At 39.2% G+C, this 52,996-nt stretch overlaps 1 protein-coding gene and 1 long non-coding RNA gene across 2 annotated transcripts; one reads left to right on the plus strand and one right to left on the minus strand.

Annotated features, from left to right (window-relative positions):
• The first annotated feature begins 4,337 nt into the window (after nt 1–4,337).
• On the plus strand, nt 4,338–7,688 carry LOC145775668 (uncharacterized). Its single transcript, XM_082587002.1, has one exon. It carries the CDS (start codon nt 4,416–4,418, stop codon nt 5,436–5,438), a length of 1,023 nt encoding a protein of 340 aa, XP_082443128.1. The 5' UTR covers nt 4,338–4,415; the 3' UTR covers nt 5,439–7,688.
• An 18,470-nt stretch (nt 7,689–26,158) lies between these two features.
• Nucleotides 26,159–28,390, minus strand: LOC145776321 (uncharacterized). Its single transcript, XR_014290202.1, has 4 exons — nt 28,326–28,390; nt 27,569–27,756; nt 27,229–27,347; nt 26,159–26,254 (listed from the first exon to the last, which is right to left on the minus strand). It is a non-coding gene; the product is annotated as an uncharacterized LOC145776321 (long non-coding RNA).
• Between the last annotated feature and the right edge of the window lie 24,606 nt (nt 28,391–52,996).

Consider the following 52,996-nt stretch of genomic DNA (forward strand, 5'->3'; position numbering starts at 1 on the left):
GGGGGAATTAAAATTGCGGAAATAATCCTGTAAATGAGGGGTGTCCTAAAAAATTCGCTCAGCCAGCTCATTTTACTGCATCTGCAATCGTACTGTGCACACTGCCAATCCAGAACATTGTTATTTCGTACCGTGTGCATTTTTTTTACTACGAGGTTGTACGGAATTATGATGTAACAGAGCGTTTTCCTTATCAATGATGTTTACCTCTTAGAAGTCAGTGTTACCACTTTAGTCTTTTTAAAACCAAATCTGGTTTATTTTGCAACCGTTTGGTTTATTTTTTTTCGATTTGGTTTATTATTTATTTTATTTTGGTTGATAATTTGTTTTTTTAACATACTTTACGTCAGGTATTCGGTTCGTTGCAGTGATTATTTCACTCGAACAAATTTTTTAGTTTATTTCTGCTTCAATTTGGCTTATTCTGGTCTTTTTTGTTTAGCTTCATGTGTCGTAATGCGATTTATTAGTATTGTATGTTGGTTTATTTTTTAGTGTATTTCTGCTTCAATTTGGTTTATTGTGTTTTTTTTTAGCTTCATCTAGTTTATTTTTATAAAACCTTTAACTTAATTTGTTTTAAGCATGTAATTGCTGTTCTTCCTTTTTCGGCACAACCTAATTCTCATTATTGTTTTTCACTCTGAAGTTGAAATTTTTTTCAGTGACGGTCCATAGCTATATTTAGAGAGTGCTTAACCTGCCTGGTGTGAGATTCTGCTCGTGACAGAAGACAATACTTTTCATTTCGGTAGCTGGCGCTTTAGCATGAGTATCGTACAACGTTTGCAGCTTTAGCATTTCGGTAGCGCATATAGCCTATATGGTCTCATGAAAATAGTCATGCACTGTCCGGAATTTTGCTTTTTCAAATATGGTAACCCTAAACTAAGTCCCAAGATATGAGCATTTTTATGCGGCTCACTAAAAAAATCGTCACCTGGTGGTCAAACATTAAAATAGCGATAAAACAAAAATCGCTCAACCAATTTTGACAAAATTTGTGCCAAATAACTCAGAATTTCAAACATTTTAAACTGTGAAAAAATGGGACAATTATAAATTCTATGGTTCCAAAATTTCCATTTTCTGGATGAATTTATGAAATGACCCTGTGGTTAGAGATTCACCTGCAGTTTTTCATAACATTGTTGATACCCAATGCTGGAGGATACTGTTGTTACTCATGAGGATGTTTCCATTTGCATTTTTGATTCCTCAACTGATGTTTTTAGATTTTGTTTCTTCGTGGCAGCATAATGGATTTTATGTTGAGGTAGGGTGTTGAGTTCATCAGTTTTATCTTCTAATAATCTAATTGCTTTATTTGTTTGTTTTTTTCACTGCGAGTTTCTTCGAGCAGTTGGCTGAAAATTTCCTAATTGCGTTAGGCTGGTGATACTGTATTCAAGTTATATAACCAAACCTATTCTCCAGCATATATTCCTGCATATTGTTTTATTTTTTATCAGAAATGTCTTTAGGACAAAATCAAACTAGCAGCAACAATACACGCTACTGCTAAGCCAATCAATCAAAAGTAACAAAATCTAGATGGGTTGAAAAAGCACATAGTTGTTCATACAATAAGTATTATTAAAGCTACAAAAAGTGTGCTCAATACCATGCGAAAAGCCAAGCAGAGCAAATGAAAGCAAATATAGTTGCTACTCTCTAAAATATCAAAAGCTTATTTCACCCTTGTTGGAATCAGAAGGTTTTTTTATATTTGAAACTACATTTTATTCTCAGCTTCCATTAGATATATACTGTTTGATTGAATGCAGTCAAATCATGTTACTATGTCACTTGCTGAGATAAAGAGAAAGTGGCATAGTAGCAAGAGTGTCATGAACAGAAAGAAGAACAGTTGGATGTTGTCCAGCTTGAGCTCGAAAAGGTGGCCAGGGAAGTTATCTGGACAGACTCCAGAGCAGCACTCTGCATCCCTGCTGGCCGAGTTGTCTGGGTCTGTACTATTCGGCTAGTCCGATTCGGCTAGTCCAATTCGGCTAGTTCCCTATTCGGCTACAGTTTTGAATTGTATTTTATTCCATAATATCGTTTCTTTTGCATTCCAACAAAGAAAAATAAATTGAAATGAAATTTAGCGCAAAATGTTTGAACTATTATTATTAAATTAAAATGTTTGCTCACATAAAATCGACATGTATCCTACGTCACCGTCTGTATGCAAACTTAGAATATATTAGAATCCTCAACTATTACAAAATTCCAAATCCAACGACACCTTCTGAATATTTAGAGAATGTTGTATTTGTTGAAATTATCGAAGCTTTAGATGAGTGGGGTTTAGACCTAACCACTGAGATCTTAAAAGTAAAAAGCGAATTAAATTTATTTTTGAACTATTAATGTTGGCTCAGATAAAATTGACATGTATCCTGCGTCGCCGTCTGCATGCAAACTTAGAATATATTAGAATTCTCAACTATTACAAAATTCTAAATCCAACGACGCCTTCTGTTTATTTAGAGAATTTTGTATTTTATTCCACAATATCGTTTCTTTTGTACATAATTGAAATTATCGAAGCTTTACATGAGTGGGGTTTAGACCTAACCACTGAGATCTTAAATCATATTTATGACACCGGAAACATCCCTAGTGATATGGTACATTCCATATTCATAACTTTACCAAAGAAAACCAGAGCAACAGAATGCTCACTCCACAGAACAATTAGCCTTGTGAATCATCTAACAAAGATCTTACTCCGAATCATGATGATGAGATTGAGACCAAAACTAAAATCGGAAATTTTAACAGCACAGTTTGGATTTGTTTCAGACAAAGGGACCACAAAAGGAATTTTTACATTAAAAATGATAACAGAGAGATGTATGTCTGATTCTTCTGTTTATTTAGAGAATTTTGTATTTTATTTAATCCACAATTTCTTTTGCATCCTTGCATTTTATCCAGTGTTTACCTTTGAATGCCTTCCCAGACAGTAAAATCCGTCATTTTTACATTGATTCAACATCTGCAGACGTTGAATCAATGTAAAAATGACGGGTTTTGTTGTCTGGGTTTGTTCAAAATAAGTGTTTTACATCAAAACAACATTTTTCATGATTAACAATAGAGGTTAGTGAGATAAAGTCTCAGCGAAAACGTGTCAACGAAAAAAAGACAGTTGCCAAATAGCGTTTGACATAAAAGATGGAGTTAAAACCTAAGTGGCAGTTTAGAATAAACCTGGGTTTCGGCGTTATCGATTAGTACGCAACGCAAAGGTGAGGTTTTTCTACATATGGCTACATGTTTCAACTAGCTCAATATAGTGCAGACAGGCTTAAGAAATACTGGCGTTGTTCTCGACGTGATGAGAAATGCAAGGCTTGCATCCACACTTGTGCGGCAACAAATCAGGTAATTTTGTAATAGTTGAGGATTCTAATACATTGTAAGTTTGCATACAGACGGTGACGTAGGATACATGTCGATTTTATGTGAGCAAACATTTTGCGCTAAATTTCATTTCAATTTATTTTTCTTTGTCGGAATGCAAAAGAAACGATATTGTGGAATAAAATACAATTCAAAACTAGCCGAAACGGGCCATACCGGAGTTGTCTGTCCCTCGCATGCAACACTTCTTCTCCATCATCCCTGTGTATGAGTTTGCCTTGTGCTGACGGCAACTCCTTGTTCTTGAAGGCACGGGATCCCTTGAAATTGCCGATTGCCAAAAGAGGGAATTTTTTGCTCCCGCTCACGTTTGCCTGGATTATAAGAGTGATCGTTTGTTTGCTTATCTTTTCTTTAGTGCACCGTTCTTAACTGAAACTCGTGGTCTTGTTTGGAAGCAACTGCCAGAAGAGTCCAGGTTTAAGGCGTCGTCTGAGGAGAACTTCCCGAGTAAGGGCTGGTTAACCTGTTGTTGCCATTCAAGAAGGGATTGCAAATCTCCAGCTTTGCTCTACACTGTCATAAGCGTGATGCCGTGTCGCTTCTTGAAATTGTCCAGTCAATTTTATGTGACATAATAGCAAGATTAAAGGTACCATAGTAGATTTATTATCTGTAGAATTTTTTCCGGACAATCAAAAGTGGTATAGTAGTGAGGTAACATAATACAGTTTACAACGAGATTTGACTGTAAGAGCCTTTTGAGAATCTCAACAAGGGTGAAATAGGCTGTTAAGGTTTTTAGGTGAGTAGCAACTGTTTGATTAAATGGAAAGGTACATGCAGCAAGGCTACACAGCCCAATCCATATGTTATTGCTCCGATTTCTTTAGATTTATAATTTGTATATATATTTTTATGATACTACTTTTTGATCATATTACCCAGATAAAGTTAGGTACATTCTATAAACTGTTGCTATATTTACTTATGTTTGCTGGAACTATTTAGTAATTTGTTTTAACCAAAAATTGTGTATGATGGAAGTAAAATGTACTATCAAGAGTAAAATTACAGAAGACTTGAAAGCAAGTATTAGCAACCTTGACAGCTCAGATGAATGTGATGATGGTTTAACAAGTTTGTCAAGTAAAATAGATTCCAACGACTTAGATGTTGCACCATCAGAAAGTCATATTATTGCTGAAACAGTGGAGCATGTTGTAGAGAACACCTTCTTGCAAGAACATGAAAATAATACAATATTGACAGCACAAAGTGAAGTAATTTCAATTGAACGTGAAAAGTTTGTTTGTGTGGAATGTGGAAAAACATTTTCAGATATTGAAACATTAATTTCTCATGGAAAAACACACATAGAGAAACAGCGTTTTGAATGTACATTCTGTGAAAAGTCGTTTGCTCATGAGAGTACATTGAAAAATCACTTGTTAACACACACTCCACGTCATCCTTTCCAATGTTCAAAGTGTGGCAAGTCATTTGCTAGTACTGGCAATTTAAAAATTCATGAAAAAATTCACATTGGAGAAAAACCTCATAAATGTAATGTTTGTCAAAAGTCATTCACACAAAAAAGTTCATTAAAGACTCACATGCGTTGTCATACAGGTGAAAGACCTTATGTTTGCCTCTTTTGTGGAAAATCATTTGTGCAAAAAGGGGCTTTGACAGACCATCTCACGCTTCACTCTGGAGAACGTCCATATGAGTGCTTGGACTGTGATAAATCTTTTTCAAGCATGAATAACTTGAAACGGCATGCTAAAAGCCACAATGAAGAGAGACGATATAAATGTCCTTACTGCGAAAAAGCTTTTACAAATAATGCTAACTTGTTGGTTCACAAAAGAATTCACACTGGCGAGCGTCCATTTCACTGCATCAGTTGTGATAAAAGTTTTTCAAGCAGTAGCCACTTAAACAAGCATGCTCTGAAACACACAGTCACAAACCCGGGTGCATGCAAAGTTTGCCATGCATCATTTGAGACTAGATTAGATTTGATTAACCATTTGAAAAAGCATCTTGAGGAATAAATAGAAATATACAATCATTGTGACGTGGCTGTTTGTATGTTAGTTCAAAATTATGTCGCATCATGCAATTATGTCATAACCAAGCAACTGTAATCTACATACCATATTACCAGAGTGTTATTAAAGTAAATTTAATTTCAGCAGCACTTTTTTCCTGTTTTACATTAGTAACAATTGAAAGAATGCTAAATTATGTGCAGTTGTTTTTGTTTGTTTTAACTGGATGTTTATTCCAAGTACTTATCTACCATAACTTTTCAATACAAGCTGACAAATGTTGGGACATGGAATCAATAGTAGGCTAATGATCTTGGAGACAATTTCAATGACTTGGAAGTATATTATTATAGATATAAATTTCAAAACGTTGGCCAACTGTTGTAAAGCATGCTCTTGTCATTAATCACGGTACTGTATCTGTCGTTTATAGTGGTCCCGGGGCATTTATCCTTGGACTGAAAAAGCTTCTTTTGAGAGTTAAGTCCTGGCAGTTTCACATACTTGTAGTCAGAGGTGGACATCCGTTACTTTAAAAGTAGCGCGCTGCCTCTACTTTTGTCCTAAACTGACACGGAAAGTATTTTATTGTGACGTCAAAATGACCTTGAAAACAAATGATATCGTTCGTTTATACTGCCATTTCAATGTAGCCTAGTTGTAGAAAATACGTTGTAGGTGAAATTTGTTGTTACGCATCTTTCAAAAACACAAGCATTTAGAAATGCGAGCCGCTGAATCAGGCCCGTAACTACGGAGGCGAAGCCCCCCCTGTAATAATGTTGCCCCCCCCCCCAGGAAAAATGATGTTTATTAGCTCTGTTCGCTGACTTTCAGTTTTATACCCGATTTTCTTGTGTTGTTTAATTGTGAACATTTTTAATGGTGTGGTCTAATGTTGTGTTAAACAGATAGACTCGAGATTAATTGCTGGTTAGATCCAGAGTGCACCAGTTTCCAGTTGCAGAACACCAGGATTCCAATATAGTACTGAAAGAACTGTACAATCAACGACTGGCATTCCCGAATGTATATAAACTTGCCGCTACTGTGGCTTATCTTGGATAGACAAGCCAACACGCAGGTCTATGTTCCAGACGAGACAGGCAAACTTGGTTCTGTTGGGGTTTGTAAAGGAAATGACAGAGAAAACAGACCTGGACGTTTTTGTTATTAGATTCAGTGATGCAAGTGCGGCTCGCTAGTGTGTGCTGCTGTGCAGCAGTACTCCCATGAAAGTTTTCACAAAAAGTTTCTGAAATATTTTAGCGTTTCTTCTGTCCAAAATGTATTTTATGTTCTCTCTTCACAGAATTGCCGACTGTTATACGTGTAAATGATATTTGGAAACTCTGCGTGCTAGGAAATATTTTGCACAAGGTTACAACTACAGAGACACCAGGGGCGCCGGAACGATTTTTGACTGGGGGCAGGATTAAAAGGGCACTTTTGTTACTGAAAGGCCAATTTTTTTTTAAAGTTTTAAGATAAGATATAGCGATAGTGCTCATCATCGAGTAATGATAGGCTACAAAACAACTGTCCGGTATACAAAAAACAATGGCACGGAAGAGCATCTTGCTATGTTATAGCCTAATCATGTAGGCTAACCTACTGTGATACAGTATTTTGTGTCGTGAATATTATTTTGAGGCAGAAATGAAAGATTATAATTGTGCTAAAAGCGAATAGCTGAAATTGTTATATCGTATTGCAAATTGTGCAGTAGCTTACATGACTTTGAAAGGGCACCATTGCCCCCCCATCCACAGAAAATTTAGGGCAAGGGCCTGCTCCCCGCTTCCGGCGCCCCTGAGAGACACTCGATTGTGACGTCGTAGAGCCACGAGTTTTGTAGAACTGCTAATACTGTTTTAAAACAGCACACGAGCAGAACGGCGAGTGAAAACTCGATGAGTGTCTGGCGTCGTGATAACTTCAAAAGCAGTTTACAGCGCAATAGCGACGCCAGTGTAAATCCGCCTTTACGTTGGCAGCCGTGGCCGAGTGGTTAGCGCGTTGGGCTCGCAGTCGAGAGCCTGCATGTTCGACTCCAGCCACCCGCACTTGCTGTTGTTTCTCTGGGCAAGAAACTTAACGATAATTGCCTCTACCTAGTGATCGATTTCGAGTAATGGGTAGTACCAAATTTAAGTCATAAGTAAAGTAGACAACCGGAAAACAGACATTGCCGTCGGCTGCAGCGTGGGTCAGGTGTATGTCGGAAGGCGTACACCGATGCATAGCACTCAAGTCCGCTTTCCCGCAATGCAGGATAAAGATAAACAAACAAACAAAAGAAAGATAAAAAAACAAACGTTGTGAAATTATGCATTGTTATATGTTACGCAATAAACCAATTAGTAGTTTACATTTTCGCTGATACGTATTATGGGTAGTCTTAGTTACAGAAGAACGCAAATAGGGAGACAGTAGAAAAACTGATACTTTTTAGGATGGGTCTACCGTCTAGGCCTACTTCTCATCCTTGGAAAAAACTGCTTGAATTTAATATGTCGTGGAATAAGCAACGTAGCCTATCTGCAATTCTACATTCAAAATGTAAAGTGACATAGGGCACGGAAGAAATTTTTGTCGAGCAGGTAATGAAAAAAGCAAGTGTTTTGTCATTTAGAACAGTGCTTCCCAACCTTTTTCAGTTTGCGACCCACTTTTAGTGCAAGTTTTATTGTGCGACCCACAATGAGATATGACGTCTTTATTATGGCATCTGTACTATTGGCGTACGTACTGAAATAATTAATGCGACACAACACATATAATTGTTAGGTACCGGTAATGAAAATGCAATAATTTTCCGATCTAATAAAAAACAGAGTGCACGTACTGCACAATTCATGAAAATGGAAAGTCGACAAATGAAATGAAGATAAGAGTAGGCTACTGTTCACGACCAAAATGCGGCTTGTGAGATTCATAGTTGGTCACAGCGGTAAACCATAATCTCTTCGTGGGAAAATTGTAACGTAAGATTCCCGAATCCGTTCGTCTGTATGTAATGACCGAAAAACAAACACTCTTTTGAAACGTCTTTTCAAAAAGTGTATTCCTGTAAAATTAGCCCGCGGCTATCGAAAATGGGACGCAACACCGAACGCCTCTAAAAACTGTCACTACAATACAAACTACTTAGATAAAGACGGAATTTTTGTCCAGCTAGCAAGCACTAAGCAAACAGTTAAATGTGCGACTAATTCTCAAGCAACCATTTCACGAATGACCAGAATAGATAGCAATATCTCAAACTCACGTACGCAGTACTGTGACGCAATAGTGAAAGACATTGTCACGCAATTCAAACAGGTGTTCAAAGCTGGTGATCTAATGTTTCATGTTTAAACAGGTTTGACACAAGTCTGAACGATGGTGCAATTTTGGCTCATTTTTAGGAAAAATTCCATGACGTAATACGCTAAGATTCAGTAGACCTGAACGGTTTTTATATGACGTTTGATTAGGTGAACAATTGTCTGGAACATAGGCGACCCCTAGTTATGACAGTCTGAGATGGCATAACTAAAAAAGAATTGACGACAATTGTGAGCGAATGAATAAAAACACATGATACACAAATTGTTTGAATCACTCACGTTTAAGTTAATACGCAAATACAAAGGGCATGCAAAGAATGAACAGCAATACGAATAATACACGACGATACATGAAATTGGTACCATAAGTACACGCTAAAATGACGCTATGTACAATTGTTGCGATAATAACCGAGTGTTCCGGGCTCAGACAAGTGTCGGCCACCGCAGACAAAACCAGGCTCAAACCCTAACACTTAGGTGTTCTTTACGGGGGCGAGGCACGAAATATCTCTCAACACGTAGTCTACTTTCACTTTCCCCGTACTCTCATCATAGTTGCAGACGGCAACTTTGGCTCTACGAACCACAAGCTTCCCTTTCCTAATTTGTGGAACTACCTCATGCACCCTCCCAAGTTGATACTTCCCACGTTTACCAATGTCTTGGAGAGAACTCACCACTACAAGTTGACCAGGCTCCAAATTCTCGGCCATTTTTTCCGGCCCTGAAGACCTGGCAAGTAAAAATCGATCCATTTACTCCAAAACTGCTGAGAAAGTGACAAATTGAACCGATAATCCCTTCTTAGTTGGTCACAATCATGTGGTTGCCCAACAGCACAGTATGGGTCTAAGTATGGGGTCAAAAGTGAGACAGGGGTGATGACAGTAAAATCCCTAGGGTCGTCACTCAAAGGTACCAAAGGGCGTTCGTTCACGATTCGAACAGCACTGCTTGTGTACGTAAGCAGTTCAATGAAATTGGGCTTGCGTATTGAAGAGTCCAGAATGTGAAAAAGTGCAATTTTAAATTGTTTTACCATTGCTTCCCAAGCGCCACCTTGCGCTGGAGCATACGGAGGTATAAATTCCCTGTTTATATCCTTCTGTCTCAGGGCGTTGTGAAATTCAGTTGATTTTATCAACTCGGGTAACTTTATTTGAAAGAAGCATTTAGTCACATCAGCCATGAGACCAAATCTACCAAGCCGAAATCTAGCCAAGACATCTACCAGAGGGTTTAACAAGTCAGGACCCGAAAACATTACATCATTAACACAAGTTCCTCGAAATTCAGACTTGCCATCGTAAACAATACGCTTTTTTAGTTGTGACGTAACAAAGTATGGTAAATACCATTCAAATCCCTTTACATTTCCTGCTTCACCAGCACGCTCAATATAGCCATTAGATTTAAGATCCTTCATGGTGTCAGTAAGGAAATCACAAAGTTCAGGTTGTTTTAAAGCCTTCTTCCTTAAAGCAGCAGCTCTATCTGACGCCAACACAAAATTGTTAGGTAGATCAATATCTTCCTTCAACGGAACAGGTATCTCAATCGACCATCTTTCAACTCAATATTCGGTTCGACAAGTTCTCTAGCCAAAATATCATTGCGAGACAATTCACAGGTTTCATTTTGCAAAGTCAAATCCTGAATGACTTTATTCAGGTCTGCTATTTCCATATCACGAGACTCAATTTTACGCTGAAAGCCAGAGATGACATCCGACTCTGAAGACGTCTGCACTCTGCACACTTTAGCAACGCTTTCAACTAACGGTGACTTACCACCACAAGCCAACCAACCGAGAGGAGTGAGTAAAGCATGCGGTTCACTACGATTTTCACCAACACGTTCTTCTTTTGCCCACATCAAATAAGCGTTGTCGTTGCCAATCAGTACATCTACAGTACTACAATCATTCAAATGAAACATATTCACGTCATGAAAATGACGGAAACCACTTAAATCCTGTTTATGCGGTAAAGTTTTAACATCGTCAGCCCAAGCTGGGTTAACCACCGAGGTTATATCACAAAACAGTTCATTCGTCTCTAACGACTGGATGTTGAGTTTAACAAGGTTAGCACAAGTAGGTTTCTGACCAGCCAGAGTATCCATTTTAAACGACGCTTTATCATACGGTTTAACGCCAAGTTCGCACACCAAATCACTCGAAACAAATGTCAACTGCGAACCAGGATCATGCTGACAATACACCAACTTCGATTTACCAGCCATTGGATTCAAAACACGAGCAGCAGTACCGCGATTAAAGGCTGCTTTAACATTTCCAATCTTAACATTACGCACAGGAACTCTGGCACCAGCATCACCTTTGCCAATCGAATCCAGAGAATCACGTGACGTCACATAAAAATCATGCAGAAGAAAATAGTGTTTCCTATCGTTGTTAGGGCCACACTTACGACAGTTGTTTGCATGAACGCAATCCCTAACCATATGCTGGCGCAAACAATTCAAGCATTTGCCAGCTTTCACAATGACATCTCTCCGATCTTTAGGTGTCAAGCTCAAAAATTCTTTACAATTAGACAAAAAATGATATTCAACTTGACCACGTGACGAACAACAAATGCATGCCGGCATGTCTCTACGTCTTGCCACACCACCGCGCGGTGCGCCAACAGCAGTCGAGTACTGCGAACTCCCTGACATCACATCATCATGGGGTTTTACCGACGTCTGCCTAACCGGACATGAAGGCAATTTTCTTTTGCCAAACTTTTTAAAATGCTGCGACTCACCAGAATCGCCCATTAGCATAATGCTAAAATCAGTCGACTTGCGCGTTTCCTCCCGTACTACAAAGTCAAACAAACTCTGAAAAGTAGGCTCATTAGTGCCACCATACTGATCACCTAAAAAGTCAAGATAACGCTGCTTAGCGTCAAACGGGAGTCGCTTAGCCAAATCCAAAACAAAACGTCCTTCCAATTTGTCACGCTGACCATAAGCTTGCGCGTAAAGCAGACACTGCGACAATTCATCTTTAAACTCTTTCAAATCACTGGAAAAGATCGAAGTCAATTTGCTACCATAGCGGTACTTCCTAATTTCCGGTTCGGCGAAAAGACCTCCACGAACTCCAAAACGTTGAGACAAGCGAGCTAATGACATTTCTATCCTGTCTTCCTCTGACAAGCCAGGAGTGTCGGAAACCAAATTAGCAATCGTTTGCGCAGCTGTTCTAACACAAGCTGCTTGTACCAAAGTCAAACGAGTTCCTTTAAAGGTCGAAGCTGCCACTGAGGCCGTAACACGATTTTTAAAGAAGATAAATGGCATATTATTACCATCGTAACCAATCAAGGCCGCTTTATCGAAAAACGTCCTACTATTTTGGTATTCAAAAAAGCTATCCTGTTGTTGAGAACTCGATTTAGCGGGAGAAGACAAGCTATATCCCTTAAGGGGTTGAGGGGGCTCAGTCACATGCACAGCCCGATCACGATCCTCACAAACGTTAAAATCAGGAGACGCGATACGCCTCTCACAACCACCCAAATTACGTGTAGCTGGGCGATCAAAAACTAGCGGCGCAGAAAACTGTGAAGGGGGCAAAGCATTACTGCTATCAGCGGCCCCGTGACCTGTACGCTCTGGGGGAAGAGTTCGGTTATAATTCGCAGGCCTTGGCTCTACAGCCTTCGAAAGACCCTTAGCCGTGGCCCCGAGACCTCCTGAAACAGCTGGAAAACGTGTGGATTGCCCTGGTCCACCCACGGATTGAACAGGCGTCTGGAAAGGTTATGTAAATTAAACTGCGATTGATGTTCACTTCTGGAATGCCTAGAAGATCCCTTCTTAGAGCTACGCCGGGAGCCCACCTCTGATCGATATTCAGCTAAAATTACCTCTACGTTGTTCAGCCCTCAACTGAGCGTCTTTGAGTGCGAACTCAGCAGCTCTCGCTTCGGCTCTCGCGGCAGCCTCAGCAGCTCTCGCTTCGGCCTCAGCTCTCGCGGCAGCCTCTGCTCGTACGGCCTCAGCAGCTCTCGCGTCGGCCTCAGCTCTCGCGGCAGCCTCTGCTCGTGCGGCCTCAGCTCTGACGGCAGCCTCAGCTCGTATGGCCTCAGCTCTCGCCATGGCCTCAGCAGCCCTTGCTTCGGCCTCAGCTTGGATCTGGAGCTCCTCTCGTCTTAGCTGTAGGTTAATTTGTGCAACTATCCGAGACGAACTCTTAGACATCCTAGTGCTTACATTTGAGGCGCTATCCTCAGGATGTATGTCAGCATCCAACATATCTGTGAACTCACTTACTTTTTGTTCGAAGTTATTTTTCAACGAGTTAAATTCGGGATCTACCCTATCACGAAGTTCTGCCAAAATTGCAGAGTTAAAAATTTTACTTAAAAGAGCATGGAAATGCCGTAAATCCTTTTCCAAAGTAGATAAGTGAGATCGAAAAATTAACAGTTCCTGCTTATCACTCAAAGAACCTAGGGCTACAGAAAGTTCCCCAATTTGAGTCAAAATATCCCGTCTAAGATGCCGGGCATCTCGAACTGACTTAGCCTCATCGTTACCGGGTCCCTCCCCAGAATGGCCTGCCCGACCGCAAAGAACATCATCAGGCTTAAACTCAGTCGAGTCTACGGCGGTCGAGTCCTTGTCGCCACCGAGTGTAGATATATTAAATGTTGGGGCTAAATTAACAATTAAAAAAATTAAGTTACACAAACACACAAAATTATTACAGTAGTTATAAAAAACTTAACTGCAATGACCGTAAAAAATACAAAAAGAATTTAAAACAATGAAAACTATCAATACTACAAAAAAGTGCTCAATGCTAAGCAAAAAAGCAAAGCAGAGCAAATTAAATCAAATATAGTTATTAAAGAATTTAAATGCACAATACCGTAGTTGTTGGGGTATATACTGTATATGAAGTCCTAAAGTTCCACAAAACTTGCTTGGATACTTCCACTTGAATCTTCAAGCACAGATCGATTGTCTTTAATCTTTTTTCTTGCCAATGAATGTCAATGTTGTTTTCCTTCAGAACCAACAAAGAAACGCCTTTAATTTTTAGCTTGAAGTTCTTCAGTACCAACTGAGAAGAAATGTCTTTAATTTTCTTTTGCTTCTGCACCAAACACTAGACAGAGTAACGTCTTTTATTCTTTATGTGCTTCTAGTGCTTCTTGGCCTACCAGCTAACAAGTCACGTCTTTATTTTTTATAGTCACAGCGGTAAACCATAATCTCTTCGTGGGAAAATTGTAACATAAGATTCCCGAATCCGTTCGTCTGTATGTAATGACCGAAAAACAAACACTCTTTTGAAACGTCTTTTCAAAAAGTGTATTCCTGTAAAATTAGCCCGCGGCTATCGAAAATGGGACGCAACACCGTACGCCTCTAAAAACTGTCACTACAATACAAACTACTTAGATAAAGACGGAATTTTTGTCCAGCTAGCAAGCACTAAGCAAACAGTTAAATGTGCGACTAATTCTCAAGCAACCATTTCACGAATGACCAGAATAGATAGCAATATCTCAAACTCACGTACGCAGTACTGTGACGCAATAGTGAAAGACATTGTCACGCAATTCAAACAGGTGTTCAAAGCTGGTGATCTAATGTTTCATGTTTAAACAGGTTTGACACAAGTCTGAACGATGGTGCAATTTTGGCTCATTTTTAGGAAAAATTCCATGACGTAATACGCTAAGATTCAGTAGACCTGAACGGTTTTTATATGACGTTTGATTAGGTGAACAATTGTCTGGAACAATAGTAGGCTAATGTTGGTATTTTTTAGAAAACTTTAACATTCAGTGACGATTAGAAATGCTTCGCGACCCACCTGAAATAGCTTCGCGACCCACCGGTTGGGAAGCACTGATTTAGAACGTGTTATTCACATAGGGGAAGGTGGGGTAAGTTGAGCAGGTTTTTATAAACACGCGTTTCTTGAAAATGTGTCAGGCGTCAGAGAATATTTTTGTCATGGATGTTAAAGGTATGCTCATTGGCCCTGCTTCAAAGCAAAGATATTTTTCTTGTCTCTTATATTTCATCTGATCTGAGTAGTTTTGTAAAAGTTGCTCAACTTACCCCACCCTTTTTTTATTGGGGTAAGTTGAGCAACAGCATAGGGTAAGTTGAGCAACAATGAATTAAGGCGTTGATTGCTTACATTAATAAGAAATCAAGACAACTTCAATTTCTTAAGTTGCAGAGTTAGTATTAATACATGTTTTTATTGCAACTGAGCCATTGATTTACCACTCAGAATATGTTTTTGGTCTTCGTGTCTATTGTAGGGAGGAGGTGGTTGTCCCAGTTTTCAATATATCACCATATAAACTATTTAAATGTTAGGCTATTGTGAGGATTTTGGGGAAAATCTCTTGCAGACCAATCACGTAATGCTGTAGTAGGCCTACGACTTAAACGGTCCGTACACAGCCTTGTCTAGAGGCTGTAGTTGATGCGATGTGTGGGGTGGTATGGTTAGCAAAACCATACCGCTAGCTCTGCATAGCTCTACTGACTGAAGTCACATTATCGGCAGCGACAGCATTCTTCACTCGATTCATGTAACGAGTCAGCGTCATTCGTTTAATACCATGATCAATAAAAGCAGCGTTTACGGATTTTCCATTTATAACATTAATTATCTGCTGCACTCCTCAGCACAGCATCTTGAATGTTTCCCTGTTTGTTTTTCTTTGGTATATACGTGGCATTGTATTTAACTGACCAAGCAATATATTTGAAAAGGTAACCTGTACATCAATTCATTCAATTGTAGCTTTAACATGAAAAGGAAAGAAAAAACAAGATAATTAGCTGGCTTGACCTGATCAGCTGTCTTATGTTATTTACTGGGGTAAATTGAGCAACTGCTCAACTTACCCTAAGAGCAATTGCTCAACTTACCCCATCTCCACCATTTTTAAAAAAAGTTAATTTTTTCAAAGACTGCTAGAAAACTATATTGCATTATTGGCTACAAGCCGAGGCAGATGTAACGTCTACCTCAATTGCAAAACGAATTTTATCTATCTCTACTAATAATTCAATACACAAAAATTTCCGCCGCTGCCAAATATTTACTCTTAAGCACCTAAACTCAAAAACAAAGCTTCCAGTTGTTTAGATCGATATAGTGGCTTAAAAGGCATTATGGGTAAAATAACTTGATGGCGGAAAAATTCGTTTTAGCTTTTCCGTTTTCCCGGAACTAGGGGTTGCTCAACTTATCCCATTGCTCAACTCACCCCACCTTCCCTTATGTTTGTTGATCGTCCTCTTCAAAATATTACACATTTCTTGCGACACTCCACAAGCCAAGTTTTACAGAGCCTATGCTCAGAATGCACCAAATCAAGTGTAGGCTATTTTTTCTGAAAGAGACCCCTCGCTGTTGTATTCGCCTTTGACACCCCCGGTGATGTAAACTGATCTAATCGTGGGCTTTTCCTTCGCGGCATTATTGTGTTCCTTTGTGTTATTGATGTCGTGAAAATCTAGAGGCGTTCAGTCCCTGTTAGTTTCGCTATAAGTCAAGTGTGTCATGATTAGGAATTTGAAACGCTAGCTGGGTATTTGGTTTGGTTTTTGAAACTTTATCCTGGGACTGACAAAGCCTTGATACGTTATTCCTAGTAGTTTCGCATACTTGTTGAGGCTCTTGACGCAGGGCCGGTTAGCCTACCGAGATTGACAGAGTGAAGTTTTCCGATTGTTGCCGGGGAATTCTTCCATCCATTAGGTGCCGCTGAATGGAGAGCAGTCCTGAAATGCGTTGCTTAAGCGCACACCCCGAAAGTCGAACCAGCGCCGCGTGATCTTGAGCCGGACGCGGAACCACTGAGCTAACGGGACGAACATTTGTGTGCTTCATAGGAACTTGGAACACTAACTAATAATTTGAGCGCATTCTTGCAATCGGTAGTTTGATGCATACACACGTAGTTTTACATCTCTTTAGTGTTGTGAATCTGCTGCATGCCACTGTGCGTTTGTGTGTCGTGATTAAGTGCATCACTTGGAGCATTTCAATCACACTGGGTTTTTGCATTGGTTTTTGACGACCCGTCCAGCGTTGAATTTCAGTAGCCTATTATAATTTTTTCCGTCATTAAGTCGTAGCATCTTTTGTGTCAGTTCACCAAGCTTTGTTTGCAGTTATGGTAGCCTACCAGTTCAGTTGTGGTGTCCAGGGCCCACAAGAGGGAGGACAACCGGTGCATTGCACCGGGGCCCGGTGAGTTCAAGGGGGCCCGACAAAATGTCTAAATTCACGCGATAAAAAGATTGATTTCAACGATTTTGCATAAAATATTGTTTTTATATTAGTTCCCCCTTATGGGTAAACTAGTCTATGCTCTTTCTTAAAATTACAGAATTTTTAATTTTTTGAGTTTAGGGGGGCCCCGACAAAATGTTTAAATTTGCGTGCTCAGGTCGATTTTGCATAAAATATTGTTTTTTATATTATTTTTGTATATTGATTGGGCCCCCTCACGGGTAGGCTATGGCCTTTTTTAGAACAAAGGTACCTGCAGCTAATAAGGCCCGCTAATTTTCAAACCTCAATATTTTTCTAAATAGGCTACTGCATAGTTTTGAACGAAACTTGGAATACGGATACTTTGGGTCTATCTAAGCAACATACCTATCTGTGAAACAAGTTTCTAAGTAAAAGGAGTTGTGAAATATTAAAAAAATAAAAAATCTCAAGCGGGCCTTATTAGATGCATGTGTTGACAGAAGTAAAAGGAGTTGTGAAATATTAAAAAAATAAAAAAATCTCAAGCGGGCCTTATTAGATGCATGTGTTGTGAATAAGGCCCGGTTTGAATTTGCACCAAAAGTGATAGAAAAGGTGTGATTTACAAAAGTGATTTTCACAATAACAACACCACAAACAACTTCTAATCGGCAACACAGGCACAGAACTCAGGGATATCTAAAGAAGGGGATACGAAGGCTTTTATTACGTCTGACAATAGAAGGGCTTTTGTTTATCGTAAATAATCTGTGTTTATCGTAAAATGACAATTGGCACCGATAGTAGTTTAATAAATATTGTTATGATAACTTGCATTGCGCTATTAGCATCAGGCCTGGATATTCACAACATGCTCATGGTTGCTTGTTAATTCAACTACCCATATACTTGCTTTACATCTAGCCTACTGCAAACGCTTTGTTAAAAAAAACAGCTTACTGGTAACTTTTTAACTGTCTTTGTAAACAAATATTCTTTAAATATGATCTACGTAACATTTGCTAACTGATTACTGTAGCTCATTGTACCAGCTGCACTACAAAACTTTCTACGATTTTAAAAAGAACCACATGTTTAAAGCACTACAAACTACCGCCCTGGTAGTGTCACGAGAATAAGGCAATCGCTGCGAGCCTTCATATCCCCTTCTCTAGATATCCCTGACAGAACTAATAAGTAAATACACAGACAACTATTCCCTCCTACCCCCATGCTCCATTTTTTTCAAAGCGACATGGTGTTTTTAGATGTGGTAGGGATACTAAAGTATTTTGATACTGAAATTATGATATTTCCATTGCAATAACAAATTGGATTAATGGTGTAACAAGATTTTTTTTGGGTTGCTCAAGTCTTTAACCCTCACTTTCTTAACCAGGGGTGCACAACGGTACAATTTTCCTACCCCATGTGCCAATGAGCCTTATTACCAACATTAGCCTAGTCGTGATCATCATTATCAGTCTTGCTTTAATTAGAAAAAAAGTTCAAATTTATTGGTTTTTACTGCATCAGCATGCACATATCTTTCACATAAAATGCAACAAAACAGAAGTCAAAGCGGTTTGTTAACTGCAGAGCAGTCTAAAATATGTGAAAATTAATAAAACCAGCACTCAATTTCAGTCCCCCCAAACTTCAAATTTTCGTAACTCAAAAAGTTGTAAACTTTAGGCTGTGAAACTTTACCAGTCAGTCTCAATTCACCATAGCAGCAACCAGAGATTTCACTTTTGTTTAAAAGATTTGTAACAACGGAGATCCCGGGGGTGGGCCTTATTAGCTGCATATGCCTAACAAAATTTTTTTTTTTTTTGCGTTCAGGGGGCCAATAAAATGTTTAAATTTGCATGTTAAGGTCAATTTTGCATAAAATGTTTTTTATATTTTGAAGTTGGTGTTCCAGACGGTTGTTCGCCTGGTCAAACGTCATGTAAAAACCGTTCGGGTCTACTGAATATTACGTCATGGAAATTCCTAAAACATGAGCCAAAATTGCACCATCGTCCGTAAGACCTGTGTCAAACCGGTTTAAACCTGTTTCAGTTTGAAACCTGTTTGGACATGAAATGTTGCGTCGCGCTACTGCTGGCGTGCCTTTGAGTTATCACAAAATTTTCTGATTCATTCTCGAAGTTGTTTGTTGGAAGTCGGTCGCACATTTAACTGGTTTATTTGGTGCTTGCTAGCTGGACAAATTCTCCGTCTTTTATCCAAGTAATCTGTATCGTAGTGACAGTTTTAGAGGTGTATCGCGTTGCACCCCATTTCGATAGCCGCGGGCTAATTTTACAGAAATACACTGTTTGAAAAGAAGTTCAAGTGTGTGTTTCTTCGGTCATTATATACAGACGAACGGATTCGGGAACTTTATGTTAAAATTTTCCCACGAAGAGATTATGGTTTAGCGCTGTGACCATAAAAAATAAAAGACGAGTTCTTGTCAGTTGGTAGGTCAAGAAGAAATTAAAGCAAGAAAAATAAAAGACAAGTTCTTGTCAGTTGGTAGGTCAAGAAGAAATTAAAGCAAGAAAAAATAAAAGACGAGTTCTTGTTAGCTGGTGGGCCAAGAAGCACTTGAAGGCATAAAAATAAACGACGTGTTTGTTGTCAGCTAGTGCAGAAGAACTAATTAGAAGTACAAGAAATAATAAAAGAAGATTTGTTGGTTGGTAGTCTACACTCTTACAGAAGCAAAGAAAAGTAAAGACATTTCTTCTCAGTTTGGTACTGAAGAAAAATAACTTTGACATTCATTGGCAAGAAAGAAGATTAAAGACAATCCATCTGTGCTTGTAGATTCAAGTGGAAGAATCCAAGCAAGTTTGTGGACTTTAGGACTTCATACTCGTACAGCTACGGTATCGTGCATTTAAATTCTTTTTTGTATTTTTACTGTCTTTGCAGTTAAGTTTTTTATAACTACTGTAGCCTAATAATTTTGTGTGTTTATGTAACTTATTTTTTTAATTGTTAAATTTAGCCCCAACATTTAATATGTCTACACTCGGTGGCGACAAGGACTCGACCGCCGTAGACTCGACTGAGTTTAAGCCTGATGATGTTCTTTGCGGTCGGGCAGGCCATTCTGGGGAGGGACCTATTAACGATGAGGCTAAGTTAGTTCGAGAGGCCCGGCATCTTAGACGGGATATTTTGACTCAAATTGGGAAACTTTCTGTAGCCCTAGGTTCTTTGAGTGATAAGCAGGAACTGTTAATTTTTAGATCTAAGTTATCTACTTTAGAAGAGTAATTACGGCATTTCCATGCTCTTTTGACTAAAATCTTTAACTCTGCGATCTTGGCAGAACTTCGTGATAGGGTAGACCCCGAATTTAACTCGTTAAAAAATAACTTTGAACAAAAAGAAAGTGAGTTCTCAGATATGTTGGATGCTGACATACATCCTGAGGATAGCGCCTCAAATGTAAGCACTAGGATGTCTATGACTTCGTCTCGGATAGTGGCACAAATTAACCTGCAGCTAAGACGAGAGGAGCTCCAGATACAAGCTGAGGCCGAAGCGAGAGCTGCTGAGGCTGCCGCGAGAGCTGAGGCCATTCGAGCTGAGGCTGCCGCGAAAGCTGAGGCCGAAGCGAGAGCTGCTGAGGCCATTCGAGCTGAGGCTGCCGCGAGAGCTGAGGCCGAAGCGAGAGCTGCTGAGGCCATTCGAGCTGAGGCTGCCGCGAGAGCTGAGGCCGAAGCGAGAGCAGCTGAGGCCGCCGCGAGAGCCGAAGCGAGAGCTGCTGAGTTCGCACTCAAAGACGCTCAGTTGAGGGCTGAACAACGTAAAGAGGTAGTTTTAGCTGAATATCGATCAGAGGTGGGCTCTCGGCGTAGCTCTAAGAAGGGCTCTTCTAGGCATTCCAGAAATGAACATCAATCGCAGTTTAATTTACATAACCTTTTCCAAACGCCCGTTCAACCTGTGAGTGGACCAGGGCAATCCACACGTTTTCCAGCTGTTTCAGGAGGTCTCGGGGCCGCGGCTAAGGGTCTTCCGAATGCTGTAGAGCCAAGGTCTGCGAATTACAACCGAACTCCTCCCCCAGAGCGTACAGGTCACGGGGCCGCCATTAGTAGTAATGCTTTGCCCCCTTCACAGTTTTCTGCGCCGCTAGTTTTTGATCGCCCAGCTACACGTAATTTGGGTGGTTGTGAGAGGCGTATTGCGTCTCCTGATTTTAACGTGTGTGAGGATCGTGGTCGGGCTGTGCATGTGACTGAGCCCACTCAACCCCTTAAGGGATATAGCTTGTCTTCTCCGCTAAATCGAGTTCTCAACAGCAGGATTGCTTTTTTGAATACCAAAATAGTAGGACGTTTTTCGATAAGGCGGCCTTGATTGGTTACGATGGTAATAATATGCCATTTATCTTCTTTAAAAATCGTGTTACGGCCTTAATGGCAGCTTCGCCCTTTAAGGGGACTCGTTTGACTTTGTTACAAGCAGCTTGTGTTAGAACAGCTGCGCAAACGATTGCTAATTTGGTTTCTGACACTCCTGGCTTGTCAGAGGAAGACAGGATAGAAATGTCGTTAGCTCGCTTGTCCCAACGTTTTGGAGTTCGTGGAGGTCTTTTTGCAGAAACGGAAGTTAGAAAGTATCGCTATGGTAGCAAATTGACTTCGACCTCTTCCAGTGATCTGAAAGAGTTTAAAGATGAATTATCGCAGTGTTTGCTTTACGCGCAAGCTTATGGTCAGCGTGACAAATTGGAAGGACGTTTTGTTTTGGATTTGGCTAAGCGACTCCCGTTTGACGCTAAGCAGCGTTATCTTGACTTTTTAGGTGATCAGTATGGTGGCACTAATGAGCCTACTTTTCAGAGTTTGTTCGATTTTGTTGTACGAGAGGAAACGCGTAAGTCGACTGATTTTAGCATTATGCTAATGGGCGATTCTGGTGAGTCGCAGCATTTTAAAAAGTTTGGCAAAGGAAAATTGCCTTCATGTCCGGTTAGGCAGACGTCCGTAAAACCCCATGATGATGTGATGTCAGGGAGTTCGCAGTACTCGACTGCTGTTGGCGCACCGCGCGGTGGTGAAGCCAGACGTAAAAACCTACCGGCATGCATTTGTTGTTCGTCACGTGGTCAAGTTGAATATCATTTTTTGTCTAATTGTAAAGAATTTTTGCGCTTGACACCTAAAGATCGGAGAGATGTCATTGTGAAAGCTGGCAAATGCTTGAATTGTTTGCGCCAGCATATGGTTAGGGATTGCGTTCATGCAAATAACTGTCGTAAGTGTGGGCCTAACAACGATAGGAAACACTATTTTCTTCTGCATGATTTTTATGTGACGTCACATGATTCTCTGGATTCTGTTGGGAAAGATGATGCTCGTGCCAGAGTTCCTGTGCGTAATGTTAAGATTGGAAATGTTAAAGCAGCCTTTAACCGCGTTACTGCTGCTCGTGTTTTGAATCCAATGACTGGCAAATCGAAGTTGGTGTATTGTCAGCATGATCCTGGTTCGCAGTTGACGTTTGTTTCGAGTGACTTGGTGTGTGAACTTGATCTTAAACCTTACAATAAAGCGTCGTTTAAAATGGATACCCTGGCTGGTCAGAAAGCTACTTGTGCTGACCTTGTTAAACTCAACATCCAGTCGTTAGAGACAGATGAACTGTTTTGTGATATAACCTCGGTGGTTAACCCAGCTTGGGCTGATGATGTTAAAACTTTACCGCATAAACAAGATTTAAATGGTTTCCGTCATTTTCATGACGTGAATATGTTTCATTTGAATGATTGTAGTACTGTAGATGTACTGATTGGCAACGACAACGCTTATTTGATGTGTGCAAAAAAAGAGCGTGTTGGTGAAAATCGTAGTGAACCGCATGCTTTACTCACTCCTCTCGGTTGGTTGGCTTGTGGTGGTAAGTCACCCTTAGAGGAAAGCGTTGCTAAAGTGTGCAGAGTGCAGACGTCTTCAGAGTCGGATGTCATCTCTGGCTTTCAGCGTAAAATTGAGTCTCGTGATATGGAAATAGCAGACCTGAATAAAGTCATTCAGGATTTGACGTTGCAAAATGAAACCTGTGAATTGTCTCGCAATGATAAGTTGGCTAGAGAACTTGTTGAACCGAATATTGAGTTGAAAGATGGTCGATTTGAGATACCTGTTCCGTTGAAGGAAGATATTGATCTACCTAACAATTTTGTGTTGGCGTCAGATAGAGTTGCTGCTTTAAGGAAGAAAGCTTTAAAACAACCTGAACTTCGTGATTTCCTTACTGACACCATGAAAGATCTTAAATCAAATGGCTATATTGAGCGTACTGGTGAAGCAGGAAATGTCAAGGGATTTGAATGGTATTTACCGTACTTTGTTACGTCACAATTAAAAAGCGCATTGTTTACGATGGCAAGTCTGAATTCCGAGGAACTTGTGTTAATGATGTAATGTTTTCGGGTCCTGACTTGTTAAACCCTCTGGTAGATGTCTTGGCTAGATTTCGGCTTGGTAGATTTGGTCTCATGGCTGATGTGACTAAATGCTTCTTTCAAAAGAAGTTACCCGAGTTGATAGAATCCGCTGAATTTCACAACGCCCTGAGACAGAGAGAGATAAACTGGGAATTTATACCTCCGTATGCTCCGGCGCAAGGTGGCGCCTGGGAGGCAATGGTTAAACAATTTAAAATTGCATTTTTTCACATTTTGGACTCTTCAATTCGTAAGCCCAATTTTATTGAACTGCTTACGTACACAGGCAGTGCCGTTCGGATCGTGAACGAACGCCCTTTGGTACCTTTGAGTGACGACCCTAGGGATTTTACTGTCATCACCCCTGCCTCACTTTTAACCCCATACTTAGACCCATACTGTGCTGTTGGGCAACCACATGATCGTGACCAATTAAGAAGGGATTATCGGTTCAATTTGTCACTTTCTCAGCAGTTTTGGAGTAAATGGATCGATTTTTACTTGCCAGGTCTTCAGGGCCGGAAAAAATGGCTAAAAATGGCCGAGAATTTGGAGCCTGGTCAACTTGTAGTGGTAGGTTCTCTCCAGGACATTGGTAAACGTGGGAAGTATCAACTTGGGAGGGTGCATGAGGTAGTTCCACAAATTAGGAAAGGGAAGCCTGTGGTTCGTAGAGCTAAAGTTGCCGTCTGCAACTATGATGAGAGTACGGGGAAAGTGAAAGTAGACTATGTGTTGAGGGATATTTCGTGCCTCGCCCCCGTAAAGAACACCTAAGTGTTAGGGTTTGAGCCTGGTTTTGTCTGCGGTGGCCAACACTTGTCTGAGCCCAGAACAGTCGGTTATTATCGCAATCATTGTATATAGCATCATTTTTGCGTGTACCTAATGCCTATGGTACCAATTTCATGTATCGTCGTGTTCTTATTGCTGTTCATTCTTTGCATGCCCTTTGTATTTGCGTATTAACTTAAACGTGAGTGATTCAAACAATTTGTGTATCATGTGTTTTTATTCATTGGCTCACAATTGTCGTCAATTCTTTTTTAGTTATGCCATGTCAGACTGTCATAACTAGGGGTCGCTATGTTCCAGACGGTTGTTCGCCTGGTCAAACGTCATGTAAAAACCGTTCGGGTCTACTGAATATTACGTCATGGAAATTCCTAAAACATGAGCCAAAATTGCACCATCGTCCGTAAGACCTGTGTCAAACCGGTTTAAACCTGTTTCAGTTTGAAACCTGTTTGGACATGAAATGTTGCGTCGCGCTACTGCTGGCGTGCCTTTGAGTTATCACAAAATTTTCTGATTCATTCTCGAAGTTGTTTGTTGGAAGTCGGTCGCACATTTAACTGGTTTATTTGGTGCTTGCTAGCTGGACAAATTCTCCGTCTTTTATCCAAGTAATCTGTATCGTAGTGACAGTTTTAGAGGTGTATCGCGTTGCACCCCATTTCGATAGCCGCGGGCTAATTTTACAGAAATACACTGTTTGAAAAGAAGTTCAAGTGTGTGTTTCTTCGGTCATTATATACAGACGAACGGATTCCGGAACTTTATGTTAAAATTTTCCCACGAAGAGATTATGGTTTACCGCTGTGACCAGTTGGTAACGTATTTCTTATATGAAGTTGGTATTTCTTAATGTCATGAACAATAGCAATGCCATCATCCTAAGTTTTCTCCCCTATAGTCTCTGCAGATTTCAAGGTCAGAAATGGTATTGTATGTTAATGTAAAGCTGTATGCACACACCCAGTAAACATTGATTGTTGGGGCAACATTGACAAGAAGTTGGCCGCAACATTGGCAAGATGCAGACGCCAACATTGGCAAGATGTTTTATGCACCATTTGGATGCATCTGGCCAGCGTTGGCGTCTGCATCTTGCCACCGTTGGCTTCTGCATCTTGCCAACATTGGATTATGCATCTTGCCAACGCTGGTTTCTGCATCTTGCCAACATTGGCTTCTGCATCTTGCCAACGGTGGCAAAATGTTTTATGCACCATTTGGATGCATCTGGCCAGCGTTGGCGTCTGCATCTTGCCAACGCTGGCTTCTGCATCTTGCCAACGTTGGCTTCTGCATCTAGCCAACATTGGCTTCTGCATCTTGCCAACGTTGGCAAAATGTTTTATGCACCATTTGGATGCATCTGGCCAGCGTTGGCGTATGCATCTTGCCACCGTTGGCGTCTGCATCTAGCCAACGTCGACTTCTGCATCTAGCCAACGTTGGCTTCTGTATCTTGCCAACGTTGGCAAAATGTTTTATGCACCATTTTGCTTCATCTTGCCAACGTTGGCATCTGTATCTGGCCAACGTTGGCAAGATGGCTTGTGCACCATTTTGCTTCATCTGGCGCCTAAATTCTGGTTGACTTTTATGCACCATGATGCTGCTTTATCTGATCTATTGACTATTGTGATGCCCGCGCTTTGACCAAGGTTGGCCATGCGAAGCAAGCTGGTGCATAAAACATCTGAACAGCATTGGCATCTACATTTGCCAAACGTCTCTGTACTTAAACCTCGCTCATCACCAAAAGTTTATTGTTGAACCTAGCTAATCCTTGGGCGAAAGAACAGCAGCAACACGGATTTATAAGCAACACTTCTCCTTTTGTGTCAAAGCAAAGTAACAGCCGAGCTTCGTATATTTTCACATTTATTAGAAACAAGCCACATCAAATCGTATTGATAGATGGAGATTCATTGCACATCAGCAGCTTTTTCTTGTGTATCTTTATCATTGTGAATTCCTGCCAATGAAACAAAAATATTTAATTCAAGAGGGCTGTTTGGCAACAGTGTAGGAATCATAGGCGTAGCCAGGGGGGCAAAAGGGGTCATGCCCCCCCAAATTTTCAAACTTTGGATTCCGAAGTTGAGCCCTTTGTTGAAAATGCAATAACGTTTGTAGAAATTTATATTGTTTTCCAAGACATCTGGCTATTAACACCCCCAAGGACTTGTTTTAGACACACAGAAAGACACCAATAAATTTTCCAAATCGTAAATCGCCCAAAATTTACGCGATTTACATTTCTTTGAACTAATTTGTGGAAGCAATTTCAGAATGGCTTACTCTGTTGGGCTTTTGTGTAGTTATTGAGTTTTTGTTTAGCTGTGTTTTTGGTGTTCTCTAATTTAGCCGCAGTTTTTGCCAGCTCGTGTGTAAGAGCTATCTTTAATAAGTTAATAGCTGTTTATCTGCTAATAAATTTCATACAAATATTACCCTAAAAGTGTTTTCAGAAAGCGCTATAATCCATTATTTGAGTGTAATTTTTCAAAAATTTTCCGGGGGAGCATGCCCCCGGACCCCCTTAGAATACGCGTGCCTTCGGCACGCTCTAACCCCGCTACCAGTTTTATTGCTTCAACCCACCAGGATACGCCACTGCACATCAAGTGGCGATGGCTTTAAATCAAACACTTTGTTGTTCTCTTCAATTCATCAAATATTTGGCCCCCCCCAAAACATTTTTCTGGCTACGCCACTGTGTAGGATTTTGATCAGTTGTCGTTCAGGATACTACGAAGTTAATTGACAATCTGCAATATCAATGTAATATCCCTCTCTCCAACGTGCGTGACAAAAAACTTATCATTCGATTCTGCGCCACGCAGAGCAATAATCAAGTTCCAATACATTCTAATTGCGTGTACAGTAGTTATTCAACAACTAAAGCAACACATGCGCTGTTGTCTTTCAAACATATAACAAGCTCACCAAAAGTTAGTTTTTGCCGTTTTCAGCCACCTTGCCTGTCTTTCCAATTTCGAAATCACTCTGAAACTCTTCATCAATTTGCTGCACGGCAGCAGCTTTGTCGTGCGCCATCACCATGTCTAATCATGAAAGTAAAAAAAGAAGTGTTAAATCAGTATATAAATGCCGACATAGCCTACTAACCACCATGTTCGTTGTTCACATCAATGCGAATACACCACTAAAACATTTTCATACATTACTCAATACTCTTCACAATTACATCATACATCAAAAGAACAAAATGGCATAGTTATGACATAATCATTTAGTCGTAGTAAAAACATTTATCCGTACTCACCAAGAACAATCTCTTTCAGATTCTTTTTTAAACAATCAAACGAGTGCTTAGACTTCACGACGTTTTTTTTTTCTTTCTTTTTTCTCGACATGACTTGAACTGTGTTGTGTTCGATAATAATAGTTGGTAATAAGTCCACTGATACAATCGCTTGCATTTTTGCCAACAGCTTGACTTAAATTTGCCACCTGCAAAATGTAAATCGTTGTTACAGAAATTTTCGACTGTTACAAATGACAGCCAACGTTTAAAGTTTATTTTGGGATTCCAGTCGTCTGTTTTGTTGCGTATGTAGGTCGCAGTGTAGGCTACTGTAGGCTATGTTGTCGAAATGGGCGCAAAATAAAACATGTTATTATTATTATTATTCAGTTGACGGCAATGAAAGCTACATTTGCAAATACTCTACAACCATCACAGACCTATCCACACGACATAAAAATACAAACACATTCAAGCAGTCAGGCAAACACTGCCGGAGCAGCAAAATCAAAGATTGAGCAGAACCCTACACATGTTGTGGGACATCACAAGCTCTGCTACTTTGCTGATATCTTCTTAGCACTCATCTAGAAGCACTGGCACTAAATTTGTCACGAGAATATTTCATATGAAAGTTTTCCATTGGTCATTGAGTTTTATAACTTTCTCTAAATTGAGTTTTATAACTTTCTTTAAATTGTGTAAACGTAGCCTAGTGACAAAAACGACTTTACACAATTATTTCAGGTTCAATGAATAAAAGACATTCACTTACCAGGTTTTCATAAACATTGTCGTAAGTCATTCCTATAGTTTCATTTTGATCATTTCTAAAACTTCTTTCGGCCGTAATAGGCCTATCTCAATTGAATTCGATTTTTTATATTTTCGATGCAAGAAGCGAAAATTCCTCTTAGCGCTGTTCACATAAGCATTGTGCTTTCGGCTTTCCACGTAATTGTGTATTGCGCACAACCGCCATGCTTGAACAGTCGAAGTGAATCGAGTGACGTCATAATCCCTTTAGCAAAGGATTAAGTCATGGCCTTTGTCTTCCTTCATCAAAACAAACCAAGTTCTTCTGCTAACTTGCATCTCCTCACGTTGATATAACACATCGCCGCATTCTAAAGCTTTGTTGCCTCTTTCACTTCAACGCGTCATATTGCCCAGTCAAAGTTTAAGTAGTGACGTCATAATGGAGTTTTCACAACAATTATTGTGCCTGCAGTATTGTTCTATGCACCGCGAGAGGAGAAAAAACGATTCGCCGGATCGTTGAAAGTAAAAGTAGCGATCGTTTTGTGAAATCTCGCTTCAAGAAATTGAGGAGAGATTTCGACGCAACATGACTGCTCCTGAAGCTGGCCTATTGTGCAAGCTTTGCTACATTTAAAGTAAAGACGCCCCTTTGTTGGCGACACGAGAATCTCACCCACGTGGTCAAAATCAGACAGTGAGCGAGACTGCTCTCAGAACAAAATCAACAAGTGATACTGCATCAATCGATTTTTTTTTACATTGATTCAGCGTCTGCAGACAGGTCAGCAGCGCGGCGGCAGTGCAGCCGCAACTCAATGATTACATGATCACCACAATCATGCTGCTGTGTCGAGCGCTACTAAACATCAACAAGTGAATTCGATTAAGCTTACAAGTTGTTTTAAATTTTCTTGAACTGCACGCAAATTTTGAGGTTAGTCCTGAAAAAATGTTTTCAAAAATATTACAACACATTTTAGTATAGTTAAACTTGAAAATTAAAAAAGCTTTTGTTGAACACAAGAAAAAAATGAAGACCTGGCAACTTGGATTAGCAACCACGTTTTTAAGTTTATCGCTTGTTAGTTACCTTACCAATGTCTGCAGACGTTGAATCAATGTAAAAAGAACGGATTATGCTAGTTGGGTATTGGAGGCGCCAAAGCCTAAACTTTCTGGAAGTGTTCTCTGAATCACAAGACATTTATTGCACTAAATTATCTGAAGCAATTGAATATGAACAAACGATTTTTATCATGGCGTTGTTGGTACAAGAATACGGTATGCAAAAGAAACTGTGTTTTTCCACTAAACCACATGAGTCATTTAGTTAAAGAGTCATTTTATTGTTGGCTATTAATATTTTCAAAGAATAAATCCAGTGAAGCTGAAATGAAGTAGCCAACGTTGTAATTGTTTATTTTGTAGAAACGCGTAGGGCGAATGGAAACTTTAAACTGGTTCGGTATCAAGCACGTTATCGCGTTCGCGTTTTGTTGCTCCTACCTTTTTCTAGACCTCTGCTCCGTTTGGCACAAACAAACTTGGCAAACTGTTGGCTACACTTCTGACCAACGCTGGTCTTAAATATTCATAGTATACTTGTACGGTATCAGAAAATAATAACAGCATTGATAGCCTATTATAAAAATGTAAAATTGTAGCAAAATCATGGTATACATTTGCATAATTTTAAAGAAAACACCGAAATTGTTATGAATTGGCACAACGCTGGCAATGCTTCTGACCGATGTTAGCCAACCACACAACTGTGTTTTGAAGCAATACCACATGAAAAGAGGTTTGTGTTAGTAATTTTAAAGATTAAAACAAATAAACCTGAAATAAAATCTTTGAGACCTTTTTGAACGCATGATAAGAAATAAGTTATTGAAATTGATGGCGTATTGTTGGCAACATGTTGGACATAATTGCCAATCTTGTGCCCTCACATCCAGCATATAGCCGACATTGCAATTGTTTATTTTGTGGAAACGTGTAGGGCAAATGGAAACTTAAACTGGTTCAGTATCAAGCACGGAATCACGTTCGCGTTTCTGTTGCTCCTACCTTTTTCTAGACCTCTGCTCCGTTTGGCATAAACAAACTTGGCAAACTGTTGGCTACACTTCTGACCAACGCTGGTCTTAAATATTCATAGTATACTTGTACGGTATCAGAGAATAATAACAGCATTGATAGCCTATTATAAAAATGTAAAATTGTAGCAAAATCATGGTATACATTTGCATAATTTTAAAGAAAACACCGAAATTGTTATGAATTGGCACAACGCTGGCAATGCTTCTGACCGATGTTAGCCAACCACACAACTGTGTTTTGAAGCAATACCACATGAAAAGAGGTTTGTGTTAGTAATTTTAAAGATTAAAACAAATAAACCTGAAATAAAATCTTTGAGACCTTTTTGAACGCATGATAAGAAATAAGTTATTGAAATTGATGGGGTATTGTTGGCAACATGTTGGACATAATTGCCAATCTTGTGCCCTCACATCCAGCATATAGCCGACATTGCAATTGTTTATTTTGTGGAAACGTGTAGGGCAAATGGAAACTTAAACTGTTTCAGTATCAAGCACGGAATCACGTTCGCGTTTCTGTTGCTCCTACCATTTTCTAGACCTCTGCTCCGTTTGGCATAAACAAACTGAAATGAAACTACAGTACCTTGTTGGCAAACTGTTGGCTACACTTCTGACCAACGCTGGTTTTAAACATTCATAGTATACTTGTACGGTATTATAAAAACAATAACAGCATTGATAGCCTATTATAAAAATGTAAAATTGTAGCAAAATCATGGTATACATTTGCATAATTTTAAAGAAAACACCGAAATTGTTATGAATTGGCACAATGCTGGCAATGCTTCTGACCGATGTTAGCCAACCACACAACTGTGTTTTGAAGCAATACCACATGAAAAGAAGTTTGTGTTAGTAATTTTAAAGATTAAAACAAATAAACCTGAAATAAAATCTTTGAGACCTTTTTGAACGCATAATAAGAAATAAGTTATTGAAACTGATGGCGTATTGTTGGCAACATGTTGGACATAATTGCCAATCTTGTGCCCTCACATCCAGCATATAGCCGACATTGCAATTGTTTATTTTGTGGAAACGTGTAGGGCTAATGGAAACTTTAAACTGGTTGGGTATCAAGCACGTTATCGCGTTCGCGTTTTGTTGCTCCAGCCTTTTTCTAGACCTCTGCTCAGTTTGGCATAAACAAACTGAAATGAAACTACTTTGTTGGCAAAGCATTGGCTACTCTTCTGACCAACGCTGGTCTTAAATATTCATAATATACTTGTACGGTATCAGAAAATAATAACAGCATTGATAGCCTATTATTAAAATGTAAAATTGTAGCAAAATGATGGTATACATTTGCATAATTTTGAAGAAAACACCGAAATTGTTATGAATTGGCACAACGGTGGCAATGCTTCTGACCGATGTCAGCCAATCACACAACTGTGTTTTGAAGCAATACCACATGAAAAGAGGTTTGTGTTAGTATTTTTACAGTTTAAAACAAATAAACCTGAAATAAAATCTTTGAGACCTTTTCGAACGCATATTAAGAAGTATTGAAATTGTTGGCGTAATGTTGGCAAAATGTTGGACAAAATTGCCAGCCTTGTGCCAACATACCCAGCATATAGCCGACGCTGGCCCAGCAATCAATGTTTGCTGGGCATATGCAATCCGGCCCGTAGCCAGCCGGCGGCCAGGGGGGCCTCGCTCCCCCTGAAAAAAATTTTGCCCCCCCTGGCAAAATTCCAACATTCTCGAGCAACAGCTACAATTATGATGATTAGCAGATATTGCTACATTTGGATCTAGCACTGCCGTTTGTGAGTGTGGATTCTCAGTGTTAACAAGGGTTGACGCTCCTACTAGACGGAGCATTATAACCAAGACAGGCAAACTTGGTGCTTACGGCCTTTGAACATTCTGTATCGAAATCTATCGATTTAGACTTGTTTGTGAGACGGTTTGCATCCAAACATCCGCGACTGCAATAGACTAGCTCACGCAGTGGTGTATAACCAAGGGGGGGGGGGGGGTTTGGGGGTTACAACGCCCCCCTTTGGCACGCGTGTGACGTCACGATATTTAAAATGATGCTTTTTCAGTCTCTATGTCTGTAAAACAAAGTTTGCCTAATTTTAAACGAAACTGCACTAAAAGAGCGAGTTTTGCCAGTAGGCTACCAAATATTCAAATATCTCAGCCAAGAATTAGCAATAAGAAAACACAGAGACTTAGCTTTATTACCGAAAAATGCCAAAGAAAACATGATCTTATCCTTTTGCTATGCCACCGGACAGCACCATTTTACAGTAATATTGATACCCAAATTTTTGTTGAAAATGCTCTCAGAATGCACCAAATTCAAAGTAATTTTTCAAAATTTTCTTGGGGAGGCCGCCCAGACCCCCCGCCGCTGGGTGTCGACGTCGGGCTTCGCCCGCTGGCCGTCAAAAACCCCACCTTTCAAAATTACTGGCTACGCTACTGAGCGCACAGGTGTATAGGCGGAATGTAATCATATATATCAAAATCCTCGGCACTACCTTCTTCGAGCCAGTTTAAGTTTTTGCTCATAACAAGTAGGCTACCACTCGATCTTTATACAACAAGTCAACAATTGCTGTGTTATGTTGGTCATTGTAATCAGTGTTGGGCGCAATAACTCATTTTTCAGTTAAGCGATAACGATAATCGATAAACTAAAAATGCCTAAAGCGATAACGATAAACGATAAATCAAAAAAAAGTTAAGCGATAACGATAAATTATCGCCGATAATGTCCGATAACGATAATTTTTTTTTCTTGATTAGCGCTGCCCCATCCCATGCAGCACGAATTGTTTTCATCAACATGACGAAAAATCGAACATAATATACTTTAAAGGGACAAAACTTTTTATAAGTTATGCATGAATAGAATCGCAACAGCGGCAGTAGGTATCGAATCTACAACTTCTTGATCCAGAATCAAACCACTGAGGTAATTATACCTTCAGATACCAGTTGGATGCTTCTATCAATTGAGTTACACTGCCGCTTACGTGCAATTGGCAAACTAATTAAATCAAATGAAAATACCATAAAAAATTCCAAACTTTGTATTTTGCTTTCTGCTTAAAGGGCTGTTTACATTAAAGTCAGCTTTAATTGAAAAAATTCCAAAAAACGCAAAATGCTTGAAAATTTATCAGTAGTCTTAAGCGTTATTGGTAGTAAAAATGTGCATACACTGTGAAATCCATCAAGCTTGTGAAATTTGATAACGGATTTGCCTAGCGTCTTATATATAGGACGGCTTTTTTCTCAAAAAGTACAAACACAATTAAGAAAAAAATAATTGTGATATGTTTTTTAGGTCATAATTATGCAATATTTAAATTTTCCGAAAATTTTTTTAAGTACTTTCACTTTCGGCACAAATGGGTTAACTTTTTAAGTTAAATGGCACTTACGCATTTGGTTATTATTTTTGGATTAAAGTTATATCACCAAGCTAGAAAAAAATCGATCTTACAGTCTATAACCGATCTTGTGTTGTTATTGTGTGTGAATTTTTTCTTTTAAACTGAGTTTGTGACGTAACCGCACGTCTCAAGGCAAGTTCTTGCAATTTTAGTTAATCTACTCATCTAAAGATTTAATGCACTTAAAACAGTAAGTTTCATGTTTTGGCGAGAGAAATTTTATTTTTTTACGACATTTAGGCCTACTAAAAACTAACACTTCAAACGAAAAAAGAAAACACAAGAATGAAATAATTGATCGTGAGGTGGCGCGAAAGACCATGTTTCCGATGTAAAGCGGCCTCGTATTGCGACACTTTCACAAACCACTTGCCAATTTCTTTCGCTTCAAAGGAATCTGTACCGCCTGTGCGCTTACATTTTAATTGTAAAATTCACTCGCGATTGCCGATTGCAGCAAAACAACAAGAGACTTGTTGCATGCATTTCATTGCATTGCAATTTGCAACTCTAAAAATTATTCTGTTGTCAGGGCCGTCGCTGCAGGGGAGCGTGCCCCCTCCCCTGACAACGACCTGTGCATACACACTTCAGGCACTGAAGAAGAACTGGTTTTAATTTTAGTATCATTAACTAGGTGGCTAGTAAAAATATTACTTTTCATAGTCTTTCCACTTGTGTGTTGATCCGAGATAAAATTTATCGGCGATAATCAAATATTGCCTTTGGCGATAACGATAACTGAAAAAATAATTGAGCGATAACAATAAGCGATAAAAATTTATCGACGATAATTATCGCCGATAATGCCCATCACTGATTGTAATATGGTTGCCATGATTTAACTAGCAGATAAAATAAGAGACCAGTGTTGGCCTTAACAGTATAACACTAATCTGATATATTGCAATTTTTGTGGATACCGGTATTTAAGACTAAGAGGTTAAAATGCTAAAATCCTTTAAATTTTTTCGGCCCCCCTAAAAAAAGTTGGCCCCCCCTTGCTCTGCGGTCTGGCTACGGCCCTGTATGCAATGCTATGTCAGCCATTTCGGATAGTATTACAATTTTTATCTTCGAAATGGCTGATTTTACCCACTTGTTGCCATAGTTACAATCAGGTGTTGCCAGAGTTAGTATTGAAGTTAGGAAGGGTTAGAGTTAGGAAAGGTTAGGGTTTTGATCTTTGCCCAGAGCTAAAAAAAATTTCCAAAATACAAGTTTTTGTTTTCAACAGCTATAAACTTTTCCTCAAATTAGGGCAAAATTCCATATCTGACAACGCTATTGAGGCTATATTTACACTAGGCCTTCATGAATACACCAAATAAACTTTCGAAAATAACGAAGGCTGTATCAAATATCAGGTAGTTGGAACGGCATGCCTTTATTCCTAACGATGCTGATAGGTAGGACCTTTGTTTGCAGTACAAACCCCATTTTGCATGGGTACCAATATTGGAACACTTTTTAATGTAGGCTATCTCCGAAACGAGGTACGTTTTACATTAGACCGTCGCTTAAGAAGTGGTTGCATATTTTTCTTTGACTCACACCATTCCTCAACATCTTTAGCCTCTCTTCATAACCTGCTGAGACACATTTCCGCGATTGGTTTTTTTGATATAGCCTAACTACTTACCTTTATTCTATTATTACAATATGGGTTGGGAATAAGTTGTCGCAATCTGTGGCATAAAAACGATGTTAGGAAGTGAATTATTGATTGCTTAATGCTGATGTAAAGCCGCGATTTACTTACTTGGGATACTTCAATCTTGAAAAAATAAGTCATCGTATTAACTAGTCAATTATCATTCTATATAACACCTCATGAAGGCAAGTTGGCCAACGTACCTACCCACGAAATGGGCCAACTTCCCTGCATGGCAGCCATATTGTAAAAACTAAAATTTATGTCAAACTGTCGAGCTTCTAACAACGGTTTCACCACAGTCTCTATATTACTAATTATAGTAGTAGGCTATAGAGACTGTGGTTTCACCGTCACGCCATAATTCATTACAACAGAAGCAAGTCATGTGACCATCATTTTAGTTGTATGTAGTGACTTCAACTATTTATAGGTTATGTCAGGTGACATGCAGTCAGATCAGATATTTCATAAAGATCAATGTTATTAATTTTAGATACTCGAAGTTTACGAATCAAGTGATGATGATAACGACGATGATGATGGACGGAATATCTTTGATTTATTTTAATATAAAATATGGAACATTTTTACATAATTTCTACAATTTTGCTATTTACCGGTCAACATTTTTTCAGTGTGGTGTATTTTAATGCCAAAAATATGTTAATATTGGTTTGGGAGTAATTCAGGATAAAATATTCCAAAAATTATAGATTCAGCAATTTTTGAATTTCTACACCTACAATTGGTTTAAATTTTCCACTTTTATGGAAACTTTTTGTTTATACATTAAGTTTTCCTAAATCAGTTTGAGGAGTAACTTCGGATGGGAAATTGTACACTTTTTCGTAAGCTCTGGTTTAACCATGGAGTAATTCATTGCTTGTCACTCCTCACAAAAATCCACCAGGCTAAAGCCTAATGGTGGATTCTGCCTTATAGTCCGCATTTAATGGCTAATAACTTCAAATGTGTGTATTTTTTGACCATAGTTCTTTTGTGAAAGTGATTCAGTATGAAATTATCTTTCGAATGAGGTATAAAACATCAATTTTAGACGATTTCGACTTTTTGGCTTATGGGGGCTGCGGCCATTATGGAAAAATGGCCAAAACTCACTATTCCCAAGGGAGAATCATGGGGCTTTTTTTTTGGTGACTACACATCACCAATCGAACCTCCTGACAAAGTTTCAGCTTGGTATTATTTTTTTCCGGGTCAAATCATTCAGCGACTGGACTATAGCGCTGCACTCACTAAATAATAGCCTTTCTTATATAGTAAGAAACAACTCACTCGACATCTAAAAAATTCTAAAATCCAAAAATTTTAAAAATCACAATTTTTCATACAAAATTGTGCTTACATGTTTATAGTGCTTGCTAGAGCCTCCCAACCTGGTGATAAGGTAGTTTCAACAGCACTTTCTCGGTGTGCGTATGATATGTCACAATAACTATTGTACTTAAACAAATATTTAGAGTGGGCCAACTTACCGAGTCTCCCCTACTGTTGCCTTACTCAAAACACTGGAGGCCAGAGGGGGTCCAGCTGCAGGGATCAACTCCTTGCAGTTTAAAATCCTGGCAACGCCCCTGCAGGATGCTAGACTGTGTCCAGACCAGTTAGTTTTTAGTAGTACTCAGGCTTTGTTAATAATAACATGTTTTATTTTGCGCCCATTGCGACAACATACAGTGCACTGCGATCACATATGCAACACAACAGACGACTAGAAGCAGCGAAGGAATTAGACAGTTAAGTCAGCTGCTCCCATTATTTTGGCATGTCTTAAAGTGTCTTGCCGAGACACAGCCGCGTGCTCTACAGCGGTGTTGACCAACATCCTTTCGAACGACGCTCTCACCACTCGACCACGCAAGCCGGCTAGATGTTAAAGTGCCGGTAATGGAATGCTTTTCATCAGGACACAACTGCCAATTAAAAATTTATTTCCAGAAACATTGGGCTAATGTTAATTTTTCTGAAATGATTTCACTACATTATTTTACTGTTTTGTATTTTAGTGTAAAACAAATAAGCTTATTTCATAATTTTTTCTTCAGTGTTAAATTAAATTCATTTATAAACTGCAATGTCAAAACAACAATCACAATTTTTTTCTCCACATGAAAAGGTCTGTTTCTGACTTGCATTGGAACGTATCGGAATATTATTGAATGCAAGAAGACTGATGGTGTGACTTCACAAAACAAGAATGATGCCTGGCTTGAAACTACTAAAGATTTCAATGGTGCCTCAACCTTCGCAGTTAGAGAAGAGGGTACACTTCGAAGATTATTGGCAAACATGAAGGCCCAAGCAAAAAAGAGGACCTCTTTGGCCCACCAAGAACGATTTACCACTGGTGGTGGTCCACCACAAAAGGGTAATGACAGCGAAATGAAAGATGGTGCTATTTTGGACCGTGTAGACGGTAGAAAGTAAGTCAACTCTGAAAAATAAGTGCTACATAGTAGGGGAGAGTGGGGTTGGTTGAATCACGGTCGACTGCGTCGAGACTAAAATCATTGAACCGAATCAGATAACTTGTTTCGCAAGGCATGGCCATCATTTCAGCATGCTGCAACGCACGAGTTTCGAAGTTGGCGTTTTTGAGTACCGTAAAACGGGGGGAATAGGAACATGGGGGTGAATAGGAACAAATTTTAGACTTAGAATATTTTGCATATTTCCTTATATCTGCTAAGCTAAAACCTCAATTGCTAAGGTAACAGGGATCAGTTGTCAGTAGATGTAACAGAAAATATATTTCGCACTTATTCAGTGCATCGTCAGTTCTGATAAAGGGCAGTTAAAACCTACAAGTAATGTTTTAAACAACATTACAGTGACGCAATAATGCCAAAACATGAGCGTAAAAAATTGAAAAAGCATAAGCGTAAATATTGAAAAAATGCTGAATGAAAACTAAACCAAGCCGGCAGTAAAGTAAATTACGTATCAAATATAAAATATAAACTAGAATTGATGAAAGAGCTGTGAGCAAAGCCTGCAAATGTAGCGTTGTTACAAATTACGGCAAAGAAAATAAATAAAGTATATGCGGAACACGGCAGTCAAAGGCAGTGATAAACAAACTAAGTACAGCGAAAATAATTAAATGGAGCGTCTTGGAAAACACAAAATGTAGCGTTGTGGAAAAAAGAGTAGGCAAAGAAGGCAGTGAATAATAAGGCAGTAAAATATTAAAAAAATACCAAAAATGTAGTGGAGCGTCAAAAAGTTAAACTTGTGGCAGAATTAATTTTTGGATATTTATTTTGGCATGTATCCTATGTATCCATTTATCTTCACAAGCATCTAGATTATCAATATTGGGTTGTTCAACAAATGTGACATTGTAGCATTGGGAAAGTTGTGGTTCAGTACTTAGATCATGAAATACAGCAAAATGTTTTAATAACGCAGCCCTGTCATTATTAGAAGAAAAATTGAAAGTGTTCCAAGTTGCACGATGGCCTGACCAGCGAACCGAAAATTTATTAACCGTTTGTCCAACATATTGTTCATGGCAAAGTAAACATGTTGCTACATAAATCCCATAATTGCTGCAATTGAGTTCCTGTTTTAATTTAAAAAGTCTTTGCGGAGTGCTCAATGTCGTTGTACGTGAAACCATTGACAAACGATGATGACCATGGTTACCACACAACGACCACAAGGGGCAGAATAACCTCTTTGTAGAACAGAAGATTGGATTTTTTTTGATAGATCTTTGTAGTTTGTAACATAATTTCCAATTGTTTTTGGCCTTGTGTATGTGACCATGACATCAGGTTTAAGTTCCTTTTCTTTTTCACTCATTTTTAATAAAGCTGGGAAAGCAGTAGCCCACACAGTCTTGCTGTTTTTCTTTTGAGGTTTAGGTGGCCTAAGTCTGTCAGTCCAAGTTGAAGCAATTCCAATCATGTCATTTGTCATCGCGATAGGGAAATCTGACCTAGTAGCTTTTTCTTTTAGTCTTGACAAGCTGGAAATGTAATGTTCATGGCACTCATTCAGAAGACGCATTCGAATGGCTTCTCCGTATAATATGGATTTGAAGGTGGATATAGGGTGGTGCGACTTTCCATTTATGAAGCAACGATCTTTTGCTGTAGCTTTGACGAAATCTTCAGTTGTAAATTTAAACTTGTTACCATGGGTGATGCAATGATTGACATCTAAAAATTCCACTGCGCCTGTCTCTTGAGAAGTATCAACCTGCCTGAATGTTAATTCAAGTCCAAATTTGGCGAAATTATCAATAAGCGCTAATTTTATATTATTAGTTGTTTCGAGTCCAAATGAAAGCCAAATGATGTCGTCGATGAATCTTTTGAAAATGCATGCTTGGTTAATAACTGTACACAGAGATTGCAGAATGAAATGCATAGTTATATTAGCAAGTGAAACTGAGTTGTTATCTCCAGTTATAATACCATCAGTTTGAGAGAAAAAATGCTCTTGATATTGAGTCACAACATTGTTCATACAAAAATTATTTAAATCAACAATTGTTTTCTTAGCTTCAGCAGAAAATGTGGTGTGTGTGTTCAAAGCACTATACAAGGCAACATCAACGACTGAACGTTTAAGAGAAGGATAAAGTGATTTCACATCCGCCGCTACAATGTATAAGGGCGATTTCTTCAAAACGTTATCAATTGTACTTGAATTTGTACTCTGCCAGGACAAGAGCTCCTCAATATAGTTTCTGCTATCCCTGCAGTATTCGTTCGGATTGGATTGGCAAAATTTGATGCTGATGGGTGCCAAAAGTTTTTCAAGGAAAGCGGTGATGCGGGATGTAGTAATCATTCCAGCAGATTGAAGTAGACGTACTGGAATGTCTTTGACATTGACAGCGGATAAATTTTCCGAAATCAGTTTGTGCGTTTTGAAGAGAGGGTAACAGTAGGCTGGTTGATTATCCCGAAAATGTTTGGCATTTTTACCTGTCTCTCGATGGTAGGATGAACCTTTTAGTTTAAATCCGGTTGTATGGTATAGCAGATTATCGTCAACGACACCCAATTTATGCAATCTCAAGACAAAATCCTCGCAGTGCTTTCTAATTTGATCCATGTGTTTGTTGATGGTGGTGGGATTGTAGGGCAACGTTTGAAACTGCTTAAGTTGTTCTTTCAAAATTTGGTCATAATCCTGGTAATCAAGTAAAACAATTTTGCCGTCTTTGTCTGATTTGCAAATCACAATTTTTTTCTCAGACACCAATTTTCGAATTTTGTTAAGGCTGTTGCGCTGTGCAGTAGTGAGGTTATTGTGTTTGCGATAGCCTTGTTTGACCGTTGTTCCCAAATTTCTAAGTTTACTAAATGCCATGTTTACATACACTTTGGTTTTTTGGTGAATTTGATCTAACTGAGGTCTGGAAGTTTTAGTTATTTTGAGTTTTTTCGGTATAGCTGTTTGTTCAGTACTTTCATCAAAGAAAACGTCTTTCCACTCAACCCGCCTGATGTGTTGGTAGGCATTATACCATTCAGTGTTTTCAACTGTCTCTGTCCAGTTTGGGGTCGGTGCAAAATTTAAACCATTCATAAGTAAAAGTTTATCTTGATAATCTAGGCTAAGAGACGATTTATTCAAGATCAGATGATTGGCTCTATTCATGGCTTCCTGCATTGCCTTAAATTTGCGACGTGCACGGTATCTCTTTCTGTCATTGGCATTCTTGGAACTTTTAGTTTTTCTCACACTATTCCGGGTCAAAGCTTCTATGGTTGAATTTTGTTTAGACACCAACCAGTTGAATTTACGAATAAAACGATTCTTTTCTTTGAGACGTTTCTCATTGATTAGAAAGCGCTGGGATTCCGATAATGCACTCCATAAGCCTATGTCGCTTTTAGCTTGTATTTTAAGGGTTGCGAGCTCTTTAGAAAATTTTCGATTTTGCTGCTGTATAATATTGTATAATATATGCTGTATAATATATGCTGTATACTGCTGTATAATATATGCTGTATATTCCTTATATCTGTTTATATATTTTTGCAGGCTCGCATGTTATTTTGGTTAGGCATTATATAGAGTGTAGAATAGCATAAGTGTTTGATCTGTACTTCGACAGACTTACTGCTGAGCAGAGATTTTTTCTTGAAACTTTTTGGAGTGTTTTTTGCAACCGTGAAAAACTTCTATTCCCTGACGACGTTGAGCAGAGGTGGAGAACTTTCATATTGCCAAAGACCTCGGCCATAGTAAGTAGTTTACGCTTCATGGTAATTTTCAATTAAAATCCTAACAAAATTTTGTGCTCATGGATTTCATTTTTTTCAGACAAATTTTCGAAATTTTCGGGGAGAATAGGAACACGCCAAAAGAACATGCCACGAACATATAAATCGGATCCTCGAGGAAAAACATACAAGAAACATACTCCAGAAGCAATCAATCAAGCTCTGGCAGATCACCGTCGTGGAATGTCCTTTCGCTCATGCTCAAAAAAATATGGGATTCCGATTGCAGTCCTTTGCAGAAGAGCCAACAATCCCAAAATGAAGACTCAAGGGGGGCAAACTGCCTTAAATCAAGAGTTGGAGACATATATGGCACAAAGAGTAGCTACGTGTGCTACATGGGGCTTTCCTTTGGACAACTTCGACATCAGATTCATGGTAAAAGGACATCTAGACAGACGTGGTGTTTCTATTCCACGTTTCAAAAACAATTTGCCAAGCAAAGATTGGGCCGATTCATTTGTTAAAAGAAATCGTGCGATTGTGTCTTATCGGATTTGTCAAAACATAAAGCCTTCAAGAGCATCGTTGTCGCCTGCCATTGTCAAGACATATTTTTCTAATCTTGCAGTGTCGATTGCTGGCATTCCACCAGCCAACATCGTGAATTACGATGAGACCAACTTAAGCAATGACCCAGGGAGAAAAAAGGTCATCACTAAGCGAGGCATCAAATATCCAGAAAGAATCATGGATCATAGCAAATCATCAATATCGATAATGTACGCTGGCTGTGCAGACGGCACTTTGCTTCCGCCATACGTTTGCTACAAAGCAGTTCATTTGTATGAATCGTGGACAGTTGGAGGGCCATCCGGTGCTCGATATAATCGCTCTAGTTCAGGATGGTTCGAAATGCAAACCTTTGAGGACTGGTTTGTGAGCATTGCGCTTCCGTATCTGAAAAATCTGGAAGGGAAAAAAATAATGATCGGAGACAACTTAAGTTCTCACTTGTCTGCTGAAGTCATAAAACAGTGCGAAGAAAACTGCATTGCGTTTGCATTCTTGCCACCAAATTCCACCCACATCCTCCAACCTCTTGATGTTTCCTTTTTTCGGCCTCTTAAACGTTCCTGGAGGAAAATACTGGAGAAAGAAAAGCGCAACTGCAAAGGGTCGGCTGGCCTTTCTAAAGATTCATTCCCTTCCCTCCTAAATACGTTGCACAACGATGTGTATAACAATGCTGCGTCAAATCTGAAGTCTGGTTTTGAAAAGTGTGGAATTTATCCTTTAAATGAAGACAGGGCTCTTTCCTCACTTCCACATCGCAGTACCGGTACCGAACCAAATGATGGAGATTCGTTTTCTGCAGTGGATGATACCTTAATTTCAGTATTGGAAGGAATGCGTTACAAAGCTAATGCGCAACACAAAGCTCAAAAACGGAAACGGCTAACTGTGGAACCCGGAAGAAGTGTAGGAACGGCCGATGTTCCTTCATGTTCTGATCAAGGTGTGTCACCGGCACAAACTTGTATTAACACCGAATCAACAGAAGTGGACGATTTTGAGGAGGATGATATTGTTGAGATAAATGCGGCAGGAGATTATGTAATTTTTAATTATGAAGGGGAGGTTTTTCCTGGCCAGATCATAGCTGTGGAAAGCGAAGGCTGCTTAATTAAATCTATGGTAAAAAGCGGCTTCCATTGGAAGTGGCCGAAAGACGAAGACATCCTCGTTTATCCTTTTTCAGATGTCAAAAGGAAAATTGCACCTCCACTGGTCAGGAAAAGGGGCATATTCGCTGTACCAGAACTCGATTCCGTTTGGGGATTTTGAACTCTGATATTGATTGATTGACTGCATGGACTTATTTCTTGAGTAACAATAAAACTTCGTTTAAATGCAATTATGTGTGCATTAGTTGCTCCACAACTCCCACATGCGGTTGTCATATTGTAGATTATAAGCCACAAGTCGAAGCATGTTTCTTTTAGCAACATCAGTTGGGTTTTATAGGAACAAATACTTAAAAAGCAAAAGCGTTCCTTTTCACCCCGAAATGTGGGGTGAATAGGAACATCACTTATTTGTCTCTGCTTTCTAAACGTAGTTACTTTCCAACTAATCTGGTTGTTACACGTATACCTAGTGTTGATGTACACATTTTGGAACTATTGTGGTATTGGTTAAGTCGGTAATTTCAAAACAGCATTACAAAATACCTCCAAATTGTTCCTATCCACCCCATCTTACGGTACCCCATATTTTATAGCTGTTTGTAACATTTCAGTGTTGTTTGTATTTTTCGTTTAGCGTTAGTTAGATAGTGTGCAGATGAGAAGGTGGAAGTTATTTTTGTAGCCAGTTAGCTAAGTTGTGAAGAAAGGGGCGTTCTTCCCGGCTATCAGCACAAGGCTGAGCACTCACTAGTAGCCTACAGCGAGTAGTTGCGATTTGCTAACCATAACGGTGTAGTTTCCACGCTAGCCATTCAGACCATCCTATCTACTATATGTTTCTCAGCAGCCGATTGTAGAAAGAATAGAGACACCGTATTTCACCCATAAGTTTTTTTTGCAATGTAAGGTTGGGCTCGTCAGTATCGCACCGTATTCTTGCCACAAGGGTATTTGACCGCCGCTTTACCAGTCCGTTTAAAAACTCTTATCTTTGTGGAAAGAAAAGAGCCAACAAAACCAGCAAGCGCCAGGGGAGGACATTGTGAAGAAAGGGGCGTTCTTCCCGGCTATCAGCACAAGGCTGAGCACAGTTGAGAGAGTAGCCTACGTCAGCTGGATCAGTGGACTCTGCCTTAGGCTCCACTGATCTAGAGTGGTTATTTATAATTTGCTTTTTTTTCATTTCTTGAGGCAATCAGCTGGCTTCTTTTTCCGGAGGCTTTCTGCTGATTTCTTCAAAAAAGAAAAACTTTTTATTTGTTGATGTGGAAAAGAAAGAAACACCTTAGGCAGTTTTTTCGAAAAGGTTGGCGGTTTTTTAACTAATTAAGCGCCAGCAGTAGTCTCACTGAAAACGTGGTAAAGCTTGCAAGTGCTAGTCTATAATATCACAAATTGTCTAACTTTTGCTTTGAAAATTTAACAAATTCATAGCCTACAATGGTGATCTGAGAATTCAAACAGTAGCCTATAGTAGCTCGCAACAATGCTACCAAGCGAGCCTTACAACTTTCAACGAAGCCTTGTAGTAAAAACTGAATGCCAAGGTTGGCTGAGTATTGACAATTTTATAAGTTTCTTCATGGGAGATGGTTTTTTCAGCAAATATGCAAAAGGACTTGAAGGAGTGTGGACTTTAAACTTAAAAGAACATCTATTTGTAATTAAGCTACACATACCGAAGCGGAAAAGGAAAACCTTGATAAATTAGCTAAAGATCACCAAACCCCAACTGCGTATCAATACCAAGGAGCCACCATAACAATCACAGCTTGGAAGCCAAAACCACCCTGTGACATTGTAGGGGAAGTGCGGGACCGATGGGACACGGGGACCGAAGGGACAGCGCGATATCTTGCCCCCTAGTGAATAATTTTTGGGAATATTAATGTTGGACACGAGATATGTATCTCGTGTTGCGCACGTGAAAGGAAAAGGATCTTGCTCAACTGTGTAAGCAATGGCGGCAAAATATTAATTTTAAGACCCTAAAGTAAATGTTAGCTATACGATTAAAAAAAATCTGTAGAAAATATCAGAAATAACATTGATTGACAATAAAGTTGTTTTAAATCAGTTATGTAAGAAGCAAGGTTTGTGTTACTAAGGAGTTTCAGATGTCAACAGTATGGACAGCAGAAGAATATTTCTCAAAATGGCTGATTGCGGGACCGATGGGACAAGTTGTCCCATCGGTCCCTTATAGGCTTTTTCATTTGTATTTTTTAGAAATATGCCTACATTTAAGAAAAGAAAGTCTGAAAGAGGTTTGTTTTCTGAAAGTACACTAAATGATGCTTTATCTGATATAAAAGAAGGGAAATTAACCATAAGAAGTGCTGCTAATTTGTATGGTATACCCAAATCTACTCTCCATCGTTATTGCAATTCCTCATTAGAAGATGCAAGGGTTTCCAAGTTGTCTGTTGTCACAACTCAAGTAAGCTTTAGGCTATAGTATACTACAATACAGATTGCATTTTCTAGATTTGTTTATGCTGTACGGTAGTTGGAGCATCATAAATTGACTAATGGCCTAATCTTGTTCTTTGCAAATTTTTTTCACAAATTGTACTTTCGTGTAGAATAGGCCTGTAGCTTACCAATTTAACGATTGATGCTGTGACCATTCATTACCGCAGGTTATTGTTATTAAATATTCAATTGCTTGTTTTACAGATTTTCACCAAAGAGGAAGAAAAAACCTTGAAAAAGTACTTGATCGATTCGGCCAAGACATTCTATGGTCTTGACAAATCGCAGGCAAAACGTTTGGCCTACGAATTTGCAGTTGTTAAGAAAAAAAAAAAATCCAGAGTCGTGGAAAAATAATGAAAAGGCTGGCGAAGATTGGCTCCGTGGTTTCCGTAAACGAGTTGGTGGGATCAGTTTAAGGAAAACTGAGTCAACTAGTTTAGCAAGAGCGATGTCCTTTAACCCATGTAATGTAAAACTGTTTTTTGAAAACCTGAAAACCCTGTTTGATCGAAAAAAAATTTCTGCTGTTAATATTTGGAATTTGGATGAAACTGGAGTTAATACTGTACCTAACTCCAGACAAGTTTTGTGCCAAACTGGTATGAGACAAGTTGGCCAAATTCGATCTGCTGAACGGGGTGTGAACGTCACCGTTTGTTGCTGTATTAATGCCACTGGTGCTTATATTCCCCCGGCTTTCCTCTTTCCTAGGGTCAATTTTAAAAATGAAATGCTACGTGGAGCACCTCCGGGAAGTCTGGGATTGGCCAATCGTAGCGGTTGGATGAAGTCTGATTGTTTTCCTACTGTCTTACGTCACTTCATTTCGTGCATGAGTGTTTCAAAAGAAAATCCAGGAGTGTTCATCATGGATAATCATTCAAGTCATATATCACTTGAAATGATAGATCTTGCTCGGGAAAATGGGCTGTCATTACTTACATTACCCCCGCATTGCAGCCACAAGCTGCAACCATTGGACGTTGGAGTTTTTGGACCATTTAAAAAATTTTACAGTAAAATGTGCGATGAATGGCACACAGCACACCCAGGGCAATGGCTAACTATATATTACGTGGCAGAATTGTTTTCCAAAGCTATGATGAAATCATTCACTCCTGAGAATGTTACATCTGCTTTCAGGCGCACAGGTATTTATCCTTTTAACAGTGAGGTCTTCACTGAAGAAGATTTTTTGCCATCCACAGTGACTGAGCAAATCAGTAGCCCTTCGACCGGCATCAGTGCAGAAAATTCTTCACAAAAAGATTTGCCACTCACTTCCACGCATAGTGCATTTCCCGATACTGAACCACTTGATGTTCCAAGTGAATGCCCCACCAGCGTCAACCCTTGCTCTTCAACACCACAATCTGATACCATGTTGTTAGAAGCTGTTCGCTCTTTGCCGAAAGCTAAGCCGAGACAACCATCTAACAGAAAAAAGGTTATTTCGGCGGTGATCACAGACACACCGCAAAAGCAACGGCTTTTTCCTAGACGAAGACTTATTAGTGATATTTCGTCAAGCTCAGAAGAAGAGGAAGTGAAGCTCATGGATTCTGAGGATGATTCCAGTGAAGTGTTTACTGACTCGTCAGATTCGGTTTGTGAAGAGTCAGTCTCAGAAGTGCATGTTGGTGATTTTGTGATTGCCAAAGTTCATGCTACAGGCCGAAATGGCAAGCCAAAACATTTTATTGGAAAAATATGTAATGGTCCAGACGATGACAATGACTGGAAAATAAGTTTTTTGGAGAGGTCGCGAAAGATCAAAAACGGTTTTGTCTTTCCAAACAATGAGAATGTTGCTTCAATTTCTCAAAAAGATATAGTAAAAAAATTATCCTTGCCACAACCAGTTTCTACAACAACACGCCTAAGCGGCATTCTACGTTTCTCAGAGAATGTTTCGTCTGTATAGACAATCTACACATGGATATTGCAATTGCTTGAGAACAATAACAAAAGAACTTGACCTTTCATGTTGATCTTTCACTTTTAATGTAAATAAACCAATTTCAGTTCTTACAATCATTTTTTTGTACTTCTTTTGTGCAATTATAGATGTGTCCCATCGGTCCCATAACACTGTCCCATCGGTCCCATAGGTATAGGACCCATGGGACAACCAGGCCTGGAAAAAATGGGGAATCCGGGAATGACATTCCCGGGAAATTTTTCGGTTCGCGGGAAATTTTTACCGGAAGAATCACGTTACTAACGTCTTTCGTTCACCGTCAACCGTCATCGTAATTTGCTGACACATTGCAGTTCCGACACTGATTCGTATCACTGCGTAGTGCGTATTTACGATTTCCAACTTGTACCTCAGAGCTGAACAAGTTCTTAGCAAAATTGCGCAAATATTTTGCAGTAGTCCGCCCGAAAGCGTCGTAAAAAGCACGGGAAGTGTAATTGAAAAAATTCGAATGTTTGCGGAGGTACAAAAACATCCACAAATAAAAAAATAAAGACATTAGCAACGAGCTGCTCTTTCACTGGAATGGGCCTCACATAAGCAAGTGTAATAGCATCGTGAAACAAGCTCTTGACCTACATTTCAAAGGAAAACTATGGCATTTTAGTACTAATGACGTTCGCTCGAAAATGTACAAAGTGTCTGCTGTGGTAGATAGACCAAACAACAAGAAATCGTCACCATTTTTTATGTTCTGGTAATGTATTTGTAGTAATTTCGCATGGGCAAAACTTGCTTGCGGTTTCTTTGATTTACAAAAACAGCTGTTTTAACATCGTAATTTTGATTTTGTTGTCAAGTTAATTAATGCGTTTCGTTATTCTTCGTGTAACCGACTGGCTGTTTTGTAGGTTACAGAAGTAATTTTCCCAACGTCTTGCAGGCCTCGAAATATCCGGCGGTCATGACCTCCGGAATGACCTCAAATGTCTGCCGAAGCCGACTCATTGGTCGGTCATAAATGACCGCCGCAAAATTCCTGACAAAAATAGAGCTAATACAGCAAAAATATATTTTAAATTTGAATTGTTACAATTGTTTGTTTAACCCGAACAAATACGGAGCTGAAACAATAAGAAGGCTACAGGCAATTGTTTTAAAGATCACATTAGAGTGGCGTGGTTAACGAGCTGATGGCAAAAGTAGCCATTTTTACATCATTTCAACGCCTTGCAATGTTGCCTTGAAATAAAGTTGTCTGAACTTTTCAGCAGGATATGTATTCTAATTTTAACAATGAGGATTATTTCGTTACATTAATCGTTTGTTAAAAAGAAACGTCACAGAGAAGCAAGTCTCAGCTGGGTTCCGCACGTGCTAAGGCAAATGTGGCGACCTTATTCACGCTGATACTGATAGAAATAGAATTTCTGCACAGAAGGGAGGGTGTTAGACACATTTGTCTGCTGTAGAAAATCTTCTTCTACAAACACGACTACACAATACTGTAGTGTGATTTTGTGCAAAATCTACATGCAAAAAATATGTCCGGTTGAGATATTAAATGTCCGCTGAAAGGGCCAGTCCGGTAGGACATGCTTGACCGCTGGAAAAAAATACAAATTTCGAGGCCTGTCTTGTGTTCTCACTCAGCGAAACTTGTTGTGCATTCAGCCGTCTGGCCGTTTTTTTGTGCTATATGCCTACATCGCTTAATAATTAGTTATGCTATTCATGCACATTGCAAATACTATCAACCCGTTCGAGCATGAAGCATATTGTTAACTTGTCAAGTACGGTACGTAACAAGCGGCTCGTGATGTCGCATTGTTTCATGACATTCACATGGTGGTCGGTGAGTCAGTGAATCTAATTTGTAAGCATGCGGCGTCTAATTTATTAAGCTATTGTTGTTGGCCAATGTATTCCGATCAAAGCGGGCACATCAGGCACAAACAGTGCGCCATGCCTGCTTACGAATACGATACCAAGATTCTTTATTGGAACTATGAAGCTACAAATGGCCGTCTATACTTTTTGCTTGAGGCTTTTCGCCGGAAAACTGTAAACGGTGTAATTATGACGTCATTATCGTGATTGTAAGCCGCGGGAAATTTTTTCGCTAAAAAACAGATTCCCGGGAAGCTAAACATTTTTTCCAGCCCTGGGGACAACCAACAACATTGATAAAATTTCGAATAACTCAATAACTAATTATAACATTTCAATAATTTTTGCATAATACCTCGTAAGTCTCTGGATCTACAAACTATGAAAAAATGGAAGACGTAGCATTTATATTGGAGTCGTTATTAACAAATGAAAAAACCTGTCCCATGGGTCCCGCACCTACCCTAACACTCTACCCAGTCCCAGTAGAGTGGCCGATGGAACTATCACGAGACATTGCTATCAACTGTAGCCTAAATGGGGAAAACACGAAAAAATCTTCTTCGGGCGATTTAAAAAAATTCCCAACCATCAAGAATGAATATGTCCATATCCACCTAAGGGATATTAACCTAGAAAATATCCCCGAAAAAATAAAAGTGCATGGAATTTGGATATACATTTAACTAAGCCAGGAGAGGAACATCTCCATTAGTGCCGAATCTGCAAAAAGCGAGGACATTGGGCAGCACATTGCGCCCAGTGCAATGTATGCAATTGTAACCAATGTGATCATGTTCAAACGTCTGTGATGTCACAGAGCATTGGCGTTAATGGCGAGCCACCAGCCTCGAACGAAAGCTCAATTTCTGAGGTGCAAGGTCTGTTGGCCACCACAAGCGATGAGGAACCGGTCAATACACCTTCAACCTCTCGTTCATGTAGGAAAAGACTCGCACTGACAAGTCCCGGAGTTAATTCAATGCCATTCAACCCTGAAATGGTGCATGCGTTTCCCAAAGCCCCTGACAAAACAGGTAAAAGAAATGGAGGAAGAAAACGCCTCAAGTGTGCGATACTGACGGACACGCCAGAAAAAAAGCAATTGAGCATAGGACTGCTATGAAGCCTCAAAAGAAGAGCAAGATTCAACCACAAGAAAAATAATTTCAGCATCTACTGCAGATGGAAGAGCATGGCTATGCATTGCAACCAATGTGGAGAAAATTACAATAACAGTGTTGACAGAGAAGCTTGGGTGAAATGTATCGTAACTGATTGCAATGAATGGGCTCATGAGCTCTGTACCGATGGGCTGTTTATTTGTACAAAATATTGTGAAACTGTTTTGCTTGTTTTTGTGGAATACTATAAATAGTTTGCTCAGTTAGTTTGTAGTTATTCGAAATAATGTGTTATGTTATACAATACAACAAGGAATTCTTTAAAATGATTTTATGAATGATTCAACCAACCCCGTTGTCTAAAAAAAGTACCTTTTTTGAAATTTGCATCAATTTTAACTGCTTTGTAGTATCTATATGAAACCATTTTCATCTAGTAGAGTGTATGTCCAAGTATCACCAGACCAATTTTCACTATGATCCATAGTCTGTGGCGCCCACAAGCGGAATAAATCCTTAAAATGATTCAACCAACCCCAGTCTCCCCTACACACGCTATTTAACATGAATCAGTACCTGTCTATATAGACTACACTTTGTAAAAGGTCTTGTGGTTGTTCTTAATTTTGCAGATATGATAGCATCACAGTTACATCCACTTGAATGTGAATATGACGATGATTCATTTTTGAATTCTACAATTTTACCTCCACCTTCAGGTTTGTCTTTTATTGTGGTTGTGCTTACCACAATGTATATATTACTATTATCTTATCTTTGATTAATATGTCTTATTTGTTCTGCAGAAACTGAAAATAATGAAACAACGCATGTACTTCTGCTTGAGCCATGCACAGAAAAGGTCAGCATTGCATCGCCTCCAGAGGATAATGTTTATGTTGAAAGTGTGCACGAAGCACAAAGTTCAAATCCCTCTCCAGAGACACCAGTCACTGCTGCAAATGAGGGCACATGCACTCATGCAGGGTGGTTGCAAGCAAGAAACGAAAAGCCCCAACTGATACAATTGATAAACGAAAAAAAGTAAACCGTCCAACGATGATGTAATTGAACTAAAAATGCAAATACCATATTTCAATATGAATTGGAATGTAGAAAAAAAAACACGAAATGAAGCTGTACTACATGAAAAAAAAATAGACTTGCAACTGATACAGGCACAAACCGAGCAATGCAAAAAATAACAAGTTTTAGCTTTTCTAATCTGCTTTTTAAGTATTCACTATTCATGTGATAACGTTTTGTGTATATATAATTAGGGTGGGTCGAAATTTGGACTTTTTCTCCGATTTCATTGCTGCAAACTTTCTTTCTTGCGAATAGTCATAAAAAGACATTCCTGAATGTTTGAGCTTGATCGGACATCGTCTTCATTTGTAAAAATCGCGATTAATAAAGTTACCTGAAGCGATTTTTTCAAGGCTTGAAAATGCATTGTTTTTAATAGGGAGTTGTTTTTACAAGATTTGAAAACGTCATAACTTACATAATTCTTATAGTAAAAGATGATTTATGCGTCAACAGATTCGATATAATTACTATTCTCGAATAGTACGCTAGATTAGCTGGTCACTTAAAACAGGAGTGTTTTGGATAAGCAAAATGTTGATCAAGGTCAATTTACACCCACAGAAATTGGCAGACTTTTAGAAAGTGTGTGTAACTGTGCACCAAATCGATAAACAAATTTGCATTAAACAGATTCCAATTACGGTATGTAGCCTACTTTTATTACAAGTGTTAGGATTCAGGAGATGCCTCGCAGCTGGACAGAAAATAAAGAGGCCGGTGAGTTTTGTGTGCTGTTGTGTTGAAGAGTTTAATAGGTCTACACACCTACAATGTGGTTTCCTATTTTCTTAATCAGAAGCCTCAACTTTCATCCTTAGCCTACATTACTCTAGTGTAGCTTTATTTTTGATCCAGGAACAGAATGGCTGGTGGCTTTCAACAAACGACATCACCCCTCGAACAGAAAGCCAGAAGCAACTGTAGAAACGATTTTCTGCGATCCCTTTTTCATTTCAATGTTTTAGTTTTGCGTTCACGCTTCAGTGACCTCCAGCCGCATGAGTTTGAATCTCTGTTTTTCATTAATCGAAAGAGTTTTTTTTTGCGTTTTGACTAAAGCGGTGGATGGTCATATTTTCAAAAATTTCATTC

This window comes from Aplidium turbinatum, chromosome 8 (genome assembly GCF_918807975.1).
Source record: "Aplidium turbinatum chromosome 8, kaAplTurb1.1, whole genome shotgun sequence".
Lineage (NCBI taxonomy): Eukaryota > Metazoa > Chordata > Ascidiacea > Aplousobranchia > Polyclinidae > Aplidium > Aplidium turbinatum.

Coding starts and splice junctions, on each gene's coding strand:
- LOC145775668 (XM_082587002.1), top strand. CDS start 4,416: ATGATGGAAGTAAAATGTACTATCAAGAGTAAAATTACAGAAGACTTG.